The sequence below is a fragment of the Pipistrellus kuhlii genome, unplaced genomic scaffold, assembly GCF_014108245.1.
Source record: "Pipistrellus kuhlii isolate mPipKuh1 unplaced genomic scaffold, mPipKuh1.p scaffold_m20_p_2, whole genome shotgun sequence".
Lineage (NCBI taxonomy): Eukaryota > Metazoa > Chordata > Mammalia > Chiroptera > Vespertilionidae > Pipistrellus > Pipistrellus kuhlii.
The window spans coordinates 61248687-61320775 of record NW_023425515.1 but is presented as its reverse complement, the minus strand read 5'-3'; the positions used below and the strand labels follow the sequence as shown (position 1 = coordinate 61320775).

The 72089-nt window shown below is 39.9% G+C and overlaps 1 long non-coding RNA gene across 1 annotated transcript; it reads left to right on the top strand.

The window, feature by feature from the left end:
* Positions 1-23293: 23293 nt before the first annotated feature.
* On the top strand, positions 23294-41982 carry LOC118724910. The gene is made up of 3 exons (XR_004989723.2): positions 23294-23307; positions 27617-27618; positions 41877-41982. It is a non-coding gene; the product is annotated as an uncharacterized LOC118724910 (long non-coding RNA).
* Positions 41983-72089: the final 30107 nt, after the last annotated feature.

Sequence of the window (72089 nt, the reverse complement as noted above, 5' to 3'; positions counted from 1 at the left end):
GAGAGAGAGAGAGAGAGATGCATAAGACAAAGTGACTTGAAGAATCTGTGACTTCTTTGTAACTCTTTTTTTTCTTTTGTTCACTAGAGAGAAAGCAAAGCCTTTTCTAAAATGCAGAAGACAGTCTAGCATAAATGTCACCGGCTGTGATTGATGCTGACTTCCTGGCTTTCCTGGCATGTTCCTGCTTTCCAAAGTCAGTTCCATCATACCGGCATTCTGTGAACTCAGCAGCTCTCAAACCTGAGCTTGCATTAGGATCACCTAGAGAGCTCGTTATGCCACAGACTTCTGGGTTTCACCCTGAGAGTTCCTGACCCAGAAGGCTGCTGTTCTGGGGACCCCTGCAATCTACACAGCTCTCTGCAGGCCAAGCCCCTTGGGTTGCTACTTTCCCTTTGCTGTTCATTTGGAAACTTGTGTCCACCTGGCTTGCTTCAGGCATGACACACTTGCCCTCTTATTTCAAGGTGCTATCATTTGGGGTCGTAACCTATTGCCATTTGTTGTGCTCTCATCATTGCTAAGTGTGCCAGTGATGTTGGAGCCCCTCTCGCCAGCATATTCATGATGGCCACTCCAGGTGGCCTTGGTTACTGGTGTGTACTCTGAGCTGTTCTGTGGAGCATCATCCTTTGGTTGCTCTCAGGCCTCAGCCTATCCACGGCCCTGAGCCTTTTCTTCCTTTCTCAATTTTCCAAGAAAATTCTGCCATTCCAACTTCGTTTAGGACGGGCCATTGCTTTTTCCATGTTTCTAGAAATCGTCCTGATAATAGATGACAGACATCATCTCCTGGTGGTCTTGCCAAATTATAGCTCAGGAGAGTGATCCCTAGCTAATCAACTCTCCCTTGTCCAATGATATGTTCCAGTCTCTCAGCCTCAGAATCTAGTTGCCCTGCTTCTGCCCTGGCACCTGGCTCTTGTATGTTGGCTGGGCCTTGCTGCTCCTTTGGTGTAGAAACTGTTTCCTCCCAGCTTATCCTGCAGTGATTATGCTGTGAGGTAGCCCTGCTTATGGGTCTAGAAGCCAGGGGGAGAAGTTGAGGGAGATCTTGAGTGGGTCACATGCTTGTCTCCATTGGGGGAAACTGCATTGATGCAAAGCAAAAAGGATGTACTATCTCCAAGAGAATTTAGGATTTATAGGGCAAACAATATCCCCGATCTGCCCAGGATTGAATAGCTTTTAGCGCAGAAAGTCCCACATCTCAGGAAACCCCTCAATAAGCAGAAACCAGGACAATTGGTCTCCCTAGGAGTCTGGGGATTCAAAATTTTCAAGGGCATCCTCCTAGATATTTCTATCCCAAGTGTGTTTCAGGGTCCCATTTTTCCCCAACAAGGTTGGGAATGTAATTGTCTCTGGAGATCATTTGATTTAGTCCTGGGCTTGGACCTCAACTGCAAATTATAAGAGCCTCCCTGTAAACTCCCACGGAGATCCTCTGACTTTCATATTTGACTTTCAATGGCCTGTTACTTGCCTGCAGCTTTTCATTATCTTTAGGGTGTCAATGACTCTGGGCAATACTCATCCAATCCCATCATCCAATCTCATAATTCCATTCTTTTCTGGTTTTTCTCCTGGAAACCTAAAAAACCAGTATCCTTAGAATAGAGTTTGAAGAGAAGGCAATTTATTTCAAACTAAAAGAGATGCTCTAGAATGGTAGGTCCCATAAGAAATACAGACACATTTATTGTTTGGGGTATTTCCCTGTATCTGTAGCAGATATCTGAGGGAATGGTTTCCCAGTGAATATGGGAGGCAGGACTATCCGTGTCCTGGTCCTGGCTCAGAAGCACCAGAGTGGTGGGCCTAGAGATCCATGTGCTGACACAGCTGTGTCTGGGCAGAGCTCTTAATCACTGCCACCACCACCTTGATGCTGTATACAACTCCAGGACTTTGAATCAACCTGGAGATAGAAAAGGTAACAGAAGAATGTTGCAAAAATAGCTTCACATTTCCAACTCACCTGTTGGGATGGAAGCATGGCTTTAGAAGTTGACTAGATGAACATAAAGAGATGTGATATTTCTTATATCATGGCTGACATGTACACATAAGGAACTCTTTGACATTAAAATTGGGACTCAAAAGAACTGTTGGCCCAGAAAGAAACTCACAACAGACTGATCCATTTGCCTCTCAGCATAACCATTATGGCTTGTCTCAGTTTCGGTTCTTACAAGGGTATTTCTTGGATCACATGATCTCACATCTAGAGAAAATTATGAACAACATAAACTGATGAGCAAGGGCAGACCCAGAGAAAGAGAAGCAGTGCTCAGACTTTCAAACCTCAGAGGGAAAGTAGGAGTGGGTGGGAGAAAGGGGAAGATATCAACCAAAGGACTTGTGTGCATGCATATGGGCCTAGCCAGTGGCCATGGACAACAGGGGGGTGGAGGCATATGTGGGGAGGGGTTTGAGATAGGAATGGGGGGATAAGGGCAATTATAAAAAAAAAAATCCAAAAAAAAGATGTGATTTTTCTTGTACACCTATGTTTATGGACTGCTTTACATAGTTAAAAAACAAACAAACAAAACCTTAATCATATCAGCCCCTCCCTCTCTCTTAATTGCTCAGATCCTTGAAGCCTCTCTGTTCCTTCCACACATACCTTCGGTGTCCTTAGGCCATCTGGACCACACATTGCCAGATGGATGCTGAGAGGATGTTATGCAAAGCCTCCCTCAGCCCCTCTCTCATCCATCTCAAAGCATGAGCAAGCCCACACCGACCCCACCTCCACACCATTTGCTTGTTCTCGTACTGATCAAACCTCACCTCTAGCCCACAAGTATTTTTTTTATAGCAGCACGTTAGAAATAATTTTAATTCCACCCCTTTCTTGTTTCTATCCTCATTTTCCCCCACTCACATTTATGTTTCTTTCCTTCAGATCACTTATATTTGTGTTCCTTATTTTCTTTTCTTTTCTTTTTTCTTTCTTTCTTCTTCTTCTATTTTTTTTTTTTTTACAACTATAGTATTTTTATTTTACTACTAAAAATATACTATGGTGCCCAAACCGGTTTGGCTCAGTGGATAGAGCGTTGGCCTGCAGGCTGAAGGGTCCCGGATTCCATTCCAGTCAAGGGTATGTACCTTGGTTGTGGGCACATCCCCAGTAGGGGATGTGCAGGAGGCAGCTGATCAATGTTTCTCTCTCATTAATGTTTCTGGCTCTCTGTCTCTCTCCCTTCCTCATTATTTTCAAGTTCCACATGTTTGGGTCTTTGAGAGCTCTCATTGTAAAACAATAGATTAAAATATTTGTCATTAGAAATTTCAAAATGCCATTTTAAAAATGAGCTCTGAAAGTGAATAGAATTTGCTAATAACTGATTTTAGAATTTTGATCAATATTAAAATGGATTTTATTTGCATTAATATCAAGCAGAATTAAAACTAGAAGAGAAAAGTACATGTTTTAAAACCTCACTAGGAATATCCTGAAAAAAAAAAGTTGAGATTTATCATGTCACAGGTTATCTAATAGGTCTCATTCAGATGTTGACCATGCTTTAAAGATGATTCCCATTCATAAAACTCTGACCTTATCAGCCCCGTTTCAGACATACTGAGTAATAACAGGGCTTCTGCTGCAAGGAAATGCATTTTCTTAATTATTCCTTTGGTAATTTAAAGGCTCTGGCAATTTCATGCAGTCTCTCCTCAGTAATACCTCATTTCTCCATTCTTAAGCACTCTTCCACTTTACATACTCTACCTTTATAGCTTTCTGCGATAGTTATGCATCCATCCATTTATCTATCTATCTATCCATCCATCCATCCAATACATATATTTGAGTGTCTGCTGAGTTAAGCTCAAATGCAAGCAGAGCATTGAAGAATAGCAATAAGTGATGGAGGGGAAAGAAGTAGAACATGAGATTTGAGAAGGAATGAGAGAGGTGGACACTGGATGGGACACTATTGTTATCAATGGAAGTAGACTTCTTAGGGTGCCACTAGGAAAAAACTTTCCTGAGGGTCCACTGGAGGATGGAGTTTCATAGAAAGCTTTATTGATGATGTAAAATTAGGGGGTTCTCATCCACAGACCCATCTCTAACTATCTTGCCATAGAAGTCCAACAGTGTCTTCAGCAGGGCCAGAATAAAGGTCAATGCCCATAGTTTCTTCTCCTTATTAGTGTCTGGTTCAGTCCAGTATCTGGCTAGCTTAGCTTGTATTCCCAGGTGTAGCCCATGGTATATGGGGTACACATGGCCATGAGCCCCGCAGCTGCTTAAGGCCACATGACTATGGAGAGAGAATGTGTGAACACACAGGGAGAGTATGGGTCACAAAACAGGAGAAAACAAAGAGAGAGGGAACTTTGGGGATTTTAACCAAGAGCTTCTTCAAACTAGCCAACTGACTCTGCAAGATTTCACAGGCTTCTGAAATCTTGGGGTCCCCCCCTCGACAATCCATGTGCATGTGCCCATCTTCTCCTTTGTTGGAACCCTTCCCCCCAGTGATTTGCAGGGAATGGACCCGTGGTTCCCTGGGGAGCATGAAGCTGTAGCTGCCTGGTGAAGCTGTCCAGATGACCAGGCTTAAAATGTCTGGCCTCCCCTTTGCTCTCTTCCTATTATTAATATTAATAACTAGCTAATTATAACAATAAATATATACTTCCTGAGTATATATTTATTGTTATAATTGGGCTTTCTATTGCATGAGTTAGGAGCAATTGGAAGGGTCTCAACTGAGGAGTGGTATAATCTGTCTATCCGTCAACAAGATCACTCTGGCTGCCATGTTGAAATTGACCAAAGTGGGGCAAGATGGGAGGTGTGATGGCTAGGTCAGGGTGGTGGCAAGAAAAGTGATGTTTATTTTGAAGGCATACGGCCCATGCTCTATTCTTTCTGTGTTCTCCAGAGCTGAGCCTCTTTCTAAATTCCATGCTTCTCATGTCACTCTTACTCAAGAACACCAAAATAATTCCTCGCTGACCAAATCATATTCTGTAATTTTATTTTTTTCTTCTAGCACTCTAGTGCAGTGATTTTCCACCATTTTCATCTCATGGCACACACAAACTAATTACTAATATTGGCAAAAAATATATCTTTTGCCAATCTGACAAAAAAAAAAAAAAAAACAGGTATAATTTTGATTTATTCACACCAGGTGGCTATTGTCAGGTTGCTTGTTTTCATTTTTCATTTGACTATCTATGGGAAAAGAGGTTGGTGCCCTGAACTAAATAGTCAGGTATTGCATGTTTTAAAAATTCTTGCGGCACACCAGTTGACAATCGCTCTAACATTTTGCAGCTTGCCATGATATCTACTTTACCTCCTCCCACTTCCCAGCACAAGCTCTCAGTTCCCATCAGCTGATTTACTATTCATCCAGCACATATTATCCACTATTCTGATCTTTGCAAGGGCAGCATATGCTCTTCTTTGCCTGGATCCTTCCCATCCTTAAGGTCAATTTTGAATGCCTTCTTAATGTCGTCTCTAATGTTGAAAGTCTGTTCTCTGGCCTGCCCCAGAGGGCCTGCCCCTCACATGCTGACCACTTAGCTTATACCATACTGCATGATTTTTCTCATTTGGGTTTTAGTGCCTCCATGACTTCATAAGCTCCACAAAGATAGAGACTAGCTATAATATATTTTTGTCTTCTTCATTGCTCCCACCACCACCACCACCACCCGCCCCTGCCCCAGCGCAAGCGAGGCATGTAATATGTACTTGGCAAATATTTCCTGGGTTAAACAAAACATTATGCCCTTCAAAACGAAGGTAGGTCTTTCTGAAAATGCTATTGGTAGTAATCTGACAAATGGTTTTGAATGTTTAGAGACATGTGGGAAAACATGATGCTGCTGACCACTAGCTACAACTCCATACTGGTGTCCTAACTGCTTCACCCTCATGGGTATTTTCTGGAGTGGTAACACACATTAGTGCCTGCTTCCTGCCACTGTGATGAGGACATTGCATGTCTCTCTTCTAGGATACACAGCTCCTCTAGCTCCCTGCCTGGCACTCTTCTAGGGGTTAAATAACTGGCTGCCCTCTGTGTTTTCCCCCTCCCCACTCTGCCTACCCCTTTCCCTGGGTAATGTGGATTATTTGCAGGCATCACTTCAAGGATGAATCTCATCAAGACCTGCTGAGCTGCATATTTATACAGTCTCCAGGTTTTTCTTACCAGCTGTGGACATTTTTGCAAACTTTACGTTACCACCTAATTGAAATGGCTGCTTGGTTCCATTTCTTTTATTAAAGACAGATTAAGAAAATCAGTTCAATACCTTAGCCATTTTAAAGTCATCAGTAATCTCATGCTCTGATTTACGACAAGCTAGCTTTGAAAAAAAAAGTGTCCCTACAAATCCTTCTCCTGCTTTTTAGTTCTCCCTTGCTGGTATCAAAACACTTCATTGTGGCTGCTCATTTTATTCCTTTTAGGCTACTTTTACGGCTATGTTTTTTGTTCATTCCCCATGGGGCCTCTTCTAATACATATATATTTTCCCCTCACCCATAAATCTCTTGCAACTTATTTGAAGTTTCCCGTTGTTCATGAACTCGAATGGTGAGAACGAAATGCGATATTTTGAGTTTCATTTGGGGTGTCCTCCTGAGTTCTCTGCTTGTTTTCTGTGATGACACTTCTGGCTTCTTGCCACCTCAGCCTGCCAGTCCCCATCACAGACCTTTCCACCCCCTTCTGGAGGCAGAATCTGGGCTCAGTCTCAGGCCTTGCCTGAAGAACGTATGGCGTCGGTGCCATAGATCTCTCGGATCTCTCCATCCAGCCCACAGTGTGAACACAAGCTTTGGCAACTGGCTTCCTGTTTGGATGTCTGAGTTCAAGGACCTGACCTCACTTGTTCAGATCGTCAGATCACCCCCTTACATTGCTGAGCTTTCCCTGAATCACAGCTAACAGCCCAAGGTCTGCTTTTGCATGTTGTAACTCCCTGATCTAGCCCCATGTGTGTGCAGACGATGTATTTAGCTCTCTCTGTCTTTCCAGGTCAGTGACACCCACCAGGAGTCAGTCAGGCACTCCTCAGTGCCAGGTGCTGTCTGCCAGAGCAATAGTGGCCACCTTGTACCCTGGATGCATACTCTGCCTTCCTGGATGGCCATCTTGCCACTTTCCACTTTGCTTGACAGGAGGCTGCTCACCAGATGGGTAGGTCTGACCTGTTCAGTTCTGCTGTGAACGTGGCTAATGATTTCTGCCCACCTCAGCATCCTCTCAAGGCTTTCCTCTTAATAGGAACATCTCGGTAAGACGGCTACTACACAGTATGAGTTTCAATACCGTCACATCCTGGAAAGCTCTTTTCTATCCTCGAGCACCTCCTCTCCCAGTGTGCAAAGTCCTCCTGCCTCAGGCACTCTGAGGGCGCCTACCCTCCCCAGGGTCCCACGCTGGGCTTGAGCACCCCACCTGTTCAGACCTGCCCCCTTCTTCCTCTCCTTTCCGAAGCCAGTGCTTGACATGCTGATTCTGCAAAGCACACACTGAGAATATCAGTCACTTCCAAATGCTTCCATTTATGATGGAAAGCACTGTGGAAAGACCTGCTATTGATCTTGTGAATAAATATGCCATCCATGTAGTTATCCTTCACTTCTCCTAGAAAAGAAGAAACCTTTTAGAAACTAGGAGGCTTGAAACAACAATGAAATGCCATTTTTACTCTTTATAGTAATAAAGAATTTTTAAATGATAATAATCAGTTTGAAAACAGGATAATAAAATAACACTCTCATGCACTATTTCCAAGAATATAAACTAATGCATCTTTCAAAAAATAAACCCATATTCTCTGACTGAATCATTTCCTACCTGATAGTTATAGTAAAATAATCAAAGATTCATGTATTAAGATGTTTATTAAATTATTTAAAAGAGCAAATATTTGAAAAAATAGGAAAACTCATTAAAGGAGAAAATTTAATATATAATAGTGCATTAATAATATGAAACACGTATAAATGTCATGTTTCCAATGTAATGGTTTCAGGGAATATGTTAAATTATAGGAAAGTATTAATAATATAATATTAAGTGAAAATGGTAATATTTAAAATACTATATTCTGTTATCTCAATTATGTCACAAGTACTGTCGTGTGCAAATGTGTTTAAATATGTGTGTATCATATAAATGCGGTTGGGATAAATGCATTAAAATATTAATACCCCTTTATGGGGTTAGAAATTATTTTTATTTTGTATTTATGGTCTATGTTTTTTCACATATTGCTTTTAAAGCCTCAACAATATTATTAAAAACACACAGGTAGTTAGACTCGAGTTGAATGCAAACATGTTGGCGACTGGAGCTGTTCAGCACGGACCACGCCCAGCACGGGCAGGAGGATCAAGCAGGGAGAAGAGCAAGGTGCATTCACCAGTGGGCTCTCCTGTGTCCCTGCTTGAGAAATTGCATCCTAACTTCTGTGTGTAACCCCGCTTCCTCGTGTTTGAGGAGCCACTGAACACGACAGTCATAATGGTACAGAACTGTGTTAATGGAGGAAACCCACACAGTGAAAGTGCTGGAGCTTGAACGGAGCAGCTGGCTGTGACCAGTGTCCTGATGCCTGCCAGAGTTTCGGAGAACAGTTTACAGATTATGCCCACTGGGCTGGAACCTCTCCCCTACCCCCCCCCCCCCAAAAAAAAAAAAAATCAACACAAAAGTGTGGGCATACACTGTGGGCACTCCCACTAAAGAAACCATGAGTAAACTCAGCGTATATACAGTAAGATCGAAAGTAGTGTTGAACTCCTAGAACAACGGGCATCTTCTATTTAAAAATGTTGTTTTTCTTGAAACCAACCTCCTTTGAGTAACTTTCTGGAGAAAGTGCTCTCCAGTCTTTTGTTTGAGGAAATAGGGACTCGATAGCTGGATGGAGGAGACAGGCATGCAAGTACGGAGGGAAGCAAACCTCAGATGCCTTTCAGGGCTGGGCCCACATGTGGTTTGGGTTTCTTGAGCCACAGAACAAACAGCTGGAGTGGAAAGTGCCGCTTTTGGATACTACCTTCCTCCCGGTTTCAGGAGGATCTGCTCCAGGTGGAAGGCCTTGCAGGTCAGCTTTGTAAACTCCTTACCTTTCCTTCTCAGGTTCTAGTAGAGAGAAACAATCCCTACAGCTCCTGCCCTCATCTGGGCTGGGTAGCTCTCAGCCGTGCTTCTCTCCCCTCCGCTCCAAGCTGCCCAGCTCTGACTTATGCATTCCTTACCATAAAGGCTGCATTTTCCTAACCTCAAACCAGAACATGTGGGACAGGCCACTTTCCCCCAATTTGTCTTGGAAAAGTCTTTTCAGCATGAAAATTAGATCATATTCAGTTATATTTAGCAAAACGCTTCTATTAAGGAAAAAATGCGTGAAATTGAGCTGTCCCAGCACATCTGGTTCTATGGTCTCCGTACTGGCTGCTTGTCCCAAGGAAGCCATGGAAAATCAGCGAGGTCTTCCCCTGAGACTCCCTCCCAGCCCAGGTGGCGTGACTCCACCCTGAACGGGCAGCCGTGCTTTCTTCCCTCCAGTGCTCCTGCTCCCAGTGAGGACTCTGTGTAAAATTACTTGGCCACCAAGGAACTAATGGGCCATCAGTTTTCAGCCATCTCCAATCTTAGTCATAAAGGAGTTTCAGTATTTCTGCTGCTACGTTTTTTAAATAGTCTATATATCTGATAGGCAATATAAAATTAAATATGCCCTCTCTGTTTTTACTAGTACAGTGGTAGTTTTATTTTTTCAAAGATCAACTTCAGTTGATCTCAAACTACAAATTCTAATGGGGGGGGGGTAGGCAAGAAAGAGGAACTTCAGGGGGCTTCTACCAGCGCTACATGAAGTGGGCAAGCACCCCCTTCTGTAGGATAAGGTCAGCCTCGTGGCTAACGATCTTTCTCTGAACTGTGAACTGTCTTTCATGAGGACCAGGAGGGTTCACACGCCTCACAGATGCTGCGATGTGATTCAGGATCTGAAACAGGGTGAGAGTCCAGAGAGGAGTCTCAGGATGTTCTTTAAAGAGGGTTCCCTGTTTTGTTTCCCTTACTTTTGAAGATAGCCAAATTGAATGAGATGAGCGATCCTCTCCCCCCATCACACACACACACACACACACACACACACACACACACACACACACCTCCATCACTCCTTTAGCTTCTCTTGTCTTTGAGTCTGTGGCTGGTCTAGTAAAGCACAGAAGTGTTGCGATGAACTCTGCTCTGTGCCTTGGCCCTGGAGAAAACCCATGCTCAAAGAGAAGCAGAGTGTGACGACATTCAGGAAGTGTGCAAACCCCATGCAAATTCCCTCAAAACACTCGTCCTGCTGGTGGAGAGTAACAGCCACATCCCTCTCTGCAAAGGAGACCACTGCCATTCTGGGTTGTAGATGTTTTTATTTCATATAATTAAGTTTGCTGCTTCATTAACATGGAAAGCAAAAAGGAGCTTTTATTAAAGCTATTGTAATAGAATGGCCTTGAAACATATTAATGGACTCATTATGGAAGAAGAGGGAGTAAGAGTACCTAAGTTCCATTTTTATTATTCATTTCTTTCCCATAGAGATTTGGATAAACTTGTTTCTTTCTCCCTAACCATCTCTGAGAGTGGAAAAGGATTTCCTCACAGAATTCTAATGAAGGAAGGAACCCTAGAGAATGTCAGGCCTGAGGGTAGATTTACTAGAAAAAAAACCCACACACCTCTCTTCAGACCTTTCAAAAGAACCTTAGATCTGGCTCCCCCTTCTGACAGACTCAGAAAAGTCACTGATTCCCTCATTTGAAGCATATTTTCACCCAGGAAGACTTGATGAGGCAGGAGGGAAGAGAGCCAGATTTACCCAGGTATTTTTCATGTAAAATGATGAGAAAAGAAAGTAGTTTTATTAAATGATTGACAGGAAAACAAAGTATTTGAAATTAATAAATACAGGTAATGAAATATAATTTTTAAAACAACACATGATATTAATAATGCTGACTGCTAACCCTTATTTAGCACTTGCCACATGCCAAGTATTGCTCTGAGGGTTTTATATGAACTCATTTAATCCATATGAAGTAGGTATGCTACTATTATTCATACTTTGCAGGCGAGGACCCTGCTGAATAGAGAGATGCAATAACTTGTCCAAAGAGCTGTAAGTAGGAAGTTCTGCAGCTGGTACTCATAGGTTGGCAGTCTGGACTCAGGATCTGCACTCAGAACCACCACTACACACGATGCCTTGAGCTGATGGCAGTTCTGTTCAACGGATCCACACTGTTACCCAAGAAAGTCTCAGTAAAAGACTTGAGTGAGCATTTATCCAGCATCTACTGGGTCAATTCTCAGAGAACTTGTTTAACAAATGTGGAAATAGATTCAGGGAGAAGTTCAGCAAAGTGAAGGCAGTAACTTGCCCACAGTTAATACATGTGGAGAAGAAAGAGAGTGGACGTTTGATCATGTTCCCATTTGATTTCCAATTTATATTCTTTCCACTACCCTACACGAAGAAGTACAGGAAAATTATCTAACATCTGAATTTTTTGTCTCTCCATATTTAGATATAAATTTAACCCTAGCTGATTGCTCAGTAGTTAAATCATCGGCCCTTGGACTGAAGAATCACAGGTTCAATTCCTGGTCAAGGGCAAGTACCTAGGTTGCAGGCTAGATCATTGGCCTCGGTTGGGGCTGTACAGGAGGCAACCAATCAATATGTCTCTTCAAATTGATATTTCTCTCTCTCTCTCTCTCTCTCTCTCTCTCTCTCTCTCTCTCTCTCTCTCTCTCTCCTCTCCTCTCCTCTCCTCTCCATTCTTCCCTCCCCTCCACTCTCTCTAAAAATAAAATAAAATCAATGAAAAAAACATCTTTGGGTGAGCATTAAATATACACATATTTATTTATTTACTAAATTTATCACATGATATTTTTATTGAGCAGCATAACAACAGAACAACATAGCTATAAACAACATCCCCAAGATAATACCTGGTTGGGTCACACAGGCATCAGAGACATACGTATAATTGTGTATTTAATGTAACTTGAAGGATCTTATAGAAAGAGAGATTTGAGAAATAGAGACCCTGCCTGCTGTTTCAAATCAGCCATTTGTCCCTCTACTCTCATTCGGGCTTCTTGCTTGATCAGTGATAAGCAAGAGCTGACTTACAGACTCCTCTGCAGGCCCATTATGCCAAAAAGCAGCTGGTTTATCCCTCAGATCTATGTACTGAATGAAATCGCCCAGATAAACAGATGGTGTGGTCAGGGTGGTATATCATGGCAACATGTGTTTGTTTGAATAACATGGTCATAAACCTTTCACTCTGGGTCTAAAATTAAGTTGTGGCATTTGGATGTTAGCTGGGGCTATTCATGAGAGTGTTCAAATATCACATTTTTTGACGGTTTCATCATTAAATTTTGCATAATTTTCTATTGGTTTACAAGAAAAGCTTAAAATATATATATGTTTTGGAAATGTTGGTAGGGTGTCGTACATAAATATCCAAACCCTACAATTCTGACTTACAATTAGATTATTGTTTGGGTTTGTTCCTTATCAGATGAAAACTATTCTTCACTGCCTCTCAGCCTGAAATTTCACATCCAACACTGCATCAGGCCAGGACTCTGGGATCCATTCTGCTGTAAAGTTACTGATTGTCACAGTATTTTAAGAGATTAAAAGGGATGGGGAAAGGAGCACTCAGTTTGCATAGCACTCTGCCCTAAATGTCAGTCTGATGTAGCTATGACTCCTAAATTGGTGGTTCTCAGGAGCCAAGGATGATGTAGGTAGGATGATATACTTAAATAAGAGAGGAAACTGAGTTGGGAGTGCAATTCTGTACTCTTTTCTTCTCATATTTCATATTTACAGAGAATAAATAAGGCTGAAATTTTTTATCTTGGTAGAGTCATTCATTACTTGAGATATTCTAATAAACTCTATTTTGTGTTTATCCAACTACTACATACATGAATAAAAGAAATGGCCATTATTATAGTAGTGTGATGGAATTATGGAGGTTATTTTCACTTTCCTATATACTATTATGCTATAACTAGATGCATGGTGAACAAAAATCATGCACAGGTGGGGGGTGTCCCTCAGCCGGCCTGCACCCTCTCAGAATCTGGAACTACTGGTTTCTAACTGCTTGCCTGCCTGCCTGCCTGATTGCCCGCCTCTGCCTGCCTACCTGACTCCACCACCTAACTGCCTCTGCCTGCCTACCTGACTCCACCACCTAACTGCTCCCCTGCCAGTCTGATTGCCCCAAATGCCCTCCCCTGCTGTTCTTATCTCACCCCTAACTGCTTGTTCCCCTGCCAGCCTGATTACCCCTTATTGCTTGCTCCACTGCTGGCCTGATTGCCCCTAACCACCTCTGCCTCAGCCCCGACCACCATGGCTTTGTCCAAAGGAAGTCAGACATCTGGAAAATGTTTGATCAACCTGGTCTAATTCATGTATTACTCTTTTATTAGTATATATTTTGAATAAACATTTTATTTGGAGATAATTATAAGAATCACATTCAGTTGAAAGAAACAATACAGAGCATTCCCTATATACCCTTCATTTAGTGGTAGTCTTGAAAAAACTAAAACAAATAGGCATGAGCAAGGATTACAGACCTTCATCAGTTTTATATGCACTTGTTTTTGTGCATCTGAGTGTGTGTGTGTGTGTGTGTATGTATTTATTTCTACACACTTTTTTCACATGTATAAATTTGTATTACCACTACTAGAATCAAGATACAAAACAATTCCATCTTAATAAGGATCCCTCTTACTATCCTTTTATTAATACAGCTACCTTCCTCCCTCTGCCGGTTCCTTAACCATTTATAACCACTAATCTATTCTCCATTTCTACATTTTCATCATTTCAAGAATGCTATATAAATGGAATCATATAGTATGTAACCTTTAGAGCTTGGTTTTTAACTCAGCATACTTTTCCTGAGATCTATATAAGTTGTTTTTCATGGTATAGCTGTAATACCATTTGTTTAAGCATTCACTCCAATGAAAAATAAATGATTAATAATCTCTGGGGTGTTTGTTTGTTTTTTGGGTTTGTTTGTTTATTGTTGCTTTTTTAAAATATATTTTATTGATTTTTTTACAGAGAGGAAGAGAGAGGGATAGAGAGTTAGAAACATCAATGAGAGAGAATCATTGATCAGCTGCCTCTTGCACACCCCCTACTGGGATGTGCCCACAACCAAGGTACATGCCCTTGACCGGAACTGAACCTGGAACCATTGTTCTTCAGGCTGATGCTCTATCTACTGAGCCAAACCGGTTTCAGCTGTTTTTTGTTTGTTTGTGTGTGTGTGTGTGTGTGTGTGTGTGTGTGTGTGTGTGTGTGTGTGTGTGTTTTCCAGTTTTGAGCTACTATAATAAAGTTGCTATGAACATCTGTGTACAGGTTTTAGGATGAACTTAAGTTTTCAATCTCTGGGATAAATGAGTACAATTCTTGGGTTTTATGATAAATGCATCTTTAGTTTTGTAAAATAATCCCATACCTTTGTCAAGATTGGCAGCACCATTTTACATTCCCACCAGCAATACATTAAGTTGGTTTAATTAACTAAGTAATTGCGGATTTTTTAAAGAAAATCAAAGACAATTTTTTCATGGAACTAAATAACTTTATTCTGTAATGTATTGCCCATTTTGATCAATGACCTTTTACCATCTTTCAGGCAGCATCATAATCCCACGTTCAAAAAACTTCTGGTTTTTATTAGCAAAAAACTGAATCAGGTACGATTTGACATCATCATCATTATTGAAATTTTTACCATTCAAGGAGTTTTGTAAAGATCGAAACAAAAAGTAATCAGATGGTGCAAGGTCAGGACTATATGGTGGATGTGGCAAAACATCCCAACCAAGCTCCATTAATTTTGCCGAGTGACCAAAGATGTGTGTGGCCTTGCATTGTCATGATGGAATACAACACCTTTTCGATTTGTCAATTCAGGCTGCTTTTCTTCAACTGCATTGTTTAATTTCGTTAGTTGTTCAATGTAGACATCAGAATTGATCGTTCGGTTGGGTGGTAAGAGTTCAAAGTAGACAATTCCTTTGTAATCCCACCAAACTGATAACAAAACCTTCTTTTGATGAATATCAGCTTTTGATGTTGTTTGAGTTGGTTCACCTGGCCTGCTCCACGATCTTTTCTGCTTGATATTGTTGTAAACAACCCATTTTTCATCGCCAGTTATCAGTAGTTTTAAAAATGGATCATTTTCGTTACATTTCCTTAGCAAATCGCAGCTGCTAATGCGTTGCGTTAACTGTGATTCTTTCAGTTCGTGAGGAACCCATGTATCGAGTTTTTGAACATAGCCAAGTTGTTTTAAGTGATTTTCAATGCATGTATGTGATACATGAAGCTTCTCTGCAATCTCACGTGTTGTACTGTGACAGTCCGAATTGATTATTGCTTTGATTAGGGTGTCATCAACTTCAACTGGACGACCAGAGCGTTTTTCATCTTTGAGTGAAAAATCACCAGAACGAAATTTGGCAAACCAATTTTGACACTGCCGTTCTTTTAAGGCTTCGTCACCATAAACAGCACATAATTTTTTATGAGCTTGCGATGCGTTTTTCCCTTTGCGGAAATAAAAAAGCAAAATATGACGAAAATGTTCCTTTTGATTTTCCATTTTTCAACGAACGCCAAACGAAAACTACAAAACAGATCAAAAAACTTTTTTTTACTGATTAACAGCTGAATAGCCAACTATCAAATAACAAAATGTGTTTTACATTTGTACTATGTCTGCAAACCTAAAAATTCAACTGAAGCCATATATGTGTGAAACCAGCAATTACTTAGTTGCCGACCCAAATAATAAAATGAGATTCCACACACCTCTGATAACACAGATCAATTCAAACTCTCAGTGACATCATTCTCCCTCTCATTTTTACCAATGCTTACTTTTATCTGACATCTCATAATATTTGGACAATTAATTAACATTTGTAGTATTTAAATACTTCTTATTTTTTTTAAAAAAATCTCTTCATTTTGCTCCAGTTGGTTTGACTCACTGGATAGAGAGCATCAGCCTGGGGCCTGAAGGGCCCCAGGTTTGATTCCGGTCAAGGGCACATGCCTGGTTGCTGGCTTGATTCCCAATAAGGGTCATGCAAAAGGCAGCTGATCAATGATTCTCCTCATTGATGTTTCTATCTCTCTCCCTCTCTGAAATCAATAAAATTATTATTTTTAAAATCTCCTCATTTTAATGACATTGAAAACTCTCTGAGTCCTAGGATTCTTATTTTTCTTTGGTATTTCCCTTGCTGAGGTTGGCATGATAATTAGTAATCAGAAAACAGATTTTCAATGATTAAAGTTGAATAAATAAAAGTAATATGAATGAGTGAAATATCTTATAATTTTCAAAAAATTACTTTTTGTTTGGAAGTAATTTGTTTAGATGCTCTCAGACAGGTCAATTCTAGAACAATCGTTATTAAGCAACTTACGACAGATACAGCAAACTAAATGTGTAATTATTCCATGTTGTTACCAAAATAACCTTGATACTTTCTTTATGAAAACACTAAACCAGTACAGAAACATTTAAATATTGTATCAAATGTTTAATTAGAATGGCTTAATTAAATTAGTACTTATTGCCTTTTTCCAGGTGTTTCTTGCCTAGCCATTCTGGTATTAGTTGACAAGAGAGCAATGATATGCTGGTAAATGTTTAACAACCAGTTCTCTGAAAGGAAAAAAATAACCCTGATGTGTAGCCTTGCCTGTCTCTGTAATGTAAAGACTCCCACTAGGGCCAATTTCAAGCTTCCCTTTCATGTCACTGAATGCATATTCGGGGAGAGATGCTTAGAATAGGCCCTAGTGAGCCTACATGAGCTAGTTCCAGCACACCAGTGGTAGGGATATACTAAATTTAATTAATGGAAAATGTTCTACAATGTGTTTCAAAACTCAAATGAGTCATCTCTGCATGGACACTGAGTTTTTGAGTGGCTTCAGTCTTCAAAATCTCTAACATTGAATGCTTCCCTGGGATTAGGTCACTATTTCCCCAGCTAACATTCATCCTTTTGTCTGGGCACAGATGTATTTTTCTTAGTTTTCACTGACCACTCCTCCCCACACCCCTCATGCCTCCCCACACCTCCAGTTTAACACAGGGCCACCTGTCAATTTCTCATCAGTCTTTACTTTTCCTTCACAGTATGACTTATGGATATATTTTTATTTTTGTTTCCATTAATGTCTACAACCCTAACTGGACCACACACCCCATGAAGGAAGGGACCATGTCTATTTGGTTTAACGTAGGTGTTAAACTTCAGCCATCACAAACGCATTTTAAGCATGTCTCCTCCCTTTAAGGGAGGAATTGTCTTTAAATCTCCTAAGCAAAGGAGTGGGAATTCCCAGTCAGTGCAATTCATTCATTCATTGAATTGCACTGCTGGGAATTCCCCCAGCAGTACAATGAATGGATGAATGAATGAATGAATGAATGAATTGCACTGACTAGGAATTCCCACTCAGCAATGTCTCAGGGAGTGCCTCTCCTTCTGCACTGGGTGGTCCTTCCTCTGCTCATTTGGCCCATGAACTTTTAGTTTGTTAAGATACCCAGCCATTCTCATCTGCTGGGCGGTCCTGGCAAAGATGTGACCTCCTGTTGACCCGAGAGTCCCATCAGGCAATTGGAGGCTCCTCACTCTCAGCCCCTGTCCTTGAAATGCGCCTACTGTGTGCAGGTCCCACAGCTGGAGCCATTTTAAAGGAGAGAGGCTTGGTGGGCAAGGTGTGGAGACCAGCCAGACTGAAAGCATGACTGAACCTAGGTAAAGCCTCTAAACTTTGCAGATTCCAGAGGGAGGACATAGATCTACTTGTCCTGAGGTGCCAAGGCAAGCCTCCTTGTAAGCTCCTTGTTTTTTTTAAACTACCACTTCTCCATGTGGAGTGGCCTGTCTCCTTGTCCTACATGTACAGAGCAGCTTCTGATTGCACCTGGGAAGTTCCTGAAACTTTTGAACTCACATTCCAAATTAACCACACCAGCAAAATGCTTTGCACTATCCCCATTGATTGGGGGTGGGCGTGAGGTTTATTTTCTCTATTAACATTTATCTACATTTTACTTTTTTGTGTGTGTTTGTTTTTCCAGTCCTTACCAAAAGTCTCTTCTTATTCAGCTGATGGTTCATTCAGCCCTGCAACTCAACAACTCAACTTCTCTCTCTCACTCTCTCTCTCTCTCTCTCTCTCTCTCTCTCTCTCTCTCTCTCTCTCTCTCGTTTCATTATTATAAAAGTAAGGGGGCATTAAGTGGTTTTTGTTTGCTTATTTCTTTCTTTTTGCCTCACTCACAGAAATTGCAAACCTAGAAAGAGAAAGATATTCTTTGCTCTTTGTTTTCTCTCTTCTCCCAATAGAATATAAGCCCTCTGAAGGCACAGTTTGGGTTTTATTTTTATATATTGTATGCTCTATCATCTGAGATCTAGTATAGCACCTGACACACAGTAGGCCTTCAGTAGACATGTTGAGTGAGTGAATTTATTTCTGAATCATTTTGATAAATAAAAAGAGTATGTAGTGAATTATAGAAAGAAACTCTGATTTTACACAAGTGTAATACTTAAATACTTAAAAAAGAAAAACAAACTGTTAATAGAAATAACTCTACAAAAATTAGTAACCAAATAAATCTGAAATTGAAATACTGTTAATTTAACAGAGAAGTCAATATATCATGGAACCGATCTGGGTCCTGTTCTATAACACCTTTCAGACTCTAGGTGTCAAAAGAACCAATTTCCTGAATTAACAGCTAGTAGATTTTTTATCTTCAATGACAATATCTTATATTTATGTGGCACTTTATACATTACAAAGCTGTTTCTCATACTGTCACACTTAATTATTATTCAAACCAAATGGAGAATTTTCTATGCTTGAAGTCTGGCTATATGCCATTGAATATGAAAGAAATAAAGATAACTGCATCAGAGTATGCTAGTTGACTTCCAAGATCCATTTCTCCTTCTTCCTTAGAAATAAGAATAACTTTGAGCTGGGAACAGACCACACAGCTAAGAATCTATTTTCCTCAGTGCCCTTGTAGCTCAATATGATTACGTGACTAAGTTTTTGCTTAGGAGATTTAAAGACAATTCCTCCCTTAAAGGGAGGAGACATGCTTAAAATGCGTTTGTGATGGCTGAAGTTTAACACCTACGTTAGACCATGAGAAAAAGGCCATAACTGTGTTCATTTTATCCCCCACTGTATTTTCAACACTTAGCACAAGACAGTGTTAGCAGATATACAATAAATATTAAATAAATAAACATGATTCCCTTGGTTATATTCTCTTTTGCCTTTATTTTGTTTTTGGAGAAGCTTTGGACAACTATATGCTAAAGAAGTTGTTATAATAATAGAGATATTAAAAGTCCACATATATATATAGTCCCATGCTTGACATAAATCATTTCTAGCCATTTATGTATTAAGTAGTTTTATAAAGCTATAGAATTGTTTTTGAAATCTTGTTGTTCTTGGGAGACTCACTTAGTGTAAGGCTTTAGCATAAGGAATTTGTGCACAATAATTTATATCACCAGGTTGATACCAGATAAGAGATATATACTACCTTGTTTTCCCGAAAATAAGACAGTGTCTTATATTAACTTTTTCTCCCAAAGTTGCGTTAGGTCTTATTTTTAGAGGATGTCTTATCTTTCCATGCCCTAGGTCTTATTTTTGGAGGATGTCTTATTTTCGGGGAAACACGGTAGTAAGGTAAGGTTGGATTCTTACAAACCTCCAACAATTTCAGTAAGTTAAGTTGAAGAAAAGAAGCAGGAGACCTAAGAAGACATTAAGAATGGTTGGAGCCAGAGATTGAGGAAGATTAATCTCAGGAAGGAACTAAGGTCTGCATTGAGATGTGATTCAGGGTAGGGTCTTGGGTCTGTGGCTGTTTCAACTATAGTAGCTTTGACCTTTGGAGATCTTACAGGTGTCATTCAGTCAATGGTAATTTCTGCAATTTCATGATTAACCTTGCTTAAAAGTTTATTCTTGTAGCCAAAACCGGTTTGGCTCAGTGGATAGAGAGCATCAGCCTGTGGACTGAAGAGTACTGAGTTTGATTCTGGTCAAGGGCATGTACCTTGGTTGTGGGCACATCCCCAGTGGGGGATGTGCAGGAGGCAGCTGATCAATGTTTCTAACTCTCTGTCCCTCTACCTTCCTCTCTATGAAAAATCAAATATATATATATATATATATATATATATATATATATATATATATTTATTAATATATATAAAAAGTTTATTCTTGTAGTAGCTATCTCTGGTCATTACATTATTTTAAGGTGTAAACTATATCAAAGCCTTTGAAAACAGGTGTCAATATATCTATAGCCATTATTATATTTCCAAATGATCATTTAGAATATTCCAAAATCACAAACTTCCAAAATTCTTTAACAACTGCTCAAGCAAAGTAACATTAGTATAGTATAAAAAAGACTTTAAGGCAATCTTTATACAAAGCAATAATGTATTATTTCCACCTTTCTGTTTTGAAAGATAATGCTAGAAATGTCCAATAGCATATTTTATAATATTATACATACCCAGTCTTACTGGATTCCTGATGGACTTATTGCCTAACCTTTATAAAAGATTATTATATTTTTGTTATGTGCTTAATGGTGTTTTTCTCTCTTACTTTCTTTTTTTTTGTTTTCTCTCTTTTTTTGTTTTCTCTCTTTTTTTATTTTCTCTCTTTCTTTCTTTCTTTCTTTCTTTCTTTCTTTCTTTCTTTCTTTCTTTTTTTTTCAGTAACTAATGCCGATATTTTAGGAGAGAAGTTTGGTGTTGGATATATTTACTATATAACTGGCACATAAACCAAGAGCTATTATACTTTAATGCTTTTTTTTTCCTTAAACTTTTTATAGCCTCCCATTTTTAATCACTGCCAATCTGCTGATTTTATTTTAAATAGATACTTCAAGACTGTGTTTTGTCAAACAGACAGATGTATCATTAAATTCCCTCCCAAATTACACATTAGGCAATGCCTTTGTTTCATATGCTACTATGGTATTTGAATTTGTTATAATCGGGAGTAAAAAGGAGGCTGGTTAGTGTATTTGTGGGACAAAAAGCTCTATAATTTAGAATTGATTGTTCTGATTGCATATGGCTTTGTGAAATGCATATTAGCCAGAATGAGGGTGTCCGTGCTTCTGTTTGCTCATGCTTGTAGGCCACTGTGGCAGGATTTTGTTGGACAGGGTTAGTGGAAGAGTCCACACTAGAAGTCTTCTGGTCTATTAATCATCTCTTTAAACAAAAGAGTGAGGGTTAGCAGGATACAAAATTAATGCTAAGAAATCTGTGGCTTTTCTATACACCAATAGTGAACTTAGAGAAAGAGAAATTAAAAAAGCAATCCCATTTACCATTGCACCAAAAAAATTAAGATACCTAGGAATAAACTTAACTAAGGAGGTAAAAGCCCTACACGTGGAAAACTACAGGACACTGAAAAAAGAGATAGAGGAAGACATAAACAGATGGGAGAATATACCATGTTCATGGATTGGTAGAATCAACATCATTAAAATGCTCATACTACCCAAAGCAATCTATAGATTCAATGCACTTCCCATTAAAATACCAATGGCATATTTCACTGACCTAGAAAGAACTCTCCAAAAATTCATCTGGAATTGAAAAAAAAGACTGCGAATAGCCGTAGCAATCCTGAGAAAGAAGAATAAAGTAGGTGGGATCTCAATACCAGATTTCAAGCTGTATTAAAAAGCCACTATTCTCAACACAGCCTGGTACTGGCACAAGAACAGACATATAAACCAATGGAACAGAATAGAGACCCAGATATTGACCCAAACCACTATGCTCAATTAATATTTGACAAAGGAGTCACAAACATACAATGGAGTCAAGATAGTTTCTTCAATAAATGGTGTTGGGTAAATTGGACAGATACATGCAAAAAAATGAAACTAGACCACCAACTTACACCATATACAAAAATAAACTCAAAATGGTTAAAGGACATAAACATAAGACAGGAAACCATAAAAATACTAGAGAAATCCACAGGCAGCAAAATCTCTGACATATACCAAAGCAATTTTTTCACTGATACTGCTCCTAGGGCAATGGAAGCTAAAGAGAAAATAAACAAATGACTACATCAAAATAAAAAGCTTTTGCACAGAAAAATAAACTATCAACAAAACAACAAAATATGGGAGAACATATTTGCAAATGTTATCACTGATAAAGGTTTAATTTCCAAGATTTACAGAGAACTTATATAACTTAATAAAAGGAAGATAAGTGATTCAATAAAAAAATGGGCAAAGGATCTAAATAGAGCCTTTTTGAAAGAAGACAGAGGAAGGTCAAGAGACACATGAAAACATGATCAAAGTCACTAATTATCCAAGAGATGCAAATGAAAACTACAATGCAGTACCATCTCACACCTGTCAGAATGGCAATCATCAACAAATCAACAAACTATAAGTGCTGGTGAGGATGCAGACTGGTGCAGCCACTGCAGAGAACCCTGGTGCACTGCAGGTGGGAATGCGGACTGGTGCAGCCACTGCAGAGAACAGTATGGAGTTTCCTCAAAAAAACTAAAAATAGAACTCCCATTTGACCCAGGAATCCCACTTCTAGGAATATATCCCAAGAAACTAGAAACACCAATCAGATAGGATATATGCACCCTTATATTCATAGCAGTACAAGTAACCATAGCTAAGATTTGGAAACAGCCTAAATGCCCATCAGCAGATGCGTGGATTACAAAACGATGGTACATCTACACAATGGAATATTACACGGCTATAAAATGAAGGAATTCTTACCATTTGCAGCAGCATGGATGGATCTGAAGAACATTATGTTAAGTGAAATAAGCCAGGCAATGAAAGAAAAATACCACATGATTTCACTCATTTATGAAAAATAAAGACCATTATAATTTGATGAACAAAAATAGTTACAGAGGCAGTAAAGCATTGAACAGACTGTCAAATTACTGCAGGAAGGCTGGGGAGTGATGGGGAGTGGGGGGAAGAGATGAACCAAAGGACTTGTAATGCATGCATATAAGCACAACCAATGGACATAAGAAACTGGGGGTTGAGGGCATGTGACAGAGGGTAGGGGAGGCTGGGAGAAGGTCAATGGGGGGAAAAGGGAGATATATGTACTACTATATGTGATACTTTAAACAATGAAAAAGAAAAAAGAAAAAAAAAGAGTGAGGGATCATTTGACTGGGGATTCCCAATATTCCTTTTGATTTGGGTTATATGGTAGGTTATTATTGCTTCCATAACAAATTTAGTGGCTTAAAACAATACAGATTTAGTATATTACAGTTCTGGAGGTCAGAGTCTGAAATGGGTATTACTCCGCGTTAACATTATAAAGTGTTTACAGAGCCTCATTCCCTTGGAGGCTTTAGGGAAGAATCTGTTTCTTTGCCTTTTCCAATATCTAAAGTCTGCCTACATTCCTTGGCTCTTGACTCCACCTCTATCTTCAACGCCAGCTGTGTAGCATCTTCCAGCTTTCTCTTACTCTGAACATCCTGCCTCCGTCACTTATGAGAGCCCTTGTGATTATATTGAGCCCACCAAGAAAATGCAGAGTAATCTCCTGATGCAGGACCCTTTACTTAATCACCTCTGCAAAGTCCCTTTTGCCACGCAAGGTCACATTTTTATTGGTTCCAGAGATTAGGGCATGGACAACTTTGGTGGGGGTGAGAGGGGCATTATTTTGCCTTCCACTGATTATTTCTCTAATGAATGCATGTTCAGAAATTTCTGTGTGTAAGGTCTTTTTCCAAAGAGGAAAGCCCATGATAGATTTCATTTCAATATGAACAACTCTGTCTGAAAGCCATCGTTTTATTAAAATAAATCTACTGGTTTTAGTAAATGAAAAGAAACAGAGATTATCCTGAGCAGAAAAGACTCTCTTCCAGTAAGGGAAGCTTCTAAGTAAATGGAAGCCCTGCCAGATGTTGCATCTGTATCCATTGCACCCAGCCCATAATAGTCTTCAACCATCTCAGTTTTCTCATCCCATCAAGAAAATTCCAATCCCTTGCCTCAGAATTGTGAGAAAAAATGTTCAAAGAAAGGCTGCTTGGATGCCATGGCTATCATATTTGCATTACTGTTCATTGGGGAGAAGACAGATTAAAAAGACAATTTGGAATCTTCAGATAAGGCATCCCTGGGTGGGGAAATAGGGAAAGCAGCATTGCAGACCCTCCTAATGCGGATGATGGAGGAATCTCTATGGGCTCGGCAGCACTGTGTGCTGTGAGTGCTGTGGTGTGCTGAGCTGTATGGGAAGATGGCCTCTCAGAGAGAGCCAGGCTCCTGAGGAGGACCTAGTTGGCTCAGATGATGGAACGATGACAGAAGCAGAGTAAGCCCTGCATTTTTTCTTTTTTTTTGTACAAGCTGTCACTGCAGAAGCCTGTGTGTTGTTGTTAGTAAGCCTCACTAAATCCTGAAAATGTTCTCTTTGCTTCTAAAACTGTCCCCGCTTTTGAAGCTAAATATCCTCTCTGTCCCTTTGACTGCCTCCAGGGCACATTTAAAGCTCTCTTTACTACCTGAAGTTCATCATGTGCGGGCCGCTTCGGTTTTTGGGGCTTGGAGGCTCTGCATCCAATTGCTCACTGGACTCCCTTGTGGCCACTGGATTAGGTTTTCTCTTGACCCAGCAAGAAAAAGACAGAGACATTTTACATTTCCCCCCCTAATTCTTTGGACTCCTTAAATTCAAAGAGCTCTGGGCAGGCCTTGCTGTCCATTTCCATCATCGGAGTCCTTTTGACTTCCTCGCTGAGGACAGGCCTTGGCCTCTTAGTAGGTGTTCTATTTTTAAGATAGTTTTGTCTCTGCTTTTTTTTTTTCTTTTTTTTTCTTTTTTTTTTTTTTCTCTCTCATCAACTTTACAGAAAGTCTGTGTAGGGGGGGGGGGGGTGGGAGGAGTAGGAGGGAGGGGAGGTGTGGTTGATGTTTACTTCCAGAGCTATTTTTTCCCCCCATGTAACATATTGATCATTCATGTTCAAAACATTTTAGTTAATTTTTCTAGTCTTCCAACCTTCATTTATTGAGGCACTGTGCTTGGCATTCAGCTAGATTCTGTTTCTGAGTCCAAAGAATAAGCAGCTTAAACACACAGGTTCTCTCTGGGATTCTAGACTTGGGTTTGTCAGGTTGTCACCAACACAGCAAATCCTTTCCTCTCTTAGGAAGTCTGTTTCCTCCACAGAGGAAGAGGTGGCCCTGGTTGATCTCCAAGGTCACTGCAGCCCTGGATTCAAAGGAGTGTAAGGCCAGCGGTGCTGCTGTCCATGCCTACCCTGTTTGAACAATAGGGAAATCTTAGGAGAGGGCAGGATGGAAAGATTCCTTTAAAAAAAAAGATACACTTGCCTGGCTGGTGTGGCTCAGTAATTGAGCATTGCCCTATGAACCAGGAGGTCACTATTTGATTCCCAGTTGGGGCATATGTCCGAGTTTTGGGCTCAGACCCCAGTGTGGGGCATGCAGGAGGCAGCTGATCTGTGATTCTCATCACTGATGTTCCTGTTTCTTTCTCCCTCTTCTTTCCTCTCTGAAATAAATAAAAATGTACACAAAATAAATTAAATAAAATAAAAACTATACATTTTAAGAGAAGCACACCTTTTCCCTTTTCAAGACAGAAACTTTCCCCCTCTTAATGTAATGCCAGGAATAAGAGATGAAACCTGTTTATAATAAACCCCGGCAAACAAACAAATAAAATGCTTAGTTATTATAAAAAATAGGATGACAGCAATTTTTAGAAAATAAACCAACTTATTTTTTTAATTAAGAAGATTGCATATACTCACTGTCAAAAATCTATAAAATAGCTGAAACCGGTTTGGCTCAGTGGATAGTGTTGGTCTGTGGACTGAAAGGTCCCAGGTTCAATTCTGGGTAAGGGCATGTACCCTGATTGCAGGTGCATCCCCAGTGGGGAGTGTGCAAGAGGCAGCTGGTCGATGTTTCTCTCTCAGTGAAGTTTCTAGCTCTCTATCCCTCTTCCTTCCTCTCTGTGGAAAATCAACAAAATATATATATTTTAAAATCTATAAAATAAAATAAAAAATAAAAACACAAGAAGGGGAGGGATAAAATTTCACAATAATTCCATTCTTCAGAGATAGCTAACATTTTAGTATATTTTCTTGAAATCCTGCCATAGACTGAATGTTTGTGTCCTTTAAAATGTATATGTGGAAGCTTAACCTGCAATGTGATGGATTTGAGAGGTGGGGCCTTTGGGAAACAATTGGGTCATGAAGGTAGAGCCCCCATGAATCGGAGTAATGCCCTTACAAAAGAGGCCCCAGAGAACCCTCTTGCCCCTTCTGCCATTTGAGAACACAGAGAAAAGACAGTCTGTGAACCAGCACATGGATGCTCACCAGACACTGAATCTTCTGGTGACTTGATCTTGGACTTTTGAGCCTCCTGAACTGTGAGAAATAAGTTTCTGTTGTTTGTAAAATCCACCCAGCCTGTAGCATTTTGTTATAGCAGCTCAAACGGACTAAGACAAGTCCCAACTAGAATTGGCAATAAGCTCCATACAGTGTGTATTTTTTTTTACATAATACCATATTGTCAATAACTATAAAAAATACATACCTATTATAATTTTGGAAACTACTTAATATAAGAAAAAATCCATTACTTTAATCTTCACCTCAATTCTTAGTGGCAAATTTAAGTCTCTTTTCCACTTTGTGCTTCGTGCTTTATTTCCCCCAAAGCCCTCTGTTGAGACTCAGCACTGTTTTCAGGTGGCATTGTTTCTTCAGATGCGTGACATTCTCCTCTCTAAGCACAGGTGAACCAGCATGTGGTTCCTGCCCGGTAGACACTTCCTTGGCCCACACAGTGATTAACAGGGCATCGATTACAATAAGAGCTATTTAAGGAGAGAGAACGTCCAACCTGGAAATTAAACCATTAACACTAAATTAAGGCCATCATGAAACAGTCAGGACACCTTTTAGATGCAAACACGCTTTCTCCTCTCTTTCTCTTGTTGCAGAGACTCGGTGAATTCATCCCTGTTGGGCTGATTGGTCAGATGTACATCTGAAGAGGCATATGGTAATGGATCCACCCTTCCTTGCAATAGGAATTTCTACTACTTTATGCTAAGATAGTGAATGCTATGCCATCCATGGTTCACAAATTTCATTTGTCCCACAACCCACATTTATTCTGCATATTATATGTATTCCTTATTAAGGTGTGTGTGTGTGTGTGTGTGTGTGTGTGTGTGTGTGTGTGTGTGTGAACATACTAGCATATGTGTGCCCAGGAACATATGTGACAGTTCATAGACACCTGGGCATTTTTAACTCCATAAGCTAAAGTTATAAGTAGTGAGGGAATTTACAAAGGGCTTTGAATCAAGATGCATTTTCTTTTTGTTTTTGATATGTGCATCAATCCAGCTAATTTTGGATATTTTCTTACATTGAAGGTTTAAATATGTCACATAGTTTACAATAATCATCTATTTATTAGTATTTATTGAGGGCCTATCATGTGTCAGGCACTCTATGAGGCATTCTACAGCCACAAACAAATAAACAAACTCTTTGCCCTCCCTGAATTCATGCTCCAGTAGAGGGAGGCAAAGAAAAATAAGTAAAATAAGTAAATTAAATAAATAACTGCTTGGGAGAGTCAAAAATAAAGGAGAGACAATAAAGCAGGAAGAAAAGGAGTGTGTATGATTGTTGGTGGTATTGATAGAGGAGGGTTGGAGGATACTATATATTAACAGTGTGGTTAAGGAAGGCCTGAGCATATAAATAACAAATAATGTACACCATAAATGTAAGAAATGAGGAGGCCCATGAGGAAGGGCCATCAGATATACACACAACTGATATATTTGAGGAAAATCAGAGAGGCCAGTATGGCTAGAATAGGGGATGTGAAGGGAATAATGATAAGAGGTGAGATTAGAGAGAAATCAGAAGGTGTCCTCAATCATGGTTTTCAAATTATATAACTTCTTCTAAATGCTGAGTGCATATAATTTGACTCCTACTTTGTCCCAGTGTGCTTAGATTCCTGGGGAAAATTTTACAAGAGAAAGTACAGCCAAATGGAATCAAGGTCATTTTTTCTACTATTTTGGTAATCTGAGTAGGTATATTAGTATAATTGGTTTTACATTGCTGAATAACAAATTGCCAGGAATTGGATGGCTTTAAAAAATGTCCATTTAATTATCTATAATTTCTGTAGTCCATAAGTCTGGGCATAGATTATCTGAATTCTCTGCTTAGGGTCTCAAATGCCAAAATCAAGGTGTTGAATGGTTTAGGTTCTTATCTGGAAGCTCAGGGGGAAGAATTTGGTACCAAGTTCATTCAGATGGTTGGCCAAATTTGTTCCTAATGTTTGGAGGACCTAGGTCTTTATTTCTTTGATGATTGTCAGCCAGGACCTACTCTTACTTTCTAGAATCTCCTGTAGCTCTTTACCTCATAGCACCCTCTATCTTCAAAGCCAGCTGGATAACCCTCCTCACATCAGAGCCTCCTCAGAGTTCCAATCTCTTATACCAAGAAGGGCTCCGTCTCTTTTAGGACTCATCTGATTAGGTCAGGCCCACCAAGGATAACCCCCTATCTTTTAGCCAATTGATTAGGGAAATTATTTAAATCTGTAAAATCGCTTCATAACAGCACCTAGATTAGTGTTTGATTGGTGTATATCACTAGGGGATAGTAATCTCGGGGGTCATCTTAGATTTCTGCCTATCCCTGGGAAAATCAACAACTAGAATCCACTGTATGCTGGAGGGGATTGTTTGTGTCCAAATTTCCTGAGGCACACTCAGGCCCAAATCATCCAAATGGGTGAAGTGGGTAAGGTTGAGGAGATGGGAAGTTTGAACAGTGATAACTTTGAATCAGCACTAATGGAGGTGTGAGAAGTGGGAAGAGGAAACTGTATTTGTTGACCATGATCATATGCTACCCTACTAGAAAGTATGAGCACCAGTATAGTTAGGGAGGAGTCTGCATCCCCACCAGCAGTGTACTAGGGTTCTCTTTTCTTCATATCCTCGCCCACACTTGTCATTTGTTGATTTGTTGATGATAGTCATTCTGACAGGAGGGAGGTGATATCTCATCATTTTAATTTGCATCTCTCAGATGTTAGTGACTTTGAGCATTTTTTCATATGTCTATTAGCCTTCTGTATGTCCACTTTGGAGAAGAGTCTATTTAGGTCCTCTGCCAAGTTTTTAATTGGATTGTTTGTCTTTCTTTTGTTAAGTTGTATGAGTTGTTTATATATTTTGGAAATTAACCCCTTATCTGATATATAATTGGCAAATATGTTCTCCTACACAATGGGCTCTCTTTTCACTTTGTTGATGGTTTCTTTCTCTGTGGAGAACAGTATGGAGTTTCCTCAAAAAATTAGAACTGGGTCAAATGAAACTCCCATTTGACGCAATAATCCCACTTCAAGGGATATATCCTAAGAAACTTGAAACACCAATTAGAAAGAATATATGCATCCCTATGTTCATACCAGTGCAATTTACAATAGCTAAGACTAGGAAACAGCCCAAGTGCCCACCAGCCAATGAGTGGATAAAAGAGTTGTGGTACATCTACATAATGAAATACTACACAGCAGTAAAAAAAGAACTTGTAGCATTTGCAACAGCATGGATGGGCCTGGAGAATATTATGTTAACTGAAATAAGACAGTCAGAGAAAGATAAGTATCACATAATCTCACTCATATATGGAATCTAATGAACAAAATAAACTTATGAACAAAATAGATCCAGAGACAGAACCATGAACAGACTGGTGAATTTCAGAGTGAAGGTCGGGGGTGGAGGTTTGGGGGGATTAACCAGGCAATATATGTGCATAGTCCATGGACACAGACAATATTGTGTTGAAGGCTTGGAAGAGGCAGGTGTGGGGAGGACAACAAACAAAAACCAAACAAAAAGGACAACCCTAACTGGTTTGGCTCAGTGGATAGAGCATCGGCTTGTTGACTGAAGGGTCCCAGATTTGATTACAGTCAAGGGCATGTTCCTAGGTTGTGGACACATCCCCAGTAGGGGATGTGCAGGAGGCAGTTGATTGATGTTTCTCTCTCATTGATGTTTCTAACTCTCTATCTCTCTCTCTCTTCCTCTCTGTAAAAAATTAAAAAAAAAAAGTCATTTGTAATACTTTCAACAATAAAGATAAACTTAAAAAAAAAAAAAGGATTAAGAGACTGTAAGAGGTAAGGTCTGCATAGGGAGATGGAAATTTAGGAGATCAGGAACACAGAATTCCGAATGGCCTGAACAATGAATGAAAACAATGGCCTGAATGAACATCCTCAGGGACAGCAATAGTAGAGAATATAAGGAAAGTGACCTTCAAAGAATTAATATCTAGGAACATGTACAGCCAGGATGAAAACCAGGGCTATTCAAGGCCTCATAAAGGTCTACTAAAGTGTGGCCATGGTGTGACAGCATCAGGATGTACTACTGGGATCTTGATAGACATGAAGAACCTTAGGTGCTACCCCAGACCTCCTGAATCAGAATCCTCATTCTACCAAGATCCCCAGGTGACTAGTATGCACTTTAAAGTTTGAGAAGCCCTACTCTATCCTGTTGCCCCTGACGATGAGACCTACTGTCTAGACTTCTCAGTGATGTAGCTTAAATTTTGCATTCAAGGCAACCCCCTGCATCTCAGGCTGAGGCAGGTGGTCCCCCAGCCTTCCCCCACCAACGCACAATTAGTTACAACTATAAATGCTGCTAGATGTCACCTCTCTGGCCCTGTGTCATTCCCTGCAGTGCTCCCACTGGCACCCAGGGATTATATCATTCCTAGACAAGGCTTCTCCTGAGAGGCGAGCTATAGAAAGTACCTTGAAAGCCTTTGGGATGAAAGGATGTCTTACAAATATCCAAGGAGAATGATGACCAATGCTATCACTAATTCAGAGAGGGCTTGTTTGATGTGAGAATCATAAGGCAAGACTCAACCTGTCCAGCTGATCAAGCAGAAAGGTTCTCCCCAAGAAGCCATCGCTGTGAGGAAGGCCCCAGGCGAGCCAGCCGGACTGGAAGGAACCATCAATCTTGTGAGCTGTTTCTCTAGCTCTTCAGAAAGAATTAGTCTGTCCAGCGGGATGTGACTAAATGGCTTGAAGTTATAAAGCTGAATGCCAACTGAGGGCTCAGACTCAGCTAAACAAACCTGCCAACAGCCTGCACACCAACCCCGAAACAAGATGAATGGCCAGGCCACTTTGGAAGTCACTGTAGTTCTTCTCTTCCCGGGGATGGATGTCAGGCATCTGGAGCACTGAGATAATGATCCAAGCAGTTAACATTGAATGGAGTGGACTACAGGCTACTTACAGTGTTAAATATTTTACTGTATTTTTTCTTGTAAGCGTCTGCGGTTCAGAAAGGAAAGCAACTTGGAGAGTGAGTAGCAGGTCTGATAGTCTCACCTGGCTCTTTCCGACTCCAAATGCATGTTCTTAAAATCATAACAATCACCCTAACCCGAATTTGCCTTGGTCATCCTCTGCCTATGCAGAAATAGTCCACACAGGGACACATTACCAGCAGAGGGGGCAATCAGAGGCATCACACCTGACAGCGTAACCCAGCATCCCAACCCTTACCAGGAGTTCCAGGCTAGAGGAGGCAATGAATAAGAAATTTATTTAAAAATTTGAAATATCTGCAATTAGGTACCTAGTACTTAATCAACAATTATGTGAGGGTGTGTTAGGTTTAGTAAATACCAGAATTATAATATCCAGCATTTTATAAATTTAATAGTTTACTTGTGCATGTTACATTTATTTATCTTCACAACGACTTTGTGGGATAGATGGAAGAGATGTTATTTTTTTATTTTAAAATTTTTTCTTGTTTAAAGTATTACATATAATATTATATATGTCTCCTTTTTTCCCCCATTGACCTCTCCCTGGCCATCCCTAAACCCCCCATCCCCGCACATGCCCTCACACCCCTAGTGCCTGTGTCCATTGGTTATGCTTATATGCATGCATGCAAGTCCTTTGGTTGATCTCTTACCTCCTTTGCCTTCCTTCTGAAGTTTGATGGTCTGTTTGATGCTTCTCTGTCTCTGGATCTATTTTTGTTCATCAGTTTATGTTCTTTATTATATTCCACAAATGAGTGAGATCATGTGATACTTATTTTTCTCCAGTTGGCTTATTTCGTTTAGTATAATGCTCTCTGTGGCCATCCATGCTGCTGTGAATGGTAAGAGTTCTTTCATTTTTTTTACACCATTGTAGTATTCCATTGTGTAGATGTACCACTGTTTTTTAATCCACTCACTTGCTAATAGGCACGTAGGCTGTTTCCAAATCTTAGCTATTGTTTGTACTGCTATGAACATAAGGATGCGTGTGTCCTTTCTGATTGATGTTTCTGATTTCTTGGGATATATTACTGGAAGTGGGATTACTGGGTCAAATGGGAGTTCTTTTTTTAATTTTTTGAGGAAACTCCATACTGTTTTCCACAGTGACTGCACCAGTCTGCATTCCCACCAGCAGTGCATGACTGTTCCTTTTTCTCCACATCCTCACCAGCATTTGTCATTTGTCAATTTGTTAATAATAGCTATTCTGACAGGTGTGAGATGGTATCTCATTGTTTTGGAGACGTTATTTTTACAGTAAAGGAAACTGAGGCTGATAAGTTAAATGGGACTTGCCCAAAGTCATAGAGCAAGAATATGGTAAAAAACAAAACAAAACAAAACAAACAAACAAAAAACCACCCCACCCTGTGTGTTCTGACTCCACAAACTGTGCTCTTTCCATGACACCACAACTGTGGCAGCAGATACAACTGCATGTCCTGTTCACTGCTCACTGTCATACAGGAAAGTATGAAAGGGAAATAGGACCCATGAGAGTTGGCATAATATATGGTATAGCATACATAATTAGTGACCTCTTTATTTATGAGTTCCATCCACATGAAGTATTTAGAGCTTATAAGGTGTGTTCATATAAGTTATCCACCATACACAGCAATCTTGTGAGATACATAGGACAATACTGAAGCCACTGGCCACAGGTGGCAGTTGCCCATTACAATTATGGCTAGCTGAAACTGGTATGTGCTATAGTGTAAAATATATGCTGAATATCAAGAACACAGTAGAAAAAACTATAGACTGCCTTTATTAAGTTCTTATATTAACTACTAGATTCATACCAATGCATGAAATTCGTGCAAGAGTAGGCCTTCCTTCCCCTGGCTGCCAGCACCAGGATCTGGCTTTCCCTCCCAACCCGGCTTCATCCAGAAGGTTGTTGGTCTAATTAGCATATTATGATTTCATTATTATAGATATGTTGAGATAATGATATTTTATATAGGTTGAGTTAAATATAATACATTGTTAAAATTGTTACCTGTTTTTTCTTTTACTTTTTAATGGGGCTCCTTGGAAATGTAAACTCACATGTGCAGCATGCCTTTCTATCTCTTACACTTGCCTATATTACAGCCCATAGGAAATTGATACCAGAGAGAAGACATAAAAGAAGTCCCAGTACTCTTTCCAGTTAGAACCCTTGAGAGAGCAGCACTTTTGTCCAATGACAGACTCTGTATGGTTTAAATGTGGGGCTCTGCGCAACAGTGCTTCTCAAATTTCAGATGCACACAGAACTCTTGCAGGTCTTCTTAAAATACATACTCTGACTCAGTAGTTCTGAGGGAGGGACCCAGGGTTCTTTATTTGTAACAAGCTCCCAGGTGATGCTGATGTAGCACATCCATGTACCCACTTAGAATAGCAAGAATCTGTAAAAGATGAGCAGGAGCCATACTTTGGGGCATGGGCTTTGGAATGCTCTTCAACTTATAGAGTCAGAAGACCACCCCTGGCATTAAACAACCCCATTCAACCTGTGTCAAGCATTGAAGTATTGAATAGATGTGGGGACAGGCTGTGGATGAGCAGATAGATGACACTCAAAGCCAGTGGAAGGAGTGAAGGGGTGTGGTGTGCTTTGTGTGAGGAGTTGCGGGGACAGGAGGGTCTTGACAAGGTGAGCTATTAGAGCCAGGAATGACTTTTTAAAAAGTGTGTATTAACAGCCCTCTGAATCCTGACTGTACAGTTGATGCTTTAAATTATGTTTATGTCTACACAGAGCTGGAAGATTTTTCTTATCGCTATGTTATTTTCACAAATGAAGCTTTGGGTGGGAAGCTTATGGTGAAAAGGCTTTGATTGAACCAAACTAGAAATAGAAGCTCTAATAACTCCTCTCATCTTTTCAGGTAAAAATGTTTCTAAAAGCAGATTAGAATTCCTTTTTGTGTTAGTTCTCTGAATAAGGTCAGTTAATGCAACTCAAATATTTTTCTCTCCTTTGTTTACCAGAGGGTTTTTTTTCTTCCTTCCTTCCTTCCTTCTTTCCTTCCTTCCTTCCTTCCTTCCTTCCTTCCTTCCTTCCTTCCTTCCTTCCTTCCTTTCTCTCTTTTCTTTCTTTCTTTCTTTCTTTCTTTCTTTCTTTCTTTCTTTCTTTCTTTCTTTCTTTCTTTCTTTCTTTCCTTCCTTCCTTCCTTCCTTCCTTCCTTCCTTCCTTCCTTCCTTCCTTCCTTCCTTCCTTCTCTCTCTCTCTCTCTCTCTCTCTCCTCTCTCTCTCTCTCTCTCTCTCTCTCTCTCTCTCTCTCTTTCTCTCTCTTTCTTTCTTTTTTTCCTAAGGGAAGTTTCTCTCACAACACCTCTGAGAGGTACCTTTTTCTTTTATCCCCTCTTCTCATTCTTTCCCTTCCCCCCCTTCACATCTCCTTCCTCTCTTCTTCTTATGTCTCTGCAGTCTCCTTCCTTGGCTTTCAGCTGTTGTTTCAAGGGTCTGCTTTGTGCTGGCGGCCTTGAGAATGGGCAAGTCTTACTTAGCGCAGTGTCACGTGTAGTGCACAAGGACTGAAGTGAGCTCCTTGGAAGAGATGCCTTTTTATTTTGATGTCTTCCTCAGCACAGTGGAATCTGAGTGCAGCTGTGAGAGCTTGAGCAGTTTTCATTGTGCTGGGGCCCCTTCCAATGAAACATTCTCTACTATCAAATGGCATTCTTCCCAGGGAAATTGTCTCAGCCAAATTACAGACACTTTCTTTTAATTAAGTTGTTGTTGTTATTGTTGTTATTGTTGTTGTTGTTGTTATTATTATTATTATTATTACTTCTTACCTCTCCTTCTGTCCAATAAAATCTTGCAGCCATCCAGATAGCTAAGCCTTTATTTTGAAATTTGTTGAAAATTCTAAGAGCTTTGATGTAGAATTCATAATCATTTTATAAGCCAGGTTGGTAGGATGGCAAAACTAGGGTTTCCAAATAAAAACCAAGGAGCCAGATTATGTTTGTAGAGTAGCTGGTCAGTGGGAAGTGTAGAGCAGTGTGGCTTTTGAGCATAGAATGGTGTGACTGTGTTTTCTGATGCTTTATTTTTTAACTAGAGGCCCAGTCCATGAAATTAGTGCATTGGGAGGGGGGTGTCTCTTAGCCCAGCCTGCACCCTCTCACAATCCAGGATTGCTGGCTCCTAACTGCTTGCCTGCCTGGCTGCCTGATTGCCCCTAATTGCTTCTGCCTGCTAGCCTGATTACCCCCTAACCACTCCTCAGCCAGCCTGATTGACATCTAACTACTCCCCTGCTGGTCCTATCACCCCCAACTGCCTTCCCCTGCCAGCCTGATCACTCCCAACTGCCCTCCCTTGCAGGACTGGTTGACCCCAACTGCCCTCCCCTGCAGGCCTGGTCACCCCTAACTGCTCCCCCTCCTTGCCAGTCATCTTGTGATGATGTGGGAATGACCATCTTGTGATGACTTGGGGGTGGCCATATTTTGGTGGCCATCTTGTGATGGTATGAGGGTGCAAGGGCCACCTAGGCTTTTATTAGTATAGATAGACTTTATTTATTAGAGTAGTTTTAAGTTCACAAACAGAAATATTAAGCAGAAGGTTCTAAAATTTCCATTTACTATCTGCCTCCACACATGTATAGCCTTCCCATTTATCAACATCCCCCACCAGAGTGGTACATTTGTTACAACTGATGAGTCAACATTGACACATCATTATCACCCATAGTTTATATTAGAGTTCACTCTTGGTATTGTACCTTCTACATGTTTGGTGAAATGTCTAATGATATATATTCACCATTATAATGCATAGTACTTAAACATCCTAAAAATCTTCTCTGCTTCACCTATTATCCCTCTTTCCCCCTAATCCATGGCAACCCACTGAACTTTTTAAAGTTCTACCTTTTTCAGAAAGTCCTATAGGAATCATACAGTATGTAGCCATTTAGGACTGGCTTCTTTTACTTTGTAATAGGCATTTATGGTTTCTTCATGTTTTGTTGTGGCTTGATAGATAGTTCATTTATTTTCAGTGCTGAATAATATTCCATTGTCTGGGTATGTCATAGTTTATCCTTTCCCTTACAGTGGGACATCTTGGTCACGTCCAAATTTTGGCAATTAGGAATAAAACTGGTATAAACATCTGTGCGCAGATTTTTGTGGGGACATACGTTTCCAACCCTTTTGGGTAAATACTCAGGATGTGATTGCTGGATTGTATTGCAAAAGTATGTTTAGTTTTGTAAGAAACCACCAAACTGTCTTCCAAAGTGACCATGCCTTTTACATTTCCACCAGCAATGAATGAGCGTTCCCATGGCTCCACAGCCTCTCCAGCATCTGGTGTCAGTGTCCTCGATGTTGGCCGTTTGAATGGGCATAATGTTTCCACTTGAATTGTCCTGATGGCATACAAGTGGAACATCTTTTCTTATACTCATTTATCATGTGTATATCTTTTTTAGTGGGATACCTGTTAAGGTTCTATTGTTTTAAAAAATAGTCTATTTGCTTTTTCCTTAGTACAAAAATAGTATGCACTCAAAACTAGCCAGCAGTTTCTCATCTTACTCGGTATAAAAACTAATGGTCTCTCTTTCTTTCCACCATAGCATTCATCACCCCCAGATACATTATATTTTTACTCATTTATGATCTGTCTCATCTCACTAGAGTATAAGCTTCTTGTTCTATTAAAACCACGCTGACACCCAGAGGCCCTGAATAAATAGTCTCTTCATGGATGAAGGCATGCTGCTCATGGACTCTTGAGTACAAGCTCTGCTTCTACAACCCAGATGAGGATGTGGCTTGCTGGGGCTTAGTTTGGGTCAAGGACCAGGCAATACCATATCTGTAAACATTTTCCAGTCAGAAGCATAGATTGTATATCAGTCAGGGAATTGGAGCCTGCATAATTGGAGCCAGAGGTTGAAGGCTGCGGGAGTGAGGACAAACCAGAGACCAGAAGAGCAGGCACACAGGAAGCCATCACCATGACCTCAGCTGAATTGTGCGTGAGAAGTGGGTGGTTCTCAAGAGAATGTGTGAAAACCTCAGGTAACATCCCTGCCATGTCTGTCATCTGCAGATAGCCACATCCTGATCTGTAGCTGCCACTTGGGGCAGCGGGTGGGGGGTGAGGAGGCTCTTCTTCTGTCTGCAAAATCTTAAACAAGTGCTTCTCAATGACCAAATCTAAGTGAGCCTCCTGGCAAGGGAGTTTCAGAACTGTGACTTTGAGCTTCTCATCCCTGCAGTACAGAGGAGAACTTCAAAAGGTAGAAAGATACTGATTTTCAACAAACGAAATCCCGCACAATGTTCAGTCATTGGTTAGGGAATTAATTTATGGAGGGTTTAGTTTGTTCCTGCCCATCATAAGCCAGCTGACATGCTGCAATGTCACATTTTAAAATCTAAACCCAGGGTCCCTAACGGTATTCCAGCACACATCACTAAATTCATTCCACATGCCTTGTCCCTGCCCCAAGCAGCACTTCCTAGTGCACCTCTGGAAATGACTGTCTAGCGTGCTGGACAACTGAATTACACAGTATGTGTGGAGTTAAATACTGTGTGATTTCCTCAAATCACACAATATTTCTTCTTTCTTCCCTGGGAAACACAAATGATGCTTCCCTCTACCTTCTTGTCCTATCCCATATTCCCTAAGGGTGTGCTGCTCCCACCTGGCAGGGGCTCTGGAAACAACCTTGGCTTCACTTGCTCACAGGTGTGACTGCAGCCAATGTTTCAGGGGCACCAACCATTTGGGTCTCAACTTCCAACTGGCAATTCAGACCCAGCCAGAGGCGGGGGACAGGGAGTGCCGCACCACAGGGGAGCCTTCCTAACACTCCAGTGGGCTCAGAGTGAGCAAAGTAAACACTGTGCTGACTCCCCGTTAGAGCAGAAATGGAGCAGAATGGTGGGCTGCGATGGCACTGTCGCCGTGGAGCTCACTATCTCGCCTGGTGAGCAGGCAGCAGCCCTGCCAGGAAGAGACCTTTAGAAGATGCTGCTATCCCATTTTGCTCAGACGGCTTTGCTCTGACACACTGGTCTCAGCTAGTTTGGGGCACATCACTGCAAACAAGTATTCAAAAATAGAACGGGCCTCAGCTATAAATTGCTCACAGGCATTTTCCATGGTGCTATTATGTCCTTCTTAAAGGCCTCCAGACAGATACAGTCACATAGTTGGCTGAAGACTGTGAAGTCAGGCCAACAAAAGAAATCTCACGAACTCCTGGGTAACAAAACAAAGAGATGGTGCCACTCCTGTGAGCCTAGCGTGGCCCAGTAACAGCTCCCAGCACCCTGCTTTATACTTCACACCAACGCAGCGCAAGCCTCTCCTCCCAGAGTAACCCAGACGCTTTCACTTCCTCGTTGACATCATGATGATCCTTTGGAGATACCCTGAACCCTGAAACATTCAAAGCCAGGGACTTGAATTTTATGTAGAATGTTAAATTCTTTCCCTCGCCACATCTCTTGAAGAGATATTTGACTCTTCAGAATTCTATTCAATGTAAGGGAAATAGAAATTTCAAACACAAGTATAAAAAACTTGCCAAAACTCCCATAATTGCTTTTGACACAGTCTTGGAATTTCACTGAAAAAAAGAAAAATTCCTCCTCCATGAAGTGGGCCTGTGACTCAGGAACTGACCTCAGTTTCTTCATTCTGTCTCCCTTGGTGAGAGCAGAATCTCTTATATTATGCTTTGTGTTGTGCCCCACTCCTGTCTGATTTCTGTGGACATTTCCTCCAGCCCTTAGGCTCTCGAGCTCCACAATCATCAGCTTCCCCATGTCCTCCCTGCCCTCCCCACAGACTTCTTCCTGTGCTCCCAAATATGCCCAGTGCACTTCTGTTGAGATATCTTATTTGATTTTCCTGCTATTATCTCTTTTCTTTTAACCTCAAGGCTTCTCAAGTAAGTAATCTATACGTACAACTGCATTTCCTGGCCCCTTCTGCTGTTCTTAATACCTTGAAATCTAATGTTTACATTTTTCTTGAAACATCATTATTAATTCTTAAACATAAAATGACTACTTGCTTCCAAAGCCGAATGCTTTGCTGTAACTACCATAAGAAACCAACCACAAACGTGTGATGTAAAACAATATCAGATATAGTTTACACGTTTTACAGATTCTGAGGGTTCCTCTGATGTAGGATGGATTTGGCTGGTGGCACTTTTTGCAGGCTGTGGCTGCCAAGATGGCTCTACCATACACTAAAGTCAGCCAGGGAGGTACTCTGCACATTCTCTCTCCCCCTTCCTGTAATTAGAGAGAAGTTTGGGGCATGTTCTTATCATGGTCATGCCAGAGACAGAACAAGCTTAGAGGAAACATGTAATGCTTCCTAAGGCTTAGGTGTGAAACTGGCACACGGTCATTTTTTCCCACTTGCTGTTGACCAAAACAAATCACCTGTGTAAATCCAAAGTCTCGGGAGCAGAGAAGTACACACATCTATGATGACACCATGGCCAAGGTGTGGATGTAGGCAGTGGTGGAGCATTGGAGTCATTAATTCAGTCTGCCACAACTGAGACCCACTCCTACTTCAGCTTTTGTGACTGTACCTTTCTGAGACCCAGAAGGTATCAGGTGACCTTGTAGTGGCTCTTCTAGTTATATAACTACTAAAAACGCAGTGCATGAAATTTGTGCACAGGGGGTGAGGGTGTCCCTCAGCCCAGCCTACCCTTTCTCCAATCTGGGACCCCTCAAGGGCAGTCGGACATCCCTCTCACAACCCAGGACTGCTGGCTCCCAACTGCTCGCCTGCTTACTTTCTGATTGCCCCTAATCGCTTCTTGCCTGCCAGCCTGATAAATGTTTACTGCTCCCCTGCCACCCTGTTTGCCCCCAACTTCCCTACTCTGCTGGCCTGGTCACCCCTAACTGCCCTCCCCTGTAGGCCTGAGTCCCGCCCAACTGCCCTTCCCTGCAGGCCCAGTTGCCCCCAACTTCCCTCCTCTGTGGCTGGTCAGCCCCAATTGCCCACCCTTGCAGGCCTGTTCCTCCCTACTGCCCTCCCCTGCTGGCTGTCTTGTGTCAGCTATCTTGTGTCCACATGAGGGCAGTCATCTTTGACCACATTTTGACAGCCATCTTGTGTGTTGGAGTGATGGTCAATTTGCATAGTACTCTTTAATTAGATAGGATTATATAGGATAGAGACCTGGTGCACTGATGGGGGCTGGCTGGTTTGCCCTGAAGTGTTTCCTGGATCAGTGTAGGGGTTCCCTTGGGGTGTAGGGTTGCCTGGGTGAGGGGCCTGTGATGGTTTGCAGGCTCTCCATGCCCCCTGGCAACCCAACTGGAGGCTCTGGTATCTGGGATTTATATATATATATATATATATATATATATATATATATATATATATATATATATTCTCCCCATCTCCCCAAATAGTCTGTACACCAAGGAAGTGATGGCTGCATTGAGGAAGTGTAGGATTTAGAAGCAGACAGAGCTGGTTTGAATCATATTTGGCTTTTTATTACCTGTGTGCCTTGAGGAAATTTATTAAAATCATTGAATATCAGTTTTCTCACTTATTAAAATGTGTTGTTGTTTTTTACATTAAAGAATCTTGGGAAGACAGAAAATAGATCATGTATGGGAAACACTTAGCATTCAATAAGCTCCCAGTAATATTTTTGTTTCCTTCCAATTTTTCCTTTTTCTGTCTCCCATGGCTTCTTGTTGCTGTTTAATATTATCATGTTCAATTTACATATTTTAATTTGTTCTCCGTAAATTAAAAAAAACTTCAAGTTAAGGAATCTATGTCTTTTGCATCTCTTAGTTGTTTACATATATGGAAAATGTGAATTACCCATCTTAAGAGAGAAAAGCCTTTTTCTTTCTCCAAGGTTACTAGGAAAGAAATCTTGCCTGTATTAACAGAGCCCAGTCAATTGTGAAGGAATTGCAATTTCTATTGAATGTTTTCAGTTATCCTGTTTTGCATCACTTTTTTCTACCTTGTTCAGAATCCATTCAGTTTATTCCAAGAAAACATTTTCTCAAAGAGAATGATACTGGCCATTTCTTGCTCACTGTGAATTTCAGCATGAGTATTTCTCCAGACCTCTCCCTAATGATTGATTGATTAATTTTTCTGTTGATCAACTGCTTTTCTTGGTTTGCAGAGATTATGGTAACCCTTCCTCCTCATCCCCTGCTACAAGAATGTATCCTTTTATTTGTGAAGGTCTTTATCTTGCCGTTTTCCTGCAAGCTCACAGTAGTGTTTGTTTTAGAAGCTGTATCTGCACAGGTTTTCAATGACTCAGAATGCTCTACTGTCTTTTCTGTAAGAAAGAATTGAAATGTTCTCCTGCAGTACCCCCTTCCCCCTCACAGTTCTGCCTGGGTTTCTGTGGATCCCTAATTCCCAGAAGCATGCTGCTGAGTTGGACACATTGTCTATAAACTCCTAGATAATGTGTCAAGTCATGATGCAGACTTCAGATAGTTCTGTATAAATATATATATATTAACAACAACAAAAACATGGGTAAGACAAACCATTCAAGGATAAGTGGGTTCCAAGGATGCCCAACACCCCCATTCTGTTCCACATACTGAGATGGAGCAGTGCACCTCTCTCCTGCTAGCAGCTGTTAAAGAAAATGCTCTGTTTCACATGGTGTGGATGGAAGCCTCTTGTCTGGTTTGTAGCTTTGTAGCTGGCACAAAAGTAGAAAAAGCAGAGATTATTTCTGTAGAACCAACAGAAAACTGGAATGAAATTAATAGGGTAAAGCCTATACGTAGCACTAAACAAGTTTGAACTTATAATATTGCATACAGAAAAGATAAAACAACCTAGCACAATGGGATTCTGTGTAGGTAAAGGTACAGAATCACTCTTTGTTAATGGATAACCTAGTCCCTAGTGAACTCTGCCACATCTGGAAGACTTGGGTAATTCCGCATGATACTCTGGAAAGATCTCTAAAGAACTGCGAGCAGTTAGAGGAGGGCAGTGTGGAATGGAGGGTCTAGAAGCCTGCAGGACAGGAGCACAGCACAGAGAGTGGCTCTGGCTGTCTCTGCTTTATTCTAACTCAGAGGATAGATCCATGCTACTCAGCAATAGGAGCCTGCCATGTAGGGCACTAAGTTTCCTGAATTTTATAGGATTGTCATGAATATATATGTATTCACAGGGCAAGGAAGAGGGGGGCATGGAGAAGAGTTCCTCGATGGATATAAAGTCAGTTGTACAAGATGAATTAGTTCTTGAGATCTGCTCTTAGCATAGAGCCTGTGGTGTACAGTACTGTTATTATGCACTTATATATTTGTTAAGAGGGTAGACCTTATGTTAAATGATCTTCACACACACACACACACACACATATACACACCAACAAAGTGCCACAATAAAACTTGGGGAAGTACTGGAAATGTCCAATGATGATAGTGGTGGTTTCCTAAGTCTATGCATATGTCTAAACTCATCAAATGGTATATATTAAATATATGCAGTATTTTGTATATCAATTATACATCAATAAAGCTGTTTGGAAAACAAAATGAGAGAAAAACAAAATTTACCTTAAGTGGGGCTGTGTTAGCAGAAGCAGAAGAAGGGGAGAAAGAAGTGAAAGCAAAGGAAGATGGGACAGTTCTGGTGATGCTTTAAGACACTGGTCGGCAAACTGTGGCTATGTTGACTAACAAGTTTGCTGACCATTGCTTTAGGACATAAGTCTGTGTGTAGGGGGGGGGGGTCATAGGCATTCATTTTATTACTATATTCTATAACTTGTATATGTGGTGTCTATAGTAAATATCAAATGTGTCATAATAAAAAAGAATGAATATGTACAAAATGAAACCACAGCACTGAACCTAAGTTTGAATTAGGTCTGGGGATACCTCAGAACTGATGAAGGAAGAGTTAGACCTGAATCAAAACCTGTGATATAAGCTCCATTTAGGCAGAGATAATTGATGTTACTTTCCTATCCTGCATGTACACCAAGGTCTAAAACCTTTTGACAACTATGTGTTCAATGAATGAATGCATGAATAGGACTGAGAAAGGCACATTGGAGTAAAATTTCTCCTGATTCCTCTAGTTAGTCCACCAAATAGGTCTGGTATCTTGTTACTCTCTCACATACTAAGGGTTCTTCCTCCTGACTATTTGCAGATAACCACATGAAATCTCATTTGATGGGTAGGAAACAAAGATGTGTACCCTCACCTCAAAGAAAAACTTAAGAGAGAGAAAGGAGATACACACCTTGACAGACATTATGTGAAATGGACAATCTGACAGGTTGAGAGCAGCCCAAGCCAGCTGCAGTCTCAGGTGGCTAAGTGTGAGCAGTAGAGAAAGGGTGGGACGGAGAAGGCTTCACAGCCTAGCCTCACTAGGGAAAACACTGGACTCCTGAGCAGTCAGTCACCTCTTTCCCTCCAATCCCATTTGACTCTGCCCAGAAACATTTTCCTATTGGTCCCACCCTCCATGTGACATTTTTCTTGAAATATCACCTCTCCTCTTCTTAGAAACTCCCAGAAATGGTGCTAAGCTCACTCTGCTTCAGCAAGTCAACTTCATGTGCTGCTGAATAGCTCCATCATGTGGTAAGGACCCAGGCTTTTGTATTTGCTATCTTATTGCCGCATAACAAATTACCCCCAAATCTGGTGGTTTAAAACAACAAAATTTTAACCTCACAGTTTCTATAGGTTAGAAATCTGTTAGTTTTAGATCAAAGTTTCTCATGAAGTCATAGTCAAGCAATCAATCAAGTCTGCAGTCTTCAAGAGCTTACCTGGGGCCAAAGGAACCACTTGCAAGCTCATTCACATGACTCTTCAGTCCCTTCCTATGAAGGAGTCTTTAATGGGTTTCTACTGTATGATTTTCCCCAGAACAAGTAGTCAGAAGGGGGGGGGGGGGGGACAAAAATCTAAGATGGCAGATTTTGTTTGTTTGTTTTTAAATAACCTAATCTTGAAAGTGACACACCAGAAATTTTGTTATACAGATAGGGCAAAAGTAGGTTTACAGGTGGAAAATAATACAATGATCTATACCAGTGGTCTGCAAACTGCGGCTTGCGAGCCAAATGCAGCTCTCGAGCCGCCGTTTGCTGCTCTGTTGACTAATGAGTTTACCGACCATTGATCTATACTAACAAAAGGGCAATATGCTAGTTAGTCAGGGAGATCTTCCGGACTTCCTTCCAGACAAAGCCATGGGGGCAGGGCCAAGGCAGAGGCAGTTAGGGGTGATCAGTTCAGGAGGGAACACAGTTGGGGGTGATCAGGCCAGCAGGGGGAGAGGGGTAGTTGGGGGCAAGCAGGCTGGCAAGGGGGCCAGTTGGGGCCAAGCAGGCTAGCAGGGAGTGCAGTTGGGGGTGAGAAGGCCAGTGGGGGAACAGGTGGGGGCAAGCAAGCCAGCAGGCAGGGTGGTTAGAGGCAATTAGACAAGCAGACAGGTGAGCAGTTAAGAGCCAACTGTCCTGCATTGTGAGAAGGATGTTCGACTGCTGGTTTAGGCCTGATCCCACAGGGCCTAAACTGGCAGTCAGACATCCCCTGAGGGGTCCCAGATTGGAGAGGATGCAGGTTTGGCTGAGTGACATGCCCCACCCCTCAAGGATTTTCGTGCATCAGGCCACTAGTTAATAAATAATAATACAGTAAAGTCTGTAAACCACACTGTAAACTATTGAACACCCAAACCAACCCTGATAAAATGTTGGAAGGGGTTATATAACGATGTGAATACTAGGGACAGAGGTCATTGGGGCTGTCATTGAGGTTTACTACCACTTTCTGCCAATGGGCTTTCATGTCTTATGGGCCTTCAGGTAAAAGGCAGGTGCTTCTAGGGAGGCTAGCATATTAACAGAGCATTATTTAGCTGATTAACTAAGTAGCTGCCACTGTGAAAAGCAGAAAATAGATGGACAAGTTGTGAAGTTTTGTGTGGAGGGGGACAGGAGATATAAGAAAAATTTGTCTGTGAGGATCAATGCATAAGGATCTGCTATTTGTGGGAGGAAATCTTAGGACAGTATGATAATAAAGACACCAAAAAGCAGGACCCCTGTCTAAGAGGAGAAAATTGAGTGGGAGTGGGGAACAGAGAGGCATTCTCTTCACTGTCTTTGCAAACATCACTTTCGGAGACCTTGGTCCATCCTCTGCATCCCTGGTATCTGTGCAGAAATGGGGGGAAATTAGGTGCTGGGCCTCACTGCTGGTTAATTAAATACTGCTTCCAAGACAGCTGGTGGAGTATGTGCACTCTGTACTAACCTCAGTTTTTCCTAAAGCACACATTTTAATTAACCTTCAAGCCCTTGCTGGGGCTTTGAAAGAACTTAATTGGCCTGCAGGGATTGGCACAGCAACCAGAAAAAAAGGCTACGTCTCAGTTCTTTTCACTCTGAGGACTTATAAAAGTGAAATTATTGTTTTGTTTTATTATTTGAAGCCCAAGCTACATGCAGATTCCTATTTGGAAGTGGCAGAAGCACCTTTGAAAGCATAAGTGAGGATTGCAAAAGGTATTTAAGCAGCAGTTACATGTAAGCATTTAATATGGAATCTTTCATTTAACTTTTGTCCTTGGATTTATAATAAGAGTTGGAGTCTCATTGTGTTTTGTTTTGTTTTGTTTTACCTTTTGCTTTGTCATTGAGGAAGGGAAATATTTTGACATAAATTAAATATGCAAACTTGCAGTGATGTGGGAAATCTCTTGAAATCAGTATCCCTTAAGAAATGTCCTGATGTGTTCAGTTTTGTCAAAAATAATTCAGACAATGTGCATATTTTATTTTTCATATAAAAAGTAGCTCACAGGTGCTTATTAAAAATCAATTATATACATAGATCAATGCTACAGATAAACACCTATTATTTTTAGAATACAATAATTCTCAGGATAAAGCCATTAAGAGTGAGAGATTTCACCAAAGGAATGAGGCAAAGAGAAAAAGCAGAGTGACAGGAACTGGTATGCTGAAAATATAGGGGAAAGGAAACTAGCAAAAAATGATTGAGAAGGAGGAGACTATGAGGTAGGGGATGCCCAGGAAACAGCAGTGAAGAAAATCAAGGAAGGCATTTCAAAAGAGGGTGGTCAGTAACTTTAAAGTTACAGAAATACAAGGAATACTAGAATAGAGAAAGGGCACCTGGATATAACAAAAATGGGATGTGGGAGTGACAGGTTTTCTGTGCTTCACTTTTATTTTGTTCCAAAAGCTTAACAAAGGTCTTTTTACCTAGTCTGTCAGTAATCTGTTGCTGGGTAAGAAACCAAGCTAGTGCTTTCAAACTATAACTGTGTATTTGGTCACAATTGTGTGTTTTGGCAATTTGGGCTGACGATTCTGTACTCAACTACAATGTGTGGGTCCCACCCCAACACCACTATCAAGCAATTCTGTGACACCAGGGGGTGTCCTACAATACAACTCAATTCTGACACTATCTATTGAAGATGGCATCAGGTTCCGCAGGTGAAGGGCTCAGTAATACAAGATTACCTCTTTCCTCTACTTCAGATGGCAATAGCACCTGCACATCTGACAGACTCTCTATAGACTGGTGGTTCCACTCCCTCCTTCAGTCTGATTAATTTGTTAGAATGGCCCACAGAACTTGGAGAAACATTGTTCTTATTCAATAAGCTGTTTATTATAGAAGGATATAATTCAGGAGCAGCTGATGGAAAAGATACATAGTGTAAGGTATGGGGGGGGCAGGGGCTAGCGGAATGGAGCTTCCATGCTTTCTTGGGTAAGACTGTCCCCAAATTCCCACAGGCTAACCAACTGGGAAGGTCTTCAAACTCTGTCCTTTTGGGGTTTTTGGAGGCCACTTTACACAGACACAATTGATTAAATTATTGGTTATTGAACTAAATCTCCTGCCCCTCTTCCCTCTCAGAGGTCAGGGGGGTGAAATTGAAAATTCCAATTCTGCAATTACATGGTCAGTTTCCCTGGCAACCAGCACCCATCCTTAGGTTACCAAGGGGCTCTCTAAAGGCACCATTAACATAATAAAAGACTCCTTTGTAGCTTACATCAGAAAATTCCAAAGGTTCTGGGAGCTCTTTGCCAGAAATGGGAACAGCCAAATATATATATATTTCTCATTATTATTACTGAACCCAATGTACAGCAGTGGTAAAGTTAAAGCGGTTTATTGACTGGGTGCCAAGCCATAATAGGAAGCAATGGCTTAAAACCAGAATTCCCTCATGGCTCTCAATCAAGGGTTTCTAAAGGCAGAGATTGAGGGTCCAGTGTTAGGGGTTGCCAGTGAAGCTGATTAGTGAGTCCTTGTGCAAGCTTCAGTGGTTTTCCTGAGTCTGATGTCATCATGTCTGGAGCCTTCACTGTGGTTGGGTGATCTAACCTCGTTGAGGAACCAAGATTCTGAAAAACTTCTGATTGTGTGTCCCTGATGTTATCTTTAAAGCAAAGGCAGAAACTAAACATCTGTGACCATCATTGTTTAAGCTATCATTGTGTTATGCTTAACTAGCTACATTTTTCTATTATCTAAGCAAAGTATACTTTTAAACATTTTTTTCCTTGAACTTATTTTACAAACAGGCCACCAGGACATGATTAGCATGCTTTCTGTTGTCTTTTACTCCACCTTGACAACCAAACAATTGAAACATTTAGTTAAAGCTTATACCTCCATCTCTAGATTCTACGATATAATACCTAAACATGTTTACTGTTAACTGTCAGTTTCATTATAAACCACAAAATCATAAAGCTGGTCTCAGATAGGGAGTCCTCCTACTCCTCTAGTGTTGGGTGGGCTCATTTACCTTTTCTGATAGCTGGTTGATCAGTAGGAGCCGATTGTTCCTATATGACCTCATTTCCATTTCCTGTTGTTGGTGTTGAATTTTGGCTGGGTCTCACCACAAGGTCTCTCATCTTTTATTACAATAAATCGAGCTACTTTACATGATGAGGAAAGTGTCCTAAAAAGGTCAAAGCAGAAGTTGTAAGGCATCTTCAGGGTAAGCCTTGGGAGTAAGTCACACACTATCACTTTATCACATTCTATTGATCCAGGAAGTCACAAAGCCAACACACATTCAAATGATGGGAAATGTATCCTACTTCTTCATAGGAGGAGTAGCAAGTCACATTGCAAAGAAAATGGACACAGTGAAGGCCATTATTGTAACAATCTACCATACATACCAAAATGAACCAAAAACTTATAAAAGGATTCAAGTTAATCATATGTAAAGATATAATGAATAAGTAACCAAAGGAGCCTCAGACCTTGACTTAAATCCAGATTCCTCCTTCTTGACCCATAGCTACTTCCACGTGTTTTTGTAGCTGGCAAAAGAGGGTTCTTTTGCAGTATGTTGAGAAAGGAATTTCAAAGGACACATATGTGGAGAAGCTTAAATGTAGTGGTAATATTTTATTGGGATGAGGTGAAATAATACACCTTAGAGAAGGTAGATAGTGGGCAGGCTCTACAGCAACTGCCATGAGCCTCTTGCTAGTCCTCTGAATATGTTCTTGGTAATAAACAGTCATTTCAACAATCCAACCCACTTCCTGATTTCTCCTGGGCTTGAGTTAGGAACTTACCCTAATCTCTTTCCTAAATGTTCTAGGGTTTCATGTCCTAATCCAATTCAACCCAATCCAACCCAACCCAACCCTACCTAATCCAATCCAATCTAACCCATTCCATCCCAATCCAATCCAGTCCTTTTCTCAGATTTTCCCAGGCTAGAATCTGTTCCTTCATGTCATCATTTTGGCTTCTACTGCACATGCCTCAAAGTTGAAGCACTTCCCCATGTGCCATCTTGAGTGCTATGTCCAAAAGTTTTGTTGTGTCATCTGTTTCCTACTGCTCATGTACCCAGAGGAATTTCCCCTCTTCTGCTCCCCATAATCCTGATACCACCCTAGTTGCACCTAGGGGAGACTCTTCCTGCCGACCTCAAAGATTAAGTCCTGAGGACAGAGAACACTGCAGTCTCTTGGAGTTTGTGAATGAGCCTATAAATGCTATAGCTTCCTAGTAAATCAAGCTTAATGGAATGCATTAACTTATAATGAAGCAGGTTCAAAATCTGATTTAGCCTCCAATTTATTAGGCTTAATATCTGAATCTACTTGCTCCCTTCCTTTATCAATACTAAACATTTTTCCTGGAACTTATTTTACAGGCACGCCTCCAGGACATGACTAACATACATTCTATTATCTTTGACTGCTATCTGACAACCAAACAATTGAAATATTTGTGCTAACACTTTCACTTAGTTGTAGAACTACCATACATGGCTACTTTAACCCCAGTTTTACAGATGAAAAACTGCTGCTCAAAGGATTAATAACTTGTCACATAAAAAGTAATTGATGGAGCTTGGAATTTGAAAAACGTTTGTCTGATTTCAATGCCTGTGTTCTTTCCATTGTGCCAGGATAATAGATTCATCTTCATAAGTAGTAAAATCTCATGAAGACAATCATGAGATTTTCTTTGCTATGCAGGGTTATTTTGTTATCTGTTTTATAGTTTAATTCTTGTGTTCTATTGATTCTTGAATCCATGATGGTTTAAAGTAGAAAGAATGTCATAATATATGTGACTCTGCAGATGTTTAAATTTTATCCATACACAAAGTGCTTCCTTTCTTCCCTTTTTAGCACTTGGTGATCAGAGTAGAATAAATACACAAATGCTGATCATTCCATTTAATTCATGGTTACCTCCTTGGTAGGGAAGAACACAAAAACAATTGCTAAAACAAATTTTCCCTGTTATTCCACCCACCGCTGTGCTGAAAAATAGATGGTCCACATGCCTTGACTACCTTACAGCTGCTTCTGACGTTGAAAACAATCTTCTTTAAAGATAGGCAGCACAAAAATCTGGGGATTCAATTCATATAAATGGGAATATCTCAAAATTTATTTCTAAGGAAGAGAAAAGATAATCTTAGGAAAACTTTAATTGATTTTCTTATTATTGCTAGTAATTGGGAAACTAACAAGTAATTACCTTTATCACTTCTGTGTTTCTGTTTAATGGTCATTCAGGCTTTTATTCAGACTGTTTAATTGGTTCTCTGTTTCATTAAAACCAGATCTGTGGTTGGCAAACTCTGGCTCTTGAGCCACATGTGGCTCTTTGACATCTTGAGTGTGGCTCTTCCACAAAACACCATGGCCTGGGTGTCTATTTTGAAGAAATGGCGTTAAAAGAAGTTTAAGTTTAAAAAATTAAAAAATGTAGCTCTCAAAAGAAATTTCAGTCGTTGCACTGTTGATATTTGGCTCTGCTGACTAATGAGTTTGCCGACCACTGCATTAGACCATACAGATTTAAGTGATATTTCAAAAACATTTTACCCTAAAGAAGCGGTATATACATTCTTTAAAAGTGCACATGGAACCTTTTACAGAGTAGACCACTTGTTAGGCAACAAAACAAATCTCAATAAATTTAAAAAGACTGAAATCATATTTAGCATCTTCTCTGATGTAATGTTATGAAACTAGAAATCAATCACAAGAAAAAAAAATTGAAAAACAAAAAACACACAAACACATGGAAGCTAAATAACATCTTACTAATCAACCAGTGGGCTAGCAAGAAGATCAAGGAAAAAATCAAAAGATACCTTCAGACAAATAAAAAAATAAATAAATAAATAAAATGATGCAAAATCTATGAGATGCTGCCAGAGTAGCTCCAGAAAGGAAATTTTTAGCAATACAAAAACCTACCTCAAGAAAAAAAGAAGAATCTCAAATAAACCACCTAAAACCAGACTCTTCAGGAAAAAAGGAGAGAAGACTATCTTGGAAGTAAGTTCAGACAAGGGAGAAACAGCCATTTATTGGGACAACCATGGAAATGTTCATGGAAGGATGCTAGGCCTTTTGGTAGATGGATGAAGCTAAATAGAACAAAATGAAGGCCATAAGAGTATGTTTTAGCAATATAGACAGAGTTCTGGATAATGCATGAAAATGTATCTTCGAAGTTGAAGCATGTGGTTGTTTTTGCTATTGTAAACTTTTTCGAGACAGGTAAAGGAAAAGTAATTTGGGACCAGAATATGTAGAGCTTTGAATGCCAAGATAAGAAGTATGTACTTTATTCTATGCTTAATCTCAAATGGGAGTTTTAGTGTATTGTTACATGAGTAGCCCTGACTGACCTATGACTTCTGCAATTTCATGACTTTGTGGGATTTGTCTCACATTGATTCTTGGTTTTGCATTGTGACTTGCCATGTGACTTTGACCAGCGGAACATCAATAAAAATGATGCAAGCAGATGTTTAATGTGTATTTGAGCTTGCTCTTTAGAAGGCTGCTGCTTCCATTTAAGAAATATAGAAAGGTCATATGAAAGAGAAGTGAGGAACCTCACATCTAGTCTTGAAAAAGGCCATCTTAGACCATCCATCCTATGCAAGCCACTATGAGTGATGCCAGGCAAGATCCACAGAACTGTCTGACTGAGTCCAGGCGAAATTGCAGAATCATGAGCCAGTAAGTCATTTTTGTTTTAAGTGCCAAAGTTTTGAAAGAGTTTGTTAAACAGCAATAGGTAACTTATTTATATATCTACGAAAACTCATTGAGGACAGAGGTTACATCCTGTGTGCCTAGATAAGTAACTTCATGTCTGAATCAGTCACTACAGCAATAAGGGTAGAGCTACATTCCCTGAAAAAGATAGGAACACTTACACAGTTAGTGATTGTCTATGAGGAAGGGATGTGCAGAGATCTATAACAAGTTCTTAAATTATAAAGATGGGTCACTTAAAGAAAAACTCACCTTGCCCCAAAGAATCCACTACTGGCTAACTCAAAATCTTTCTCTATTCTATGATCACTCAGCTATTGAGATTTCATCTTGTGTGTTGTGTGTTGTATCTTAATTAATTAATTTTAAATTTATTTTTAAAGAGGGAGGAAGAGAGAGAGAGAGAGACTTTGATCAGATGCCTCCTCTATGCACCATAACTGGGGATGGAATCTACAACATAGGTATGCTCCCTGATCATAATCAACCTGTGCCCTTGTGGTGAACAGGATGATCCAACCAAATAAGCCACACTAGCCAGGACATATTTTAATTTAAAAATACATTTTCATGGATAGAATGTAACATTAAAATGAGCAACTTTATGATCCATTTCATTTTGTTCTTTCCTGTCTGGTTAACAGTCCATTTTAATAAGCAGTGGCTGTGGAACTACTGTCTGTTCATGTAAACGAGAAAGTGCATTTATCTTTATTCTTCACTATGATTACCCTTCATTTGTTTCTGAAAGCTTTCTGGATTTCAGCTCATTACTCAATTGGGAATTGTATCTGTTCTATTCAGAGCAGTATTTTAATTTTCAGATTTTGAGCTGACATTTATTTCTGATTCATTTTTTCTCTGTCTTTTTGCTTTGCTTTTACTGAATGTAATTTCTGCCATTTTTTTTTTCTGTGACAGCTAGAAATCACTTTAACTATGAAGTCCTGACTTTTCCCTCTCCCTTTTGGCTTCCCAATCTAATTCCCAATAGGAAACCTCTCTTGGTCATAGAGAAAAAGGGAATTTGGGGGGTGTGTAAATTTTTACTTTCTAATATTTAATTTTTATGTGTGATTACCTTGGGGCTTCAGTGAGGAGTCCATTTCTTGAACCAAAGAAAAAACATTACACATCAGGTAAAATTACCAGTAACTCCTAGGACTATGAAGTGATGAGAGAGTGTTTTCTTCCAGGGTGCTTTCTAAAGTAATTTGATGTCTAGAACAATGGAACATATGTCAGAAGTAACTCATTGGAAGTCTGTAATAGAATAGAAAAGGAACTTGAAAGTAATTACACATTGCATGGTATACAATTGAGTGCTATAAGGCACACACTGTGAATCATGTTCCAAACTAGTGGTTCTCAAATGTCTTCTGTATCTTCCCTTCTTAACAACCATGTCTGTCCTTCTTTTGCCCTCACTGTCCCTCACGCAGATCCTAGAATTCCGGTTAGTCCAGAGATGGGATGTGTGTGTAAGAGTCTATTAGTAGGTTTCTATGAAATGCATGTTTTGCCCTGTGCATGTGAAATGGGCTTTCTAACATCACTCTGAACTATTCTCATATCAGGAGAATGGAACTGGAAGTTGCATGCTGAACCAGCATATGACAATGGGACAAAGTCAAGTTATTTGTTCTTTGGTACCAAGTGCAATTAATTATTTAATATTTGCATATACTTGCACTGTGAGCTACATAAGTTGACTGAAGTTAACTTTTTAAATCAATTATCTGCCTTTTATTGTGCACAAAAGTGTATAAAATAATATATCATTGAAATTAGCCCATATGACATGGAATTTAGATGGGAGGATTTCAATAGTGAGTTCTGCATATGACTATCAGTGTTCTCCAGTTCCCTCAAATCTCATTCTGTAGCATCAATACTCTTTACTCTTGAGATGTTTGCAGACATTATATAACTTAAAAGTGATCATCCCGATACATCTCATACCCATCTGACACCATACATAGTTATTAGAATATGTTGACTATATTCCCTATGCTGTACTTTATGTTCCTATGACTATCTGTAACAACCAATCTGAACTTTTAAATATGTTCACCTTTTTTGACCCATCCCTCTAAATCCTCTCCCATGGCAACTGTCAAAATGTTCTGTCTCTGTGAGTCTGTTTCTATTCTGCTTGTTCATTTATTTTGTTTGTTTTTTTAGATTAAATTGTTGATAGGCATGTATTTATTGCCATCTAATTATTCAAGCTTTTTATTATTTTTCACTTCTTCTGCTTCAAGAAGACCCTTTAATATTTCATGTAATACTGGTTAGGTGGTGATGAACTCACTTTAGCCTTTTCTTGTCTGTGAAGCTCTTTATCTGCTCTTTGATTATAAATAATAGCTTTGCTAGGTAGAGTATCCTTGGTTGTAGATCCTTGCTTTTCATCACTTTGAATATTACTTTCCAATCCCTTCTGGCCTGCAAAATTTCTGTTGGGAAACTAGCTGACAGTTTTATTGCCACTCTCTATAGATAACTAACTGCTTTTCTGTTGCTGCTTTTAAGCTTCTCTCTTTTTATTTAACCTTTGACATTTTAATTATGATGTTCTATGTATGGACCTCTTTAGGTTCATATTATTTGTGGCACTTTGTGCTTCCTGAACTTGTATGTTTATGTCTTTTACCAGGCTAGGGAAGTTTTGTGTCATGATTTTTTCAAATATTGTTTAAATTTCTTGCTCTCTTTTTTTGTCCTTCTGGTAACCTATGATGCAAATGTTGGTATACTTGAAGTGGTCCCAGGGATTCCTTATACTGTCAACATTTCTTTATTTTTTGGGGGGGGGTGGGGGTGGGGGATGGATTCTTTTTTCTCTTTTCTATTCTGGTTGGATATTTTAGGCTTCCTCATCTTCCCAATTTTTGATTTACTTTTGACTTCATCTACTCTACTGTTGATTTCCTGTAAATTATTCTTCATTTCAGTTAGTGTATCCTTCGTTTCTGACAGGTTCTTTTTTATGGTTCCTTTTTTATGCTGGTGAAGTTCTGACATAATTAAACTTTCAATGGTTTGAAATGGATATTTTTAAATTTTATTTTAATTTTTTTTATGAATCCTCACGCAAGGATATTTTTTCCTTGATTTTTAGAGAGAGTGGAAGGAATGGGGGAAAATATATATATATATATATATATATATATATATATATATATATATATATATATATATATCTCAATGTGAGAGAGACACATAAATTAGTTGCCTCTTGCATGTGCACCAACCTGGGCCTGCAAACCAGGTATGTCTCCTTGACTGGAATGGAACCCTTCAGTGTGCATGCTGACACTCTAACCACTAAGACAAAACATACTGGCTAGGGCTGAAATGGATATTTATTCATTTATATATATGTTCTGAATGTGTCAAAGGGCAGAAAGAAGGACTATAGCTAGAATGTTGGCAGAAGTAAATTTTATAGAAGAACATTACAGAAGCGGTTATTCTTACATCTAGTGTGTTTAAAAAACTAGATAAGCTTCTCATTTAGTAGAGGTTACTTGTCACTAGAGAATTACATTCCAACATTGGGGGATTATCTTCCAACTTTAAGAATGCATACTCTGACACTAACTTTGAGCTAACCAGTCTTTAAAAAAAATAAATTACTTTAAATATATATTTATTTGTTCATTTATTTTTTATGACATTTATTGTGGTGACATTATTTAATAAAATTATATAGGTTTCAGGGGCACAATTCTATAATACATCATTTGTTTATTGCAGTAGTTGGCAAACTGCAGCTCCTGCGCCACATGTGACTCTTTGGCCCCTTGAATGTGACTCTTCCACAAAATACCACGTTGGGGCACACACATACAGTGCGATTGAAACTTCGTGGTCCATGTGCAGAAGTTGGTTTTCGGCTCTCAAAAGAAATTTCAATCGTTGTACTGTTGATATTTGGCTCTGTTGACTAATGAGTTTGCCGACCACTGGTCTATTGTATTATGTATTCACCACACCAAGTCTCCTTCCATTAGCATTTACCCATCTTTCACTCTCTTCTACCTCCCCCACCTGTTCTCTCTGGTAATCACCATACTCTTGTTTGTGTATATTCTTATTTTTTTACTTAATCCCTTTACCCTTTTCACCCAGTCCACCACTCTTTCTCCCCTATGACATCTGTCAGTCTGCTCTCTGTATTTATACATCTGTGTCTATTTTGTTTGCTAATTTATTTTGTTCATTAGATTTCACATATACGTGAATTTATATAGAATTTTTTTTTCTGATGAAGATTTGATCCTTAACACTAAAGTGATGTTAAAACTAAATTGTTAATTTTTTATTGATGGCATTCAGTTTGGTGGGTGGCTAAATCATCCTTTTGAACAGGATAGCTCAGAGGAGTCTGAGGTATCAAGGTTAGTATCCTCTAATAAAAATTAGGGAATCTCATGTTTATTTTACTTAGCAAGAATCCATTTCATGTCCATATCAAAGCCTCAGGATTGCCATCAGTCAAGAGCACAGAAAATCAGCATTTTGGACACATTTGAAAGATCTAGGTCCTGTAATGGCCCCTATAAAGCATCTATTGAAAGAAAACACACAAATCATAGTTAAAAGAGATCACCTAAGATGTATCTATTCATTTTTCTAGTTTCTTTAAGCTATATCTTTGTATAAAATAAGATCACCAGGATGCTATATACAAGGACTGCTATCTTAAATTTTCACAAAGCTATATTCACATCAAATTTTACTTTATGTAGTTGGATTTTTTGTTAAATTTTGATATAAGGAAGGACTACTTGAAGGCTATTTCATGACCACCTACAGAACTGCTATTTTTTTTTCATTGTGTGTAATCTATTGCTTTCATTTTCTTATATGATGTAGATTGGAAAACCATTGTCTAGGAATTTAGTGCTTTGAAAATGTCTCCCCAGATAAAACAGTAGGATTCCTTTTAACATAATTACATACTATTGCATTTAATATTAGCCTTGACCACTAGAAAGCTGGGAGATTAAAAAGTGTTTTAACTGCAGTCATAATCTAATCATAGGTATGAGTAAAATTCTTCCTTCTCCCCTAAATTGTTTTTTAACCTTTATTTTAAGTACTAGAGGCCCAGTGCATGAAATTCATGCACAGGAGGGAGTGGGGGAAGGGTGTCCCTCAGTCCAGCCCACACCCTCTCCAATCTGGGACCCCAAACAAGCAGTCAGACATCCCTCTCACAATCCAAGACTGCTGGCTCCCAACTGTTTGCCTTCCTGCCTTCCTTATTGCTCCTAACCACTTCTGCCTGCCAGCCTGCTCCTCCCCTAACCACACCCTGACAGCCTGATTGATGCCTAACTGCTCCTCTGACAGCCTGTTTGCCCTCAACTGCCCTCCCATGCAGGCCAGGACACCCCTAAGTGCCCTCCCCTGCAGGCCTGGTCAACCCCAACTTCCTTCCTCTGCCAGCCTGGTCACCCCTAACTGCCTTTCCCTAGAGGCTTAATCACCCCCAACTGCCCTTCCTTGCAGGCCTAGTCCCTCCAAACAGCCCTCCCCTGCTGGCCATTTTGTGGCAGCTATCTTGTATTCATTTGGGGGCAGGATCTTTGACCACATGGAGGCAGCCAGCTTGTGTGTTGGAATGATGGTCAATTTGCATATTTCTCTTTTATTAGGTAGGATAGAGCCTGGTGCTTGCGTGGGGGCCAGCTGGTTTGCCCTGAAGAGTGTACCGGATCAGAGTGAGGGTTCCCTTGGGGTGTGGGGCAGCCTGGATGAGGGGCCTGTGGTGATTTGCAGGCTGGCCACACCCCTGATGATCCAAGCAGAGGCCCTGGTATCTGGTATTTATTTACCTTTTATAATTGAAACTTTGTAGCCTGGAGCGAAGCCAAGCCTCCTGCTTGCTCCGTGGCAGCAGCCAAATTTGTTGGGATTTATGTATCTTCTATAATTGAAATTCTGTAGCCTTAAGCAGAGGCCTGGGCTGGCCAGGCTTCCTCTATCTCTGGGGGCAACCCTAGCCTCCTGCTCTTTCCAGATTCATGTCTGCCCACCATTTCTGTTTGGATTTATGTATATTCTATAATTGAAACTTTGTAGCCTTGAGTGGAGGCCTAGACCGGGAAGGGCAGGTGAAAGCTTGGCTTCCTACATCACCAGGAAAACTCAAACCTTCCTCCTGCTTTCTGTGGCTGTAGCCATCTTGGTTAGGTTTATTTGCATATTCGCTCCTGATTGGCTGATGGGCGTGGCTTGTGGGTATAGCGGAGTTATGGTCAACTTGCATATCACTCTTTTATTAGATAGGATATTGTTCATTTAAATCATATAAAATTCTGTTTTAGAAGAGATAAAATTTAAGTGAGTAAAAGTGGATAAATAAAGGAGATAGCTCCTGAATCACATAGTCTATTAAGTCAGTTAATACAATAAGAAATTCCAAAGAATCCTTGATGTTTGAAATATGGGTGTTTTTGCATTTCTGACCTAACCCCATGTCCCCTTGCTTGCTAAATGTGCTGCAATAAATTACCAGAAATAGGCTTCAAAGTGAATGTAATTTGGAAGAAATACTCTCATAAACACTCTCATAATCTCCAGGGTTATTAATGATAATAGATAAATGTATATTTACTATCCAGAAAAAAACACCTTCTGTTGACAGAATGGAAACTTTAAAATGCAATCTCTGGTGCATTGCCAAGAAAGCTGAAGTTGCCAGTTGAAGTAAATACCTCCTTTCTTGCTATTTGAGATTTTATTCCATATCACCTATTTTATTTATGTACTTACAACTTGAGTTCCTATATGTTTAGTCTTGTCAGGTTCTGCACTTTAATGTAAGCATTGACTCTGCTTCCTGCGGAGTGACAGGTAAAAAAGTGTTTTTGTTGGTTCCTCAGACAGAGTCACCAATTCACTCTTATTGATTTACCCTTGAGCATATCTATCCCCAGATGAATAAAAATAATTTAAAAAATCCCCACACAACTTTCAATAGTAGTAGTGACTTTATATAAAACAGTATATATTTTTTTAAACTTATAGTAGTAGTGATTATTTTTTTATGTTTTGATCACTATTGTACCCAGGTATATTTCAATAAATATTGTAAAAGGTGTGATGACTGAGGTACTGATGAAAAGACATATTTCAGTTTGCAATAGCAGAAACAGAATAAGATGAAACACCATTTCCAGATGGATGAGGAGAATGTTAAATAATGATGAGGGAGATTGTCTAGGTCAGTAGGAAGAGGTGTCAATCAGAGGTAGGTTCTTTCTTGCAGAATGCTGTTTACCTAATGTTTATATACATGTTATAATTGCTTTCTTTCTCATTTATCAAGCATAGTCACACACGCATGTCTTTAACTATGGTAGAAATAACTTAGAAAACACTAGTATACTATCCAAAGGTTTAAGGAAACTTCAGTCACCAAAATATGCACTGATTAACTTCTTTTGAAGGATTAGGAGATCTGTCATAACTCCTTTCACTCCTTCTATCAATTTAAAAACAAGAACACAAAGTTTTTTTCTTTTGAATCAGGAGACTTACCCTCAGCTCAATTTTCTACCATCTTTTATAGACGAGGACATGATTATTATTTTTGTCCAGTTGTCCAACCCAAAATGCTGTTTTCTGAGCAGCTTGTGAATCTGATTCTTCTTAATGTGAAAAACAAACAAACAAGAACACAACCCACCATGAGTCCTGGCCCAGACTTTCTTCCTAGGAGGCATGCAATTTGAGCTAACCACATAATATCTCTGAGACTTTCTTCACCTGGAGAGAGCAAAATGGTTAGAACAAGTTAATATGCATGAAGCACTTTGAGAACCAAAAGGAGCTTTACAGAGAAAGTTGTAGCTCTTAAAGGGTGCAAACATGTACCTGGTCACCGAGGAGATTCAAAGGAGGTTACAGAGGGGAGATTTTGTCCATGCAAGGGTTTGTGAGGATGCAGTACTGCTTTCTCCTTTGAGAAAGAGGCAGAACCTCATGGAGTCTGGTGCACTTTCCCTGAGTTGTTGCCTGTCAGTGAGAAGGGCAACTGTCTTGTTGCTTCCTCCATAATCCCATGAATGTGAGAAAATTCCTTATTACTACAAATTAACCAGTATTTGTCACCTGATTATTCCTGCTATTCACTATGAACCAAATAACAACCTGGGACAAAAATAAATTAAGAGGAAGAAAATGTTTTTTCCAAGGAAAAAGATGGCAGCAGCCAACAAGAAGATCTGAATTTGTAGGTATGTTGACTACTCTTTTCTATTAGAGATTTGTGCACATACTTCTCAGAAGAAATAAGTACCACAGAATTACTTAGTGGAGTTGTGATCACCTGCCACCACATTTTTTTCCCCTTTCTCTGCCTACACCAACGTTGAATCGCACCTGCACCCACTGGAGGCTTTTTTCAGTGCACTTACTTTGTAACTTCAATAATGAATGATGCATGGTTAAAGATGACAATTATTCTTTGAGTGTAAATCTTAGGAATAAAGGTGGTAATTATCCAAAGAAACAGGAATAGTAAAGCCTGCCAAGAGGACCATATTCTTTTCATGGCATTTTCCCTTTTGCTGCTTTTTCCCCCTTTTTGTGTTTTATATTTTGTCTGAATCACAATTTCTTTCATTAATTTGTGTATTTTGAAAGCTACTAAAAACATGAAATCTCAAAAGATCCCTGATGACCTAGGAGAGGTTTTCTATGTAGATGTATTATCGGTGGGGACTTTCCATGTCACACCTGTTGCTGTTGGAAATGGGATTCTTGTGACTTCACAAGAAAAGGAGTTTTCTCAGACTCGCACAGGAGAATGAGTGCTATTTTTTAAAAATATATTTTATTGTTTTTTTTTTACAGAGGGAAGAGAGAGAGTTAGAAACATCCATCAGCTTCCTCTGGCATGCCCCCTACTGGGGATATGCCCGCAACCAACATACATGCATTTGACCGGAATCAAACCTGAGACCTTTCAGTCTGCAGGCAAATGCTCTATCCACTGAGCCAAACCGGTTTCTGCAGAATGAGTGCTATTTATTTGCATGAAATTAAACCCCTGAGTTCCCAAGTTCCCCTCTCCTTCCATCCCACTATAGAAGAAGTCCCGCTGTGTCTTCAGCAGAACTAAGATTAAAGCTGTTGCTCAGAGTTTCTGTTTCATATTTGCACAGTCCATCCCAGCATCAGGTTTAGTTTGTGTTTCCAGCTGTAGTCCATTGTGTAAGGGGTTTGCATGGCCATGAGGAAGCAAAGCCGGAGGACGGGTAGAGGAGCCAGAGAATTCTTTTGCCTGAGGATTATGTATTCCCAAATTTTCACAGGCTTGTATTGGCTCCACCCCCAGCAATGACTTCTATTCACAGGTTTGACTAAAAGACAAGTACCTTTCTTATGCTACCCTGACTCACTGCACATGTGCCCATCTTTCCTTTTGTCCAGTCCCTTCCCCAGGGATCTGCAGGGAATGGACCTGTGGTTGCCTGGGGGTTGTGACATTGCCGCTTCCTGGTGAAGCTGCCCAGATGACCATGCCTATAATGTCTGACATCCCTTTTGCTTCTTCCTATTAATATTAATAACTAGCTAATTACCAACGATAACTGATACAGAAGAAAAATGGGTTAGGGACTTCAGCTTTAAGATAAATTTCTGAGGAGTAAAACCCCCTCACACTATTGAGTTAGAGTCCACTTAGAGTTCATTTCAAGGTTATATCTTAATTTATGATTAAATAAAATCATGTATTCTTATTGCATACAGAATCTATTTTAATTTTTGTAAACTCAGCTTATTCCATAAATATCTGTTAAGCTCTGCCACGTGCCCAAGTCTGCTTCATGCAGGATCCTTCTTTCATTCACAAATTTCTGAGGAACCCAGATCAAATAAGCTATTGACATGCCTACCATTGACATTCATCAGGATCCCCACCACAGCCAAACTTTAATGCTTCCTCATGGAGATCTATTTGTAAGGAAATGGAATCGCTTCCCAAGGTGGGGAAGCTGGTGTATAATATTGGTGGGAAAATCTAGGAAAGTAGACTCTTGGTTAGAAGGAACCTTGCTATACCTCCTCATACTGTTTTTTGCCCAAACAAACACAAATATGCTGTTCTTTAAAAAACAATTTCACCATCTCAAAGACCATCTTCTTGCCCAACCTTTTCTCGCATTTTCATTTTCTTTCTCTTCATCCCCTTTTCTCTGTCCTTCGGTTTCTTCTTTCATCTCTCCCTTTCTCTCTGCTGTCCACTGCCTGCTCTCTCTCTTTCCTGTATGCACCATGATATATTTTCTTTTTATCAACCTGAAGTATCTTGAAAGCTAAGGTGAAACCAAAATCTGGCTTGGAGCCCAGACATCACTTTCTGAAGTGACAGGTTCTGGTAATAGGGGAGGGTTTGCAATTATACAGATCATTGCTTTGACCTGGTGCAAAGTCAACCAGGCCACGACACAAGAACAAAAAGGCTTTATTTCCAGAAGGGCTGTGAGTAGTATTTATTCGGTGACCTGCCTGCTGTGCTGGCAGCCGGTTTGCTCTTCAGTGGAATCCCCTTGATAAACAGCTCAGCTAATTTGCTGATCCCCCTCCTGATTTTTTGCCTTGTCAAGTGAAAATTAATGTTCTTATTACATATGTTTCTTTTCCTCACATTCTCCTCTAAAAGGATTTGCACAAATGAAAAAAAAAAAAAAAAAAAAGATAGAATCCCTCTTCATGGTACAAGGTTCTATATTCTGATATCTGATTAAGCTGTATGTTTTGCATTTTCACATCAACTTTGATAACATCCAAAAATGCATTTTCTCATCTTCCTTTGACATACAATTTCTCCTTGTAGGCCAGCTTAGCATGTTATATGTATAGAATATGGTGGAGAAGATGCTTTCTTTCAAAATATTTTAGGGCCTCCTACTCCCTTTCAAAGTAAAATGAGGGCAGGAACTCAAATCACATGTGTGTGTTTGTCACTCAGCTAAGGAGAGGGCATAGTCTGTAATTAAACCACTTATTGCTATTCAGGTTGACATTCTCAATTCAGCTTGTCTTGAGGCATGTATTCTTTAAGCTTTGGGGAATTAGGCATTTAAATGAGATGTGGGCTAGAGAGGGAAGCTCTCCTGTGAGAGAGGCTGGGAGAAGACTGCATTAGAGTTAAGAGAGGAATGAGCGCATCCTTCAAGCTGCCAAGGAGCAGATAGCTTGGCAGTTTATAGTCTTCAGAAGTCAAAATGGGTACTATTGAATCATTTGGAGTTTTAGGATTTACTTGTGGATTATTTATGATCTGATGAAGTGTATTTCTTTTTCTTTTTTGTCATCCGAGCTTCTAAGACTTTTTTTTTTCTTAAAGGAAAGCACTTAACATTGATTTGACTTCATCATTCTACATAGTCTACCCTTTCTTTATCCCATGTCTTGAGAATATGGGCAACAGCCTTTCAACCTTGCTGATGGATTTTTCTTCTCAAGGAGTAGGCATTTACAGAGGACATGTCTTACGCACTGTCCTGTCCTCCTCGGTGCCACCTTTCCCTCCTGCATTAGAGCATGTATGCATCTTCCACACACCAGGGCTTTCTCATCTTCCTCAGCCTCACTTCTTGTCATACCCAAAGTAAACAACAGCAGCAAAACACGTAAAAGGTGACTTATGTGCCCTGAGACTTCAGATGATGTGCAGGGTCCCCCAGGCCTCTCTTCTCTAATATAATTTCCTGTCGCTGTGCTCATGAAGCCACTCATGGCTGTGGGACAGGCCAGAAGGGGCGGGAGTCAGGGGCTTTTTACCTTTGGTAACTAGGCTTGATTGGAGGAAGAAAGAGATAGAAGAAGGTAGATGTATGCGTTTCCTACAACTGTCATAATAAATTATTGCAAACTTGGTCGCGTAAAACAACTTATATTTAGTGTCAGACCGTTTGGAGGCTAGAAATCTGAGACTGGAATGTCAGCAGGGCCTTGCTCCCTTTGAGGGCTCTCAGGGAGAATCCTTCCTTGTCTCTTTCAGTTGTTAGTGGCTCTAGGGACATCTTAGCTTATGGTAGCATAACTCCAACCTCTGTCTCTGTCTTCACATGGCCTCATTCTCTGTGTCCTCTGGTGTTCTCTCATCTTCTTATAATACCCACCCGTTGTTGCATTTAGGTTTCATCCTAAATGTAGGATGATTTAACCTTGAGATCCTTAACTACTATCTATTAAAAAAATATTTCTAAATAAAAGCACATTCTGGAATTCCAGGTGGATATGAATTTTTGGATGAAATACAATCATAAAAGCATGGAATGCAGAGGCTGGAAGGAAGGAATGGAAAGAATATCAAGTACAACCTCTTTATTATGCAGATGAAATAACAATCTGTATGCAGATGAAGTAACAAAAGATACATTAACTAAACTCACATGGATTGTAAGTAATAGGAAAACAATTTTAACTTTAGTGCTAGCTGCACTAGACTATGTTGAGAAGAGTGGATTTTAGAGGAAAGGAGACTATAGCATTTTTTTGTTTGTTTGTTTTTAAATTGGCCTACAATTTTTTTGACACTGAGAGCTGAAATCTACGTCTCTCCCCTGACTGTGGAGGGACAGCTCTGACCAGTAGAGTATGATAGTGGATGTCTCTCCATGACCTCTGAGTTGGGATCCTAGTCTGCCTCATTCACTTGGCATAACTTTGGAGCCCCGAGCCTCCATGTACTAGTAAGAAGTCTGACTGTCCTAAGGCCCTATCCTGTGAGGACGGCAAGTCACATGGACAGACCGCCTGTTCTGTGCTCTGGTTGGCAATCAGGCACCAGATACATGAATGAAGGAACCTCTAGATGATTCCAGCCCCAGCCATCAAGTCATCCTCAGTAACCAAATCTTCTCAGAGCAGGTGCCAGACTTGATGGAGCAGAGAGGAGCTAATCCAGCTACTAGCTGGCTGCTATTGCCCTTACTAATTCATGTATACAATAAAGTGGTCATGGTTTACACCATACCTTTTGGGATAGATAGTTACACAGCATTAGTAGCTGTGTGATAATCAAATTACAATTGTATATGCATCTCTGTTGTGATAGAGAGAAATAAGCACCAAGATCCCAGTTTAATTGCCATAAGGACAGAAGCTTCAGGGCACACACTGGTGAATGCTAGCACCATTGAGGAAGGGAGCTCATCACACTCCCCATGAGAGAGGCAGGGTGGTTTGTTCATTGCCATTTGTAAGTGTAGCTCATGGTGTCCCATGATCTGGGGAGTGGCAAGTTTGTTGTTTTTCTGATCCCCTGACTGGATAGAGTGCACATTGAAAGGATAGGGTTTACTGTTCAAGAACAGTTGAATCTGGAAACTTATACTCTTCTCTCTGGTTTTTTAGTGCCCAAAATAAATGAATTCTTAATTCAGGTGTGCCAGAGCCTTCCTAAAATCTTAGGCAGAGATGGAAGTAAAGCAAGAGGTCACTGGCTTTTACAGAGAGATGAAACCAAAATAAAACAACACACTATAATTTCTAACTAGTCTCAAAAAAAAAGATGGATCTACTTTCATCTTTTCAGGCAGGATATCTTTAATTAGTCAAATGCTAAGTGTACCTGTGGGTCAGGCAGTCTTCTAGATCCTACAAATACCAGTACTCTGTATACAAGAGTAATGTGTATGTGTGACAAGATAGCCATACTTTATTATGCAACTTATATTCTGTGAGGGAGCCATAGACAATGAATATATGAACAAACAATATTCAGGTAATGTAAAGCGCCTTGAAGGTAATGAAACAGGGTTGTGTGAAAGAAAATGTGTGCAGATAGAGGTTGTTTAAAAAGTGCTCAGAAAGGCCTTTCTTAGGAGGTGACATTGGATTTGAGTTTTCAGTGACCTGGGGGAAGAGCACCACCCACAGCATCAGTTAACATGGCCTGATCTGCAAAAGGCTGAGCTATTTGAAGGTCGAGTAAATCTAAGATTTCCCACTTCCATGATTCCTTGTTGAAAACAACTTGTGAACTTGTCCTGGTTAGAAATCACTGCCAATTCTAGTACTTCTTAGTAGTAAGTACTCCAGTGGACTAGAATTTCCCAACTCGATTACCAACAGTAAAATTCTGAGTAGAGCCGAAACCGGTTTGGCTCAGTGGATAGAGAGTCAGCCTGTGGACTGAAGGGTCCCAGGTTTGATTCGGGTCAAGGGCATGTACCTTGTTGCGGGCACATCCCCATGGGGATGGGGGGGGGGTGTAAGAGGCAGCTGACCGATGTTTCTCTCTCATCAATGTTTCTAACTTTCTATCTTTCTCCCTTCCTCTCTGTAAAAAAATCAATAAAATATATTTTTAAAAATTCTGAGTAGATGAAATGCTGGTGTTGGGATTGTATCTAGGCACTAACATGCCCCCAGGATCGATTTTTAAACAGCATTTAAAATTAAGCCCTAAATAGCTGCTCTGTGAAAGAGATGGCATTTATAATGCATGTAGAAAAAAACCAAAAACTAGCAATAATCACCCTTATAACGGAAGCAGACAGCAAACAAGAAATAGTTGTGTGAACACACACATACATACAGAGTTGGACTGGATAGAGACTTCCAGATGGACTTAGGTAAATATGATAAGGTATATTTTATATTCTGTGTCTGATAATTGGGTATCTACATTCTCTGTAGATCAGATTCTCTACTTAGTCATTTTTTATTGTCACCCACTCTATCTTATTTCTTGAGTGTTAGTGCCCCCCCCTTAAAAAAAAAAAGTGATGAGCTTATATTTTTCCTAGAACTTTATCTGTGGAATTCCTTGAGGTTTGTGTTTCAAGTTTTCTCACCAGAAACTTCTGCCAACTAGATATCACTTTAAACCAGGGGTCAACAAACATTTTCTGTAAAAGGGGCAGAAAATAAATATTTGAGGCTTTGTGGGCTCTGCTAGTACAGTCTCTGTCACAGTCATTCTACTCTGCTGTTGTTGTGTGAAGTGACCTATAGACAACACGTAAACAAACAAGCATGGCTATGCCTCAGTGAAGCATTTTTGGACACTGATATTTACATTTTCTATATGTCTGATGTGTCACAAAGTATCTTCTTTTGACATTCTTTTCACCATTTAAACATGTAAAAACCATTTTACCTCATGGACTATACAAAAACAGATGGCAGACAGAAATAAGCCATGAGTGGTAGTTTACCAACACCAGTTTTAAACTAAATTTTTAGTATGTGGTTTTTTTGAGTCTTACAATCAATGTAAGTCTAGCCCTAAATTTCTGTGAGGGCAGAATTGTGGTGAAGATTTCAGAGAAATTGTCCTCATTTTTCCGCTTTTCCCAGAGCTACAGCCAAGACAGACAGTGTGCTCCTACCTCTCTCCGTGAGGCAGTCTGCTTCCTAGTTTACCCACAGTGGCTTCTAGAAGCGTGGGGTGATACAGGGGTGTCTTATCAGAACTTCCACAATGGCCACACTTGGGGTGGTCTTCATAGGGTCTACTGAAGCCAAGTTCTAGGCTATTAAAGTTGAAAAAGGACAAATGCTGATTTTCTTTTCCTGGATGACAAATTCTAATGTCCCATTTCTAGGGTTGAGATTTCTTTCTTTTTTTTCTTTTTTTTTATTCTGACCGCTAAGAGCAACTCTATCTAACCAGTTTAGCCATGATTATTTTTTTAAAATAACAAGCATTTTATTTACATAATGGACAGAATTTTTAGGTGTTCTGTATATCTAAAAATATTGCTGAAAACAGAAGTTTCTTTGGGGTCTATATTCTGTGCTTTTCTAGTATCCCCCCTTGGTGAATGTTTCATGCAACTCCAGGAGGTTGGTTGTGATTAGGAAACAACAAAGTTGTGGGAGAAAAAGAAAGGAACTTTGGGCTAACTTGTGCACCTTAGAGGGGAAGCAGGTATAGTCACCATGAAATAGGGTGCTAATGAAGTTGAGAAACTTTTAGAAAACATTCCTGAGAAGTGACTGAAGACAAAGGTGAAGTGATGAATACTGAAGGGGTAAAGTTACTTTCCCACAGAAGGAGCCTCAGAAGTGAAGAAAGTATAATATTTGGGTGGGAAATGAAGAATGGTCAGAAAACAACAAATAGCCTGGAGATAAGAAAGAAGGTGGCAAATTCATAACATGCTTGAGATGATGTGCAGTAGAAATGGAGCTGTAGATCTTTAGGATGGAGGGATATTAATACCTGCATGAAATAAGAGCCATTTTGCATTTGCAAACAGGCAAGTGGTATGATGAACATTTATGACCTAGGGAAGATTGATTAATTCTGTAGCATAATGCAAGGTGGTTTGGGTCACAAAGGAATTGGTTGCAAAGAAGTCCAACTCAGAGGCTGTTGCAATAATTCAGATGTGAATGTTGAAAAATGTTTATCATGATGGTAATGGTGGAAGTGAAAGGAACAGATTGATCTGAGAAACATGCAAGAGAAAAGTCAGCAGAATGAGATAACCAACTAGAAAAGGGAGCAGAAGTGAGAAGCTCAAGGTGAGAGAGGACACAGATTCTAAGGAGCAGTAGTTTCTTTTAGTTTCAATTCAACCTCTAAAGGATAGAAATTAAAAGCTCACTTAGAGAGGAAGCAGTTAGACTCCAAGATACAAGAATCTCAAAGGTTCAGGTTGAGTTTTATATGAGTATTTTTCTTCTGAAATGACAGGAAGTAAGATTTTTCTCAGAACATTTCTGTCTTTACATGTGAGCATCGACAATGGTGTGGGCAGCTTGCTTTCCTTTGACATTTTCCACAGTAACATAATCGCCACGCTTCCTTGAATGTCTTCCTGACAGCTGAGCCCACTGATGGTCTGTACACTGCCTTCCCACCCAGCCCACTGATCGGTGAGTCAGAGGTGGCAGCTACTCACAGCGACACATATCAGATGAGAAAAACTCATTCTGTATGAAGCAGATCAAAAAATTGAAAGTGTTCCACCTTAACTGCTTTTCATGCTTGACCCAATCCAAAAGCCATTCTCTCTGACAGCATAATCAATGGTAGGCTTAGAGTTTTGTTTTGCCTTCTTTATTACGAAGATGTTGTTGCAGTTTCTAAATGAATGATCCCAAGAATAACCTTCTGGCACAGCAATGTCATTTTTTTCAGAAGGAAGCAGAGTGGCCTTCCCGCTGTATGTTGTAGGACCTTTCTGTGTTCCAGGTGCCAATTACCTTTTCAGAGAGAATAATTAGTTTATGAAATAGATGTTCTTATAGGCAGAGGTCCAAACTGGCTGTGTAGTTAAGAAGGAAATAGGCAAGAAACTAGAGGGGGAAAGAAAGACACAGCAACACAGCATTACTGCAGTGCAGCTAGAAATAGCATGGGAAGTTTTGCCTCCCCTAAGGAAGTGACCCCCACACTTTATTTTTATCCTATTGAGACATTTTGGAAGAGCCACCTTGAAAGAATAATCATTTCTCTCTCTTTTTAAAAAAATTTAAATTCTTTATTAGTTAAAGTATTAAATAAATCTCATTTTCCCCCCATTGACCACTCCCTGGCCTCCCTCACCCCCCAGCACATGCCCTGAACACCCCCCTCCTTTTGTGTCCATTGATTATGCTCATATGCATGCATACAAGTCTTTTGGCTGCTCTCTTACCCCCTCACCACCCCCCACCCCACCCCCCCTCATAGGTTGGACAGTCTGTTCAATGTTTCTATGACTCTGGTTCTATTTTTGTTCATCAGCTTATGCTGTTCATTATATTCCACAAATGAGTGAGATCATGTGATATTTATCTTTCTCTGACTGGCTTATTTTGCTTAGCATAATACAGAGGAAAGGAAACATTTCTTTGTAGAGCAAGAAGGTATAGAATTTTGATGACAGAGCTCTAACAACTGAAAAGGCTGTTCAATGTGGCACAACGGATTGGCTGTTAGACTGGAAGTCAGAATCGTTTTAACCGTCACCATTTATCAAGTGCTCCCTGTCAGATACTGGGCTAAGTGCTTTTTATGCATTATCTCATTTTATCCTTACCACAGTTCCAAGAGGCAACTACTGTTCTTTTTTGTTTTGTTTTGTTTTGTTTTGTTTTTTTAATGTATTTTTATTGATTTCAGAGAAGAAGGGAAAGGGAGAGGGAGAGATGAAACATCAGTGATGAGAGAGAATCAATGATTGGCTGCCTCCTACACGTCCCATACTGGAGATGGAGCCTGCAATCTAAACATGTGCCCTGATAAGAAATCAAACTGTGACCTCCTGTTTCATAGGCCAACGATCAACCACAAGCCACACTGGCCAGGCAGGAGAGCACTATTCTTGTTCCTGTATTAACAATTGTGAAAATTGAGGCTCAGGGAGATTAAGTAGCTTGCTGAAAGTCCCACAGGCAGTGACTTTTGGTGTTGATATCTAAACCAGTGTGCAAGGCTCTAGAACTGGAGTTCTCAATTATTGATTGAGAATTGGGTCTTGGAAGGTTCAACGAATACCTTAGCATTAGTGGTATCATAAATTAAGAAAATTGGCCTTAATGATTCATAAGATTGCTTCCAGCTTCATGAACTTATCCAACTCTATCTTCCAAAGGATGAACTGTAAAGAGCTGAGACAACATAAAATATTAAGAATGTTGGGTCTCTGGCCTTGGAGAAAGCTCTAATAGAAATCAGACAAATTCCTTTGTGGGCAGGGGGAAGACCAACAACAACAACAGCTTGACTAGTTAAGCCTTTTAAGAATCCTAGAAACATTTCTAAAGTATTGGATGTTGATATATGTTTTAGAAACAGAAGGGTGAATCTTAATTTTGGAGAAACAACTCAAGAGGGATTGAAACACATTATGTGGTCTCTTTGCCCACCCTAATAATCAGATACTCTGAAGACAGGGCCTGAAGCTGTCTAAAAATAAGGGAATTTCATTTTGAGGGCTTTCCAGATAATCTTCCTTAGTTCTGGGATCTTCAGTTTTCTGAAATCTTTTATATCTCACTCTGAGTTGGATTGCTAAACATTCTCTTCTCCCTACTGAACCTGAATTGAAAACTAAGCAAGAAATCATTAAGGCCTGTAGGCAGAGAAACTCAGAATTAAATGAAAATCCAGCTCTACCTCCATAAACATGGTAGAGGTCTCGACATGTGTTCAGTTAATCATTTATAGCATTTAAAGTCATTTTAGTCCTCATGGAGTGCTGTGGGCAGGTATGCCATTAATGTTTCCTTTCTCCTCCCTTTCCTCTATTCCCCTCACATTTATTTTGATCGCAGGCAATGTTATTGCCCTTTAAGCACAAAAATAGATACAGTAAGGTAATATTACCAGGCAATCTGGTTACAGATATCCTCCACTTCTCTTTTACCTTCTGATAGTGATGTAAAGCTGGCTCCTCCAGTCCAGAGCATCTCCATTCAGATTTTATTATTTACATGATTTAAAAAAACCATCACAGGCAATAAAGTTGTTCTAGTGAGCCCAAGGGTAATTATAATTTAGCCAATCTAAAAGTAGGAGATGACCTCTGCTCCTGGCAACTGCAGTTTAGAACCCAAGCTGCTGCTGTGATGCATGAAAAACATCTTAGTTCATTATGATCAAAGGAGCTAGCCACTTGTTCATAAGGCCCCTTTCTGCAACTGAAAAGTATTTACACCACTTAACAACTTTTTAAGGCCCTCAGCTTGAATTGCTAACCTTCATTGATGATGCAAGCACTTGTCTCAGAATTTAGTGAGCTTCATGTGCAAACATTTAAATAATAATTGAAACACTAATTAAATACAGCTTCT